The sequence below is a fragment of the Pinus tabuliformis genome, chromosome 9 (genome assembly GCF_031772625.1).
Source record: "Pinus tabuliformis cultivar Carrire ecotype Pingquan chromosome 9, CPIR1, whole genome shotgun sequence".
Taxonomy (NCBI): domain Eukaryota; kingdom Viridiplantae; phylum Streptophyta; class Pinopsida; order Pinales; family Pinaceae; genus Pinus; species Pinus tabuliformis.
In genome coordinates, this window is record NC_142307.1 from 788789617 (window position 1) to 788861705 (window position 72089).

The window sequence follows — 72089 nt, forward strand, 5'->3', positions numbered from 1 at the left end:
AAGTAATAATTTGAAACCATGCATTACTTATTCACATTTAACTTTTTATTAGCACTTAAGTTTTTAATATAAAATAGGTTTGTGGAAAAACCATGAAACAATGATAAGTTTGAACTTTCTATTTCAGGTTTTGTTATTTACATGTAGTTTTGATGTGCAATGGGGTTTGTAAAGTTTTGTAAAATAAATTAATAAATAAATAAAAGTATTTATTTTGATTAATGTTTTTTTGGAGATAAAATAAACTTTATTTTAAATGGTTATTTTTCCAAATTCAAAAAAACTAAATCTTAATTATATAAACAAAATAAATAAAATTCTAACCACTTAACAATATTATCTTATTTATAACTTATTTTTTTAATATAAAATAAGTTTTGTGAATTTCTATAAATGAAATGTCTTTTTAAGATTAAAATAAAGTTCAATATGGATATTAATATGGATATTTATTTTTCATAAATTTAAAAAAACTAACTTTTAATTATATAAACAAGAAAAATATAAAATAAAATGATAAAATTTTAAACTTGAATAAAAATACATTATATATAACAAATTAATTAATATAAAAGAATATTTATTATTTTTCTGGTTAATGAAACAATGATTTTAGGAACTACTTTTAATATAAAATAAAACAAAATCGTTGAGATTTTATTTATGAACCATATTTTTAAGAAACTTATAATATAAAATAAAATTTGTGAATTTTTGTTTATAAATAATAATTTTAAAATATTTATAATATAAAATAAATTTTGTGAATTTTTGTTTACGAATAATAATTTTAAGTAATTAGAAGTAAAAATTGAACTTTCTTTCTCTTGAAACCAGTTTTTTCTTAACTCATATCCAACTTTTTAATGTAAATTGAATATCTAGAGATTTTAGGAAACCATTAATATATAAAATAATAGTTTTAAATTTTCCAAAAATTATATTTTTTACTTTATAAGTAACTTTCTAGTGTAAAATGAAGTTTTAAATTTTTTAATAGGTAAATTAATAAATAGAAAAAAATATCTATTTTTTTATATAATTCGGTACCACTGAATGCATGTAGAGCTGCAGGGTCTGCATCATAGAGCTTCAACTTGTTGATGCCTTGGCTCTTGATCAGCTGCACTACCTTGGAAGTCGGGGGAAGATTGTCTGCTTTGCGACCATAGTTGATACCCACAGTGCCAGCCCCTGCAAACCAAAACAAAACAAAAAATGAAATTTACTCGGTCAATCACAGAAATCAAAGCTCAAAAAGAAATTTTGATGAACCAGACAAGAAAATACATTTTCTCAGCTGCAGAAGCAACGATAATCGGAGAAATTAAAGCTAAAACCGCTGCAGAGGCAACGATAGTCGAAGAAATTATAGCAAAAACCCTGGACGAACAAGACAAGAAAATGCATTTTATCAGCTGCAGTAGCAACGATAATCAGAGAAATTAAAGTTAAAACCCCCGACGAACCAAACTATAAAATGCATTTTCTTGTCTGGTTCTCAGCTGCAGAGGCACTATAGTCGAAGAAATTAAAGCTAAAACCCCTGACAAACCAAACGATAAATGCATTTTCTTGTCTAGTTCTCAGCTGCAGAGGCAACAATAATCGAAGAAATTAAAGCTTAAACACTTGATGAACCAAACGATAAAATGCATTTTCTTGTCTAGTTCTCAGCTGAAGAGGCAACGATAATTGAACAAATTAAAGCTTAAACTCTAGACGAACCAAACAATAAAATGCATTTTCTTGTTTGGTCCTCAGCTGCAGAGACAACGATAATCGAAGACATTAAAACTAAAGCCCTTACAAAATAAACACTGAAATGAGTTTTCTCACCAGTAGAGGCAACGATAGCCAAAACCACCGCAATCACGATCAGCACCGAACTCATCCGGAAGCTCATGCTGAGCAAAGAAACTATAACCGACCAAAGCTTCTTTCAAGTTCAACAAAATATGGCAGCGCGGGTTCTGAGATTCAAAATTCCAATCTAGAGTGCCATTATACAATTCAAAATTTGGTGGCAATTAATATGGGAATGGATAGCATATGATACATGACATACCATGATACACATGCCGCTTGTTTCAATGGGCATCAATACAAACAACGAGATGGATGATCACATCATGCATATCTCCATCACTATTAACCAAAAAGTATTTGCCTAAAAATTAAATAGATATCAGAGTGTCCATGCCCTGAGGTCCGTAAGAAGTGTATTAATAGATCTATAGATTTGGAGATAAGCATTGCTCATGACCTCCATATTCGTTGCTACCTACATTATGTATTAATTGACAGGTATATACGACAGACTACATTTATTTGGGCAGGGTATCCACGAGGGCCATATGTATAATGCGGACGGTTATATTCAATGGTTGTTATAACCATATGTGGATAATATTTATGCATATCTAGTATGGCATACATGGCTTGGTGTGAATTAAAATATATTCAACCATATGCCATATTGTTATACGTTGGTTATGGTAGCATACCATATATAACAGGAAAAACTGTTTCACATTGGAATTAATTCAATATATCATATTTATATTAGAAATTGTTTTTGTTTTTAAAGGTGTAAAGATACCTTGAAGAAATAGAAAATTTGAAAAATTCATTTTTAATTTAAGAATTTATGATTTGTGTTTTGTTATTATGTTAGTTTTAAAGTGAAATATATTTCTAAGCAACTTTGAAAATGAAGTGATTTGCAGAAAGTTGTTTTTACTTATGGCATAAACTCTACGTTTATTAAAATTGGTGTTCTTTCAATTTTTGGTTATGATATATGGTTTATGCCAAGTCAAAAATACATTAGGTTTTTGGGAGGGAGACGGATCTGCTTTTGATATCTTTGTTCTTTTTTTATTAGTTTAACATCATGTTAAATCACCAAAATTTCTGAAATATATCTTCTCTCACTATATTTCTTTTCATTTCAATCTGGTATTTATGGTGAGTCTATCAAATTCGACTTTATTGGATATCAGTTTTGTGTTATCTTTGCCTCTTGTTACAAATGTTTTGGGTTACATTGCAAATGAATTTCTTCTTTATTCCTTCTTAAATTCCATGAATTTAAGGAGAAAATTAAATTCTATTGACGACATTTCTCTTTATATGTAGGTGTAAATTGTAGGAATTAACAATAGAACCATCATTAATTGAAGAACAATTGGTAGCAACATCCTTAATTGAAATATATAATGAATTACTTTTTTTTGGGCATTACTAGTACTCTCTTTCTTGGTGTTGGGGCTTGATCGTGAAGGAAGCATATTTGTTGTCCTTAATATTAGCTTGTGAGATATATATGTGTGGTGTGGAAATAGTCATACGCATGGAGGAATGCTTCATTAATTGATGAACAATAGGTAGCATCATCCTTAATTCAAATATATAATCAATTGCTTTTTTTTTTTTCATTATTAGTGCTCTCTTGGTGTTTGGGCTTGATTGTGAGGGGATCATATTTGTTGTCCTTAATATTAGCTTGTCACATATATATGTGGTGGAAATAGTCATAATCATGGAGGAATGCTTATGGCAAGAAAATATGTATACATAAGGAAAAGTCTTTTCCGGAATAATAAGTAATAATAAGTAAGATAGTAGAGGAAAGTTATTTGGAAGTGATATGTAAAGTTTGGTTTGATTTATTTTTGGAATTAATTTTTTTTAATAATTTTTAAATGATATTTTTTTATTAAAGTTTTTATTAATTAATTATGTAAATAATAATTATGAATTTTATAAAAAAAAATATTAAAAATATTTCAATAAGGAATTTGTTCACTTTATTATTATTATTGTGTGTGTGTTTTTTTAAGTAAAATGATTTGAAAAAAATAAAATTTGTTGACTTTGTTACTTTTATCTTATTTGTATGTCATATTTAATTAACTTCAATGGATTTGATTTCAAATTTGCAAAGTTTACTCGACCCAACATAAAAATGGGTTTGTTGAAATGGGAAATCAATCAGAACTAGGTTATGAATTAACTTTAAGGTTTTTTAACAAGGCGACATTTTGATTTTGATTTTAAATTTTATTTGAAATGTGATAAAAATAAAGAAAATTATAATTATAATTTATTAAATTTATATATTTTAAATATTTAAAAAAAATTCAAGATATTAAGTCAGTTTTATATTTAAAAATGTAATTTAAACAATGAAATATTCTCAACTCAAACTCTCAACAAAAATCATATCACTAGAAGAAAACCAAAAAATAATATCATTAACTTAAATCTTAAAACAATTATAAATGAGTTAACAATTAAATTGATAAGTTAACAATTGAGTTGATTTGACTAGTTCATTAAAAAAAAAACTTAGAAAACCATCTAATCCATTCGACTTAAACACTTATAATTACATCAGGTACTATTTCAAAGCATATTTTCACATTATCTCCAATTTCTCAGAAGATTTGTGCATTGGTTTAGTAGGGTTTTTCAAGAACACCAATAAGAAAAAGAACCAAAGACACATTTTTTCAAACAAAGATAGTTAATGTCACATGGGTTGTTGTAACATACATGTCGTTGGGTTATAATATAGTATATATATTATATATCATATACTATGGGTTGTTGTAACATATAGGATGTGGGGTTATAATATAGTATGATTCGTTGCATACATTGAATTAAGGTTCAACAATATATCATAAATAATATATGGTTGTAACAAAAAAATAAATACACTCTATTTTTCTCATGAGAGATTTGTCATTGAGTGACCAACTTTGTGGTTGTATTATTTTGGAATGCTTAGACCTTTTGAGCTAGATTTTGGCCTATGTATTTTTATGTAAGTGGGGATTTTGAGCTTATTTTTGTAACAACCAAAGGAGTTTTGGTGGTATTTTGGAGGTCACTTCTTGGTAGTAAAGAACTCAGTTTTGTAACAAGCCTTTGTAGGCATTTTGGCTTTTGTAATTGTGATTTTGGGGAGAACAGTAATGAGGCCAATCTTGTGGAGGAAGGATCCAGAGACGTAGTCCACACTGGATGAACTTCGTTATCAATCGATTTTGCGTTTATTTTCTTCCTGTCTTGATATTCTATATTTCATTTTAAATTGCAACTTTATTTAAGTATTTCATGCTTTATTTAAGTTAATGACTAGTTTAAGTTTTATCATTCATGCTTGAACATTTTTACAAGACAAGCCACTTTACAAGATCCTAGAACAAGTCTGTATCACAATTCTTCAGGCAATTGCAAATTTTGTAGTGTTCCCTTTAGAGTTAGTTCTACAAGAAACACTTGTAAACAATGTTTGGTACGTAGAGAAATACTATCATTTCTCAACAATATTCATGAAATGACACATTAAATTTGTTTCCTGAACATCAAACCACCAACTAGTTTTATTAAGAGAGTAACAAGTAATTACATGCAGTTATCTTGGCTGCAAGAATTCATCTTCTAGTAAAAGAGAGAGAGACTACCATAACTTAATTAAGCTTCCTTGTATTCGACCTTCTATTGTTCCTTCATGCTCTAGGAAAATGACTCAGCTGTCTAAATCCTCAATCTGTTGCAACAAGATATCCTACTTTGCAAGATTAAGACTTGTGCCATGTTCCAACAACTAGAGGGGTTTTGAGTCCCATAAACTTAAATATGCCAACTACCATATTCAACACTTCCTGAATTTAATTGGAAAATTGGTCTAACACAAATAGAAACTAAAAAATCACCCTTTAACATGGATTATCCTTCATGCCTTCAACATCTAATTCCCTAGTAAATGTTTCCTTCCAATTGACAATTTGAGCCCTTGTAACAGGAAGTTTGACCCTAGAAGATGAGATAAATAAATGCTTCTTTTCATTTTTATGGACACCTACAAGTAAGTTTCTCCACTAACCACTTGTGAGTGGATATGTTTGATCCCTCTATTTCCTTTGATTTGAAGCACAATTGAGTGATTTGAAGTGATCTATCCTTATCGACTTGCTAGGGTGTATAGTTGCAACGACAAAACCAATTTGACTAGATCGGTTGGGGTGGATCTCGTACCACCAAATATATCGTCCTTACATAGGCTAACACCCTTACATTCAAGCTCAAAGAACTCATAATCAATATCAAAGAGAATCAAGAATGCATACCCAAAAGTGAACTATAATTCTCCTTTTATAATTTATATTATTAAAATACCAAGGGTCATCGAAATACCATCTATGTACCCTTTTTACCTTTTTCTCACTTAATAATATAAAGTGACATTATAAAGTTTTATCCTTTAATTAATCAAAAGTCACTTAATAAGCACTTTTTAATTTAATTAATCAGTATCACCGTAGATATGACTTTAAATAATTCAATTAATGGAACCTTGTCTTTTGTTTCCGAAAAGTGACATTACGATCCTCTCTTGTAAGGTGGATAAATCCCTCTTGCTCACAAGAGCAGACTCCAGAGATCCTAAAAGGAAACTAGTAACAAGAAAACAATAAAGCTAATTCCTTCCCTGAATCTATCGTTTCTTGAATCATAAGTTAACAAGGTGGGAAAAGGAAATTCATACCTTATTACAACATGCTTGATGAAGATCCCTCTTTGTGCTTCAATACATCTCCTCCATGCTTGAATCTAAACCTACACACATGTGTTACAGACATTTTTGGGCACTGCAACCCCAAGCATAAATGTCCATAAACCAAGGGCTCCTAAGTCCCTAAAGGTGTTGTTCCAACCCTTAAAAGAACAAGGTCAACTGATTACAACATCTCCCAGAAGTTCTCCATGAAAAACTACTCAGAACTGGTCAAAACTGGACCATTTCACCTGCTCCATAGGCAAAGTGCGTTGCATCCCACCTGAATACACACAGTAGGTGCGATGCATGTCAAAAAACCCTTCTATGGGGCGCGATGGGCGAGAAGGGACAAATGGTAGGGTCAATCTGCAAGGTGGAGGAGCATGGAATCTTCCAGAAACCTCTCCTGTGACACTTGCCTCTCTGAATTCGACCAGGCATGAGTAAGAGATCATCAATCTCCAAGTGGAATCAAGAACTATCAGAGAGAAGACACTAATCAAATCTCAAAAGCTGACTCACCTCCCTTGCAGACATCTATATATGGATCCCTCATCCCATAGATCCAGAGGCTGGAATTTTGTACCTTGTAAGGAAGTGATGTTGGTTTCTGGGTGCAATATCATAGTATTGGGTGATCTAAGCTTTTCATGAGGTGAAGAAGGGCTTTCTTGCTGAGAGGATGACACTGGGTCAGAACAATTGGTTGTAATCCTCTTTGCTCTTTCTTGATTATCAATAAAGCTATTCAAGTTTTCCTCCACATTCTTGTATGATTGATGATTTATGCATTTGTGTGGTCAATGTACATCTGATCCTATATTGTTTATGATAATAGATATATGTTCTTGGATAGTGTTATGCTGCTTTGATTCTATAGGTACTCTTTGAAGCTGGGTAGACAAGGAAGCGAGTGGCAAAGACCTACCAGAAGAGCGAGGAATCAAGCAAGGAACCAAGCGCAAGATAGAGGTTTGTCTCCTTATTCTTCTCTTATCTATTTCTCATAAAGGAAAACGAAAGTAGTTTTTAGTGTGTTTGTTTCTAAGTTAGCTACCAGCCTTAGTGGGACTAGCAGCTCTGTATAGACACTAGTTTTCCCAATAACAAAATGGCGACTCCACTGGGGAGCGAGTAGATTGTTTGTTCATCTACATTTGTTTACTTTATAAACTTATAGACGGAGCATGAAGTCAAGCCAGCTAGCCTTCGAACTGCATTTTCTATGCAAGTGCAAAGTAGATCAACGCCGCTTCAGTCTATCTCTGTGTTTTGTTTATGAATTAAATGATTGATTTACAAGCTCTCTAATTGCCCTCATGGTGGCTCTAGTAACCTCCTTAGATCTACCCCTGTGATTGATTTACTGATTACCACTTGCTCGGCCTAAATACCTGAACTGAACTGCAAACTGTGACCCGGAATCCAATCAAAGTCTTGTCCCTGGTCCAGCGCACTATCTGTTCTGTGAACTTCAAATGCATCACACTTCCTGAGTGTAGTAGGTGCGTTGCATTTCAGTTTCACTGTGTTACAGGTGCGCTGATCAGACAAGGCCTTGTTCCTAAATTTTGGTTTCTGTGTTCACTCTTTTTAGCTCTATTCAGGAGTTTTGCTGCCTGTAGTTAGTACACCTCTGTTGAAACCCCTTTCCTTGCTGTTATTCCGCCTCCATTGTGCAAAGAACTGTAAATATTTTTATGTATTTTTGAGTCATTTTCAGTTCTCCTTTACAAAGAAGTAGCGTAATTGTACTGTCCTTTCTTGATTTGAAAGTGTTGCAAGTGTCGTTTTCAGTCATAGAAGAGAATTTGATTGTTCTTGATAGTCGATTACACTGTTACTCTTGTATTTGATTTGAGTTAATAGTTTTTCAAGTGTCTAAAGCAAGTTTTCAATTCAAAATAACAAAGTGTCGTCATTGTCCTGACTTTGTTTTGGAAAGAAGCTTGTTAGTAATTGTCGCTTTGGAAAATAATTCAGATTTGCGCTTAGCTTTCTTTTTATCATTCACACATTAAGAAGGCTGAAAACAAATGCATGCATGTGCATTTGCATTTAGACTGTTTGTTGGTTTGATTTAGGACAGTGCATATAGTGTGTGCTCTCTGCTCTTTGTTGAAAGAACGACATCTCTCTTTCCTTAGTAGCTAGGATTTTCATTGCAAAAAGAAGATTAAACGACTGTTTATCATCTTAGATTGCATTTTAGGAATTGTACATCTACATCACACGGTGAACCTGAAAGGAAAATTTCTTAAGCAAGATCAACCATAAAATAAATTTAATGAATCTAAAAACGCTTTGGAACCTAATGCACAACATCTAGAAGTCTAGGCTAAAGACGTATTTCGGCGTCGTAAAGCCTGGTAACTGCTGTTTTCACTGTTCGTTGGGTGATTCCTCCACTTTGAGACGATAAGTGCCAGTACGGACTTGTGCTCCCACGTACCGTCGAGTATATTTTGGGAGACCACAATAGGCTTTATCCTTTATCCATAGGAAGCCGTGTCTGCCACCCTATCAATCATAATGCACTGAACACAGCATTCAGAAAGATTGACTGCCGTACCGTAAAAAGTATTCTGCAGTTTTGCGATTGGTTTGGTAATCCCTCTGTCTAGATTTGTAGAGCAGTCCCTTTCGTTCCTTTTCAGATTCCTTAATGGAAAAGGTCCATCTGAGCACTTGTCACTTCAGGCTCATTAAAAATCGAAGGCGACTAGAGTCATCTTTTGTTTTTTCTCGACTCTTAAAAATTGAAAAAACAAGTTGTGTCAAAGCGTCTAAAATTTATTTTAAACGGAATAATCATCAACTTTCCTACGTTGATCTTAAGTTGAGAAAAATGGAGTCCACCAACCAAGGAGTTCCCCTTGGAGGAAATCCTAGTCCCTTCTCCTCTTGGGGAGATGTTGGTGCACCCCATATGGCCACACTGTCTCTTCCAGGATTGACAATCGGCTTGCCCGTATGGCTCTTCTCGACTTCTGTCGTTCAGACCACTATGATTCCTGAATAATCAAGTCAGCAACTAAACGATATTAGAGTTACCCCCCAACCCTCTACTTCGTCCAATTCTTCCTCTCCTCCTTCCTCTTCGATTGATGAAGCTGGTAAAGCCCAAAATCAAGTAACTGAGAAGAAGAAGGAGAAGAAGAAGAAAGAGAAGAAGAAGAAGGAGCCAAAGGCGAAAAGGGGCAACCAAGCATCGTCTAGCGAAAATCCACACATTGCACCCACCAGGCCTAAATCGCCATGTGTCATTTGCAAAGGAGACCACTATCATCAAGATTGTCCTTGCATCCCTCGGATCTTAAGGGACTGGTCTCCTCGTTTACACAATCTGGTGTTATCAACCTCTGACGATCATGTTGAGCATACACCATCAACTAGTGAAAGTGAAGCCCCTGGACAAAAAGGAAAATATAAATTTCCTTGTAAATTGTGTGAAGGCGATCACGCCGTCCACTGTTGTCCCTTCTTATACGAAGCTAAAAGAGTTTTGGATGACCGTCTGGTTTCATCGTTACGACTTCCTCCTGGATACAAGAAACTCTTGCCGAGTCCGTCACTAGCTGAAAATCCGGCTGACATGCCCTTGTGGTCGGCCGAAGCATCTATCATTGAAGATAAACCATCTGAATCGATATCAGACGAAATTCAAAAGGTCGAGGCAGCAATTGACCCGGTCTTGCCTTCAGAAGGTCCATCTTCAGATGATACAGTCACCGAAGAGAACAAGAACGACACCGTTCAAATTCTCTTCATAAGCACAGACTCCGATGAACATGGGGGCAGTCTACCTGTTCCTTTACCGCAGGAAGGAAGTTCGTCAGAGTCGTATCCAGTCGTCTATTCGGTCCCACCTCCAAACAACCTGGTTGTTTCCTTTGACTGGAATCTACTAGGCAGACCCCGTTTACCAGCTAGTGTATCGTTCCGAATCATTGCTCAAGTATATAGAATGGTCATGGACAGTACCATCATAGATGAAGGGGCTTCTGTGAGTATCCTTTCCTCGATTGCTTGGAAAGTGCTTGGTTCACCATCGCTTTTGCCTGAGATGAGAAATCTAACAGGCTTTGACAAAGGAACCAGTCAACCATTAGGGATACTTCCTGATGTGTTGATAACATTGAGAAGGAAAACTGTTCACATGAATGTAATGGTAGTCCAAGGACCCCTCGATTATAATCTACTCCTTGGACGAGACTATATTTATTGCATGGGAGCCATTGTCTCCTCACTCTTTAGAGTAATGTGTTTTCCGCACGAAGGAAGAGTGGTCAAGCTCGTAGACCAGCTTTCATTCCCCGGTTCACACATAGAAAATAGTCATATACCAACCCTGAATGGTCTTTTCACACAAGGAATGTCTCATCAATCCCCAGTTCGTCCTCCTGATGAGCGCGAGTGATTCGGAGGACATGACTGAAACCCAGGGGGCATGCACCCTGGCCTATTCGACAGGAAAACCTTGGGTATAGGGTGGGTTTCCGCGGAGAGTATATGACTGGCTTGACACACCCGTCCATTTTGGAAAATGGGATTAGACCAGAATAAGATACCTCTGTTGAGGTAGGCCTTTCCTGATAAAACAAATATTTTGTCTGCAAATTGAGGGGTAACCTGAAAAGGTAGGCCTTTCCCGATAAAACAAATGTTTTGTCTGCAAATTGAGGGGTAACCTGGAAACTCTACTTCACTATACCTGGGGGCATGCAAACCTTTTGGCGTGCAAGCAAAGAGCGACCATTTATTTTTTAAATTTATAGGTCCTCTAACCCTTTAAACTTGTAGGATTGGTCGTTTCCTAACTTGCATAAAGAAAGGATGCGGGGAAAAGCTTTGAAATAATGTCGTTTTTATATATGAGACATCCTTATTATGCGACTGGATTAATCGAGTAGTTTTAACACGGAATTCAAGCTCGTTAAAAAATAAACATAAGCAATGAGCAAGTGTTTCCCCCAGCGTTTAAGCTCATTAAAAAATGAACCAATTTCCGGTAAATAACCATCGCGAACGTATTACTTCAGCCTTTGAAGCCTTGGTCGTGTTCTCATCATCACCTCCACTCTGTATTGGCCGATCATTCACCTCCACTTGATTGTTTACCCCTTTTGAGGAACAACTGTGAAGAGTGATCTTGTTAGCCATCCTTGTGACACTGCCATGATTGGAAAATTCCAAACCTTACCTGGAATCAGCTGCTACCCGAATCTATCACTCGTTCCTCAAAAAACGAGTCTCCTTTAAGCTCTTTTCAACTGACTCGTAAAATATGAAAAGATTACCGAGCCATTGGCCTCTCCAGCTCGTTAAAGTGACTAGAAGTGCTATCCCTCCTTTAGATTTTAATCTTTTTGGACCTGAGGGATTATTACACAAAAAGATCAAGCGCTTGTTTTGTTCGACTCATTAAAATTACCGAAAATTCATCCCTTTTGTATTATTTTATACTTTTTCGGACTTAAGGGATTAGATGACGAAAAAGGATTTTTGGAGTTTCCTTTACATCCCTTTTTAGACTCTCTAAAATTGAAAAGGACCGAGTTATCTTTGTCGTTAAACTCGTTAAAACCTAATAGCGACAAACTTGTCCATAACAGACAAGAACGAGTTTCACTATCGCTAGGCTCGTTAAAACATAGCGATGGGTTTTCCCGAAGGGAAAATTATAGAACAAGCATATGTTATCCTCCTCAAGCTTGACAAAAATAAAGAGGTACTGGTCAACGATGACTGGGGAAAAATTGGGAAGAAAACTTGAAGAAACTTTGTTGGTAGCAAGTCGATCTTGAACATGACACTTTCACTTCGCATCCGAGTCGGGTTGGGTTGTTCCATTCACTGGTCACATCATTATGGTTCCATCACACCATCCACATTTGGGGTTAATTCTACCAATCCATCATGTCAGTGTCGCCGATATGTTCAAGAGAAGTCGCTCAGAGAATTCACCTGTGTCTCACCCACTATAATACATTTTCGCTCCATTCTTTCATGACTGCCACCCTGAACCGTATATCACCAGATCATTTTCACCTCCATTAAAATAATTTTCTCCGTTCCGTGTCATTGATGTGGGATTCACTAAGGCCCTCCTATGACAGATCGCTTCTTGTCGACATTAGCTCATTATCCAAGAAGTCGATCTAGGAACAACCCTTTCAGTACTTTGAAGCTTGCATGCCTCAATGGCAAGTTTCTCACTTCCGGCGATAGGTTTACATCAATGGCCTTCGATCGAAAGATTTTGCATGGTGTTCGACGCCAAGTCCCTTATTCACACCACGTGAATTGTACTGCAGTACCTTGAGGGTCATTATCATTATTGGTGATTCCTCTCGCGCCTGTTAACAACTTACATCATTGGTTGGTAATCAGGCGATGTCTTTCCATGTTCGACTCCAGAACATCTCTCACATGGATCGACTTGTACTTTGAGTGAAGATTGAACGAGATTGAAGACCTCGGATCTAGTTTCATCCATTCGGGCTACGATATATATTCAGGAAAATAAAGACATCAAATGTACATCATTGCTGCACAGATAATCATCCAATCTAAGGGATGATGACTCTACCAGAATCATCAGTCTACACTCAGACGATTGTCTGTCCTATGTATATGAAAATGAATTTATAAAGCTGAGCATGGGAATGCCCGCCTCAGCTAGATCATGAAAATAATATGAATATAATGTACTGTATTGTATCTTATTACAGGTCGCCTTCCAGCTCGAAAAAACTTCGGATCCTCATGATAAAGCATTTCACCCGACATCAAAAGATTAACGACCTCATGCTTTAGGGGGCAACTGTTATAGACATTTTTGGGCACTGCAACCCCAAGCATAAATGTCCATAAAACAAGGGCTCCTAAGTCCCTAAAGGTGTTGTTCCAACCCCTAAAAGAACAAGGTCAACTAATTACAGCATCTCCCAGAAGTTCTCCATAAAAAACTACTCAGAACTGGTCAAAACTGGACCATTTCACCTACTCCATAGGCAAAGTGCGTTGCATCCCACCTGAATACACACAGTAGGTGCGATGCATGTCAAAAAACCCTTCTATGGGGTGCGATGGGCGAGAAGGGACAAATGGCAGAGTCAATCCGCAAGGTGGAGGAGCATTGAATCTTCCAGGAACCTCTCCTATGACACTTGCCTCTCTGAATTCGACCATGGATGAGTAAGATATCATCAATCTCCAAGTGGAATCAAGAAATATCAGAGAGAAGACACTAATCAAATCTCAAAAGCTGACTCACCTCCCTTGCAGACATCTATATATGGATCCCTCATCCTAGAGATCCAGAGGCTGGAATTTTGTATCTTGTAAGGAACTGTTGTTGGTTTTTGGGTGCAATATCATAGTATTGGGTGATCTAAGCTTTTCATGAGGTGAAGAAGGGCTTTCTTGCTGAGAGGATGACGATGGGTCAGAACAATTGGTTGTAATCCTCTTTGCTCTTTCTTGATTATCAATAAAGCTATTCAAGTTTTCCTCCATATTCTTGTATGATTGATGATTTATGCATTTGTGTGGTCAATGTACATCTGATCCTATATTGTTTATGATAATAGATCTATGTTCTTGGATAGTGTTATGCTACTTTGATTCTACAGGTACTCTTTGCAGCTGGGTAGACAAGGAAGCGAGTGGAAAAGACCTACCAGAAGAGAGAGGAATCAAGCAAGGAACCAAGCGCAAGACAGAGGTTGGTCTCCTTATTCTTCTCTTATCTATTTCTCATAAAGGAAAACGAAAGTAGTTTTTAGTGTGTTTGTTTCTAAGGTAGCTACCAGCCTTAGTGGGACTAGAAGCTCTGTATAGACACTAGTTTCCCGATAACAACATGGAAACAACAAAGGATCAAAGCCATATGCAACATAAATTATTCAATAATTCAAACTAGTGATCAAGGAGACTAGTAACAAACATCATTCCAATGGACAAATATATATAACATCATTCCAATGGAAGAATATTAAGAACATAAAATATCCATGGAATTCATCAATCAACCCATTAAACAATGCAGTGAGAAGAAATGCTTGTTTTATTAATTTTAGAAACATAAAGGAGATACAAATCTTGTGCCTTGATGTTCTGAAGCTCCTCCCATTGATCTCAATCCTCTCCAAGAATGATAAGATTTCCAACCTAGTTACCCCAACATAAACTTACTCTCAGCAACCTCCTTCAATTCCCCCACCCATGACTTGATTAATAGGCAAAAAGGAAGTAGTTTGAGATCCTTAGTCCAAGGATGAGATCCACTAAAAGAGGGATGAGGGCTCCTTGAATAGTGGGAACTAGTTCCATAAAAAATGAGGTTAGGCTGAAATAAACATGAGTTCGAGGCTTTCTGTTGGGAATGATTCACCCAACAATGCTTCTAGATCTCACTTTTTATTTTTAATTTTTATTGATTTACCTGCGCAGTTTATAATGGAAGACAATCCGCAGATCTGCGCATTTTATAGTGGAAGAAACTCCACATGTGCGGATTCTGTTAAGAAAAACTGCGCAAATGCTCAAGAACAGGGTTTTGTACCATGAGATCGAGAAAGTCCACTTTATTCAAGGTATACGAGTTGTTTACTTGCAAGGGAATGTTTCATGACACTTGGATGGATGGTGAGAGATCTAATTTTGATGATCATTTTCCTAATGCAACAAAACGACGTGTAACAGATGGCCCCCTTAAGTGAGAAGTGAGAAAAGTTTTAGGATTGAAGCACTTTATCATATCAAGGATTCGATTGGAGATCATGTTTGGAAACCTACAATAATCGATCAAGTATTATAATGCAATATAATAATCATCACTGAGGTAGGAATTCCCATGCTCATAACATAAAAGTCTTAAAGCACCGTATGGAAATACATCATGTCAAAGTATATATAGGATGGACAAAGCCATCAAACATAAAAAAAAATTATAATCATGAACAAAAATCTCCTCGTAACTTGGATGGATGAAACTAGATCTAGGGCCTTGATCTCCATATCTCTATCCATAGTACGAATCTAGCCATGCGTGTAAATGTCTTGAAGTCGAACATGGCAGAAACTACTTGATTACCAGTCAATGATGTGAACCATTTACAAGTGTGAGAGAAACCACCAATAATGACAATGGCTCTCAAGGTACTTCCGGTACAATCTATGAAGTTTGAATAGGTGATATGAAGTCAAACACTCATAGAATCATTCGATCGAAGGACAATGATGAGAATCTATCACCGAAGGTGAGAAACTTACCATTAAGGCATGGGGATCTCAAGGTACTAAAGGTTTCTAGATCAACTTCCTAAATAATGAGCCGAAGTCAATAGGAAGCGATTTGTCGTAGGAGGGCCTACGACATGAAACTCATGTCAATTTTTTATGAGGAGTTTCCAAGGACTGAATCAGGGATGGCCGACATAGTTGAAGGCTACAAATTGTAAGGTAATTTGAACTGAGGCTTAGACTTCTCTTGAACATATTGGCGAGACAACAAAATGACTTGGAAACGTTTGACTCAACGATAATAACCAAAACCATATGAATAATTTCAATAAGGTTCGATTAAATATGAGCAAATGGATTCCCCAACCTGAACATATATGTGATGGAGTGTCATGTTCAAGAGCGGCATACTTCCTGAAATAAAAGAAACAAATTTTTCTTCTCAATTTTCCCCCACCATTATTGGTGAGTACCTCTTTATTTCTTACAAAATTGAGGAGGATAACCTATTCTTGTTGTGTATGCTCCTCCTTTGGATGAGTGCATTGAAGTGTTTTTAACGAACCATAAGAAGGAATCGTTCAGACTCATTATGCTTAACGAGTCCTATACTGTTTAATTTTTACAAGTCCAGTAAAGGGGTAACTCAATGTCGTTTTCTTTAAGAGTTTGAAAAAGACACAAAAAGGAAACTCATTTAGTTCTTTTACTGTAAAACTTTAATGAGCCCGAAGAAAGTAAACCTCAGTGTTTTTTAGTTTTAGGGAGTAAGAAGAAAAACATAAGTAAACTCTAGTAGGTTCTTCTTCATAAGTTTAGTCCCTCGGGTATGAAAAAGGATAAAATAACACAAGAGAGAACTCTATTGAGTCACCATGTTTGATCAACATATACCTTTTTTGTAAATAGTCATGGCTTAGTCCGTAAAAGGGGTAAACTTACACTGAGTGGACAGTTGTTCATTTACTTTTACAAGTTAAAACGAACAAGTTCTCAACATTCTTTCCATGTTTTAAAGAGTCTGAAAAGGGCTTAAAAGAGAATTCCATGGTTTCTCTTTTTCATAAATTTTAACGAGTTTGAAAAAGTGATAAAAATATACTCATCTTACCGAATTTCAATTTAATTAACGAGAAGGAAAAGACAGAAAGAACTCAGTATTTTCATGTGCATTTTACGAGCATGAAAAGATAGGAAAAGAAGCATAGGATTTTCATGAGTTTAATGAGTCTTTAAAATAATAACTGAAATGGACTCAAGATAGGTTTCATTTTTAGACAAGTTTGAAACATAGGAATATTTTTCTTCAGGCTAGTTTCATTTTTACACAAGCTTGAAACAGATAAAATTGTGCTTCAGGGTGGTTTCATTTTTACACAAGCTTGAAATAGAGAAAATTGTGCTCGAGAGTGGTTTCATTTTTACACCAGCTTGAAATAGAGAAAATTGTGCGCAAGAGTGGTTTTCATGCCCCCAACATAATGACTGCAAGGGCACATGCCCCAAAGATTCATTTCATTCATTGAAGTAGACTACTGGTTACTAATAGTTGGATGAAATGAAGGTTCATTTATGAGATCATATGAAAAAATCGACTGAATTAGGGGAGGATTTGTTTTATTTTTTAATGAGCTTGACATAGGAAAAGAACTATGCTCATATAACTTTATTCATTTTTTTAATGAGGTTGACACAATAATAGAAGCATCCTCACAAAGAGTTGTTTCATTTTTTAACGAGATTGACAGAGTAAAAGAACTATCCTCATAGAGACCTGCTTCATTTTTTGACGAGGTTGACATAGTGAAAGAACTATCCCCATAAGGACCTATTTCATTTTGTATTGAGGTTGACATAGGAAATTAACCATCCTCATAAAGATCTATTTCATTTTTTAATGAGGTTGACATAGGAAAAGAACCATCCTCATGGAAGCTATTTCATTTTTTAACAAGGTTGACATAGTAAAAGGACTATCCTCATATGACCTTGTTTCATTTTTAATGAGGTTGACATAGTAAAAGAACTATCCTCCTGAGAGCCTGTTTCATTTTTTAATGATGTTGACATAGTAAAAGAACCATGCTCATAAGGATCTATTTCATTTTTTAATGAGGTTGACACAATAAAAGAACCAACCTCATAAAGAGTTGTTTCGTTTTTTAACGAGGTTGACACAATAAAAGAACCATCCTCATGAGATCCTGTTTTATTTTTTAATGAGGCTGACACAGTAAAATAACCATCCTCATGCTCTTGTTTCATTTTTTAACAAGGTTGACACAGTAAAAGAACCATCCTCATAAGGATTTGTTTTATTTTTTAATGAGGTTGACAGAGTAAAATAACCATCCTCATATAACTTGTTCATGGCTTACAAATGGAAGAAACACATGTTAAGGGACACGCCTTGATCATGGCTTCCAAAAGGTTTTCATCAGATGGAAGAACAACTCCCTAGAAGGAACACATGTCAAGGGGATCAATAGGGAGAATAAAATCGTATTCAAATGTCCCCATTGAAGTTTTAACCATGGTAGTTACCAGATCTACGTCAAAAGAAGTTGAGCAAATAGCGAGAGGCTTGCTTGCATCAGTAACTGAAAACATGGGACAGGTTGCCACATAATTAACCTGTGGCGGGGTAGGTACCACTTCCATATAAGGAACATTCAGGGGTGTCATATTATGGTAGTAGAAGAAATATCAATGTATGAAAGTTGATCAATCATCACAATCTTTTTGTTGTGAGGGAAGGACATCATGCAAAAGAGTGTCGATACAAAAAATTTCATGGCATAAACATAGTCTCTGCCAAGGAGAAAATTGAAATCCAAGGGACCTTGGACTACCATAAGATCAATACAGGCAGTTTTATCTTCCAAGGTAATAGGTAACTTAGAAAGGATCCCTAAAGGTTCACTAATGGTTATGTTTAAATCTAACAGATTATGTGTAATAGGCACAAGCTCAAGGGAACACAAATCTTTCAAATCATTTGAGGATAAAATACTGACTAAATCCCCTTCATTTGCATTTGTACATCACACATTCTTACCATAAGCCTTCACAATTATTTCGAAAGGGGTGTAATAAGGGAGACGAGGTTTTTTTGGTCTACTCCAATCAAAAGAAATACCCTCATTGCTAGGATGGGGTTCAAAAGCAATAGATTAAATTCCCCCATGTGTAAAAGTATCTAAGGTAAAATGAAGAACCTGAGTGGTATGAAGTTCACTCTTTAAAGTGAGATTGGGATCGACCAAACATGGAATCGATTCAACCACTTGATCAAAAAATGGTCCATCAACTTGAGTGGTACATGCTTCAATCTGTAATGGAAGAGTGGGATTGACTGTACTGGGATTTAGATCAATCACATTGTCAACTAAAGATAGATGGGAAGAAAGTTTACAGTAATTAGTTGGAAATTGTTGTTGTGAAAAAGTAGGTTTTCCCAACAATTTTGAGGCTTCACCCATGTGAGGGCAAAGGTGACTATGATGAGTCCCTTTGCATAACTTACAAGGAAACCTGACCTTAATATTTTTCCTTAGAATTTGAGAATAACTAGTTGATGAATCAACAGTAAGTTGATGAGAATTATTTGGTCATACTTCTAAAACCTTAGGAATACCAGAACAATTGATAAGGAAGTGGTCACCCTTACAAAGCTTGCAAGGGTATTTTGGCTTACGATGCATTGTAGAAGTTCCCTTAACATTATTAATACTTATGGACATGGTTGGTTGGTTGACTAATTTTTTATCTTGCTTCTTCTTCTTCTTCCCTTTCTTCTTCTTCTTACTCACTTGGTTACTAGCATAAGGGCTTTTACCTAGTGAAGAAGAAGAAAGGGAAGAGGAAATGTTGGATGAAGAAGGTAAAGGGTCAATAATATGTTGGTGATGTTGAGATGAAGTACTCAGTTGAGGTGAAAACCTCGGTTGAGCTGGTACAGTTGGAGTATTTGGAATTAAATAAGTTGAGAACATCCATATAGGTAAACCTATCATGCATTCGAGAAGTGACAATGTAGCCATATAAGGAGGACTCACATTTGAAAAATCAGGAAAATGATTAAGATTTCCGTTAAAAGGGAGGTATTTATCGGTAACTTCTGGCATTGTTTCCATTGTATTCAATCCAAATAGTTTTTTATTATTAAAATTAGATAATATTCCCAATCCACACATCAGGTCTTGTAAAATTAAAAAACAAACAAAGGAACACACGCTAAAAAATCTAGGGATTCAAACCATACAAACTCACCTTTCACACAAATCAATATTTACTAGTTGGTGATGAAATCTAACGTCGTAGAGATCAATATAAAAATATTTATAGATATGAGCATTTGGAACCAGTTACCTTGACAAGCTGCTTAATGAAACAGTCTGGTGTAAGTAACTTCGCTTATGCCATCTCGAGCAAAGATTACCCCCCAAAAAGTCCAAGCAAGTCTAGTCAACATCTCTTCCAGGTACAGTAGGACCTTCTCTCTATCGTCACCTTAGGTAGAGCCCTAGGATTATGGTCACTAAGTTTACCAACTACATCAATTTTACTTGGGGGGACAGTTATAGATCGGACATGCATGCAAGGGTAGAGGAACAAAGCTCAACCCCCTTGAAAGCTCCCCAACGTGGTTAATGGGAGGTTTACTTTCAAGTGACTCCAAATACCTTTAGGCACCATTGTAATACGTGAAAATTTCTCTATCATAGCCAATGAAGTGGGTATGATCACTTTACCAGATATGACATGGTCTTGTGCTTAAATCATGTATAAGAATAGCTTCCTAAAGAAAAACTGAAATAATTGGATTTCTCTTCGTAACTCAAGTTTTTATTGTTTATATGTAGCTTTGGAAAGTTTAATTACTTCCCTATTCCAAATCCCTACACTTAAGCTAATGTAGGTGGAAAGAGCCCTAAAAAATGTAAAATAATAGATGAAATTTATTACATTGTGTTATTAAGTTGTTATTTACTTAAAGGGTAAATGGACGTGAAACTGATGGTATTATGACTTGACTCAAAACTCTAATGCATCAAATGTGAAATTTTTAATCTCTTCATTTCGATGAATTCTAGCTAGACTAATTAAATATGTTTGTATTTAAAATATTAACTCCAAAATGTACCACTTCTAATGCAATTCAAAGCTCTAAGTTGCAAACCACGCAATGTAAGTTATGCACAATTTGCTTGAAAACTATGCAAATGTAATCTGTGCACAATTTCTGTCAACACTATGAAAATGTAATCTATGCACAAATTTTGTTCTTGAAATGAGAATTCTAACCATGCAAATGTCATCTATGAAGAGAACTCTTCAAAACAAACACAAGATTATTCCAAATCAGTGAAAGAACAAAAAGACTATTTCCTTTCACTAATACAACTAAAGAACCAGTCAAGTGTAAGTAAAGGAAATCAGGTGAAAATTCCAAAGATGAAAAATAATAATACTCAAATGTGAATGACACTTAGACACATTTCAGCCCCCTCGGCAACTGAGGGAGAATTTTTTTTTCAAAAATGAAAGCAAAAACATGCAAAAATTGTTAAGAAACTGAGACAAATCTTTGAGCAATGACCAAAGTAATTCAAATTCAAAGCACCCAAATAAATCCTTAAAATGAAAATTCTTGAATGAATGTTATGAAATCAATGGTTAAACTGTAATTTTGATTAAGCTTCAGTAATGGAATAAAAATGACTCTGGTTTTCAATGCAACACAAGAAGCATATCTCATCAAAACACTAATTCTTGAGAAACCGTACCTTTCAATCCTTGAAAATGGACAAATCTCAAGAAAAATCCTTCACAACATTTGATCAAACACACAAATACTGATTGGAGTCATAGACAAATGTAATGAAGCCTTAAAAAAAAACATATTTTAATGAGAGGAAAAGCTATTTTTTCAAAAAATTCTCAGAGTATGAGCAGGTAGAAATTATAGTACAGTTTGCATGCGCAATGTTGCTAAAGGTAATCTATGTAGATATGTGCTCTATTTTTTAACAGAAACTGCATAGGTCAAGAAACTTAAAGAAAAAATAAAGAAGTATCCAAACAAATCACAAAATCTAAAATATCACTTAATTATTAAGACTCAGATAAAGCTATCAAAAAAGGTTCAAGAATAAAAAGCAAGGATATGGAAGAGAGGAGGACATTCCCCAATGGAGTCACCAATTTTTTAGGTGGATAAATCCTTCCTGCTAACAATAGTGATCTCCCTTGATCCTAAAAGTAAACTATTAGCAAACAAACAATCAAGCTAATTCCTTCCCAGAATCTATCATTTCTTGAATCATAAGCTAACAAGCTGGGAAAAGGAACTTCATACTTTATTATGACATGCTTGATGAAGATCCCCCTCTGTGCTTAACTACAACTCCTCCATGCTTGAATATAGACTTGCACACATGGAAACAATAAATGATCAAAGGCATATGGAACGTAAATGATTCAATAATTCAAACTAGTGACTTGGGAGACTAGTAACAAACATCGTTCCAATGGATAAATATAAATAACATCATTCCAATGGAAGAATAGTAATAACATAAACCATCCATGAAATTCATCAATTAATCCATTAAACAATGCAGTGAGAAGAAATGCTTGTTTGTATTAATTTCATAAACATAAAGGAGCTATAGAACCTGTGCCTTGATGTTGTGAAGCTCCTCCCATTGATCTCAATTCTCTTGAAGAATGATAAGCTATGAACCTGATTATCCCAGCATAAACTTACTCTCAGCGGCCTCCCTCAATTCCCCCACCTAAAGCTTGATTAATAGGCAAAGAGGAAGTAGATTGATATCCTTAGTCCAAGGATGAGATCCACTAAAAGGAGGATGAGGTCTCCTTGAAGAATGGGAATTAGTTCCATAAAAAATGAGGTTAGGCTTGAATAAACATGAGTTCAAGGCTTTCTGTTGGGAATGATTCTCCCAATAATTCTTCTCTATCTCACATTTTATTTTTAATTTTTATTGATTTACGTGCACAATTTATAGTGGAATACATTGTGAAAATATCCACATTTTATAGTGGAATAAGCTGCACATGTGTAGATTCTGTTAAGAAAAAATGTGTATATGCTCAAAAATAGGGTTTTGTAACATGAGATCCATAAATTCCACTTTATTAAAGCTATATGAGTTGTTTATTTGCAAGGGAGTGCTTCATGACACTTGGATGGATGGTGAGAGATCCAATTTTGATTACCATTTCCCTAATGCGACAAAATGATGTGTCACATCTCTTCCCAAGATTCCTTATCCCAAGCAATTCAAACCTATATTCTCGGTTCCCAGATGAACCTAGAGTATCACTATTGTATACAATCCATAACCTACATGCCTAATCCAATTCTTGGATCCTAAATGAATTTTAGCAAGGCTCTAATCAAATTTTACTGCATCAATAGGATACTATCAATCCTGGTAACTCATATCAAATCTGTGCGAAGCAATATATCGATCAAGAGGATCCCTGGATTCGAAACCTTGGGATTCTCATATGTCTTAAGAGTGGTAGCATATATGATCTAATGAATTAGGGGAAGTATATTTAGGGTGTGGAACTCTTCCTCCCATGGGTTACTCCACCTAGATCCCATTGATAGATTGGGAATAAAACATCCCCAACACAAATTAATCCATTGTAGTGTGAACCATCCCTCTTAAAAGTCCCTAGTGACCCTAAAGGGCATAGATACCCATAAGGCAATGAAGGTATCATTGTTGGAATAATCACCAGCTACCAGGATTCCAAATCCACCACTAGTAGAGCATCACTGCCATATAATTCCCACAATTGTGTTATATCAATGTCATCCATGTTGAGGACACTGAGAGTATTGTTATCCTAGTCACCGATGATGTACATTAGCAATGCATGGTTCTGAATTATTCCTTGCAAAAACAACCCTGCTAATCATGTTGTCCTATACACCAATGGAACAGTAAAGGAATTGACAAGCTCGTTCAACCAGTCAACCACTCGATAATTGAAATTCATTCCCTACACCTTTAGTATAACTTCTATCAAATACATAGTCATACTCCCCCTAGAAAGAGTCTTTGCCACAATGCCTTCTTCTTCCTCCATAAACTCCACCTTGTGTCCCACTACTTTGTCAATATTTGTTGCATGATAAAATGATCCACCTGGATTCCATTTTCAAATTGGGAATTTATCATCCCAAGTATCCAAGTGCTCCTACTATTTTATACCCCTAGCTAGAAATGCCTTTCCAAAATTACCCACTCAATAGGATACCAACTCATAATCTCTATCCAACCCAACTTAAACAGAATTATAAAATAGGAGGTATAAACAACAACGATATTATTTTTAGAGTCCATATCATCCCATTGCATGTGTCTTCCACGATCATTAGTCATCAACAACCCCTGAAAAAGACCTTGTGTATAAGTACAAACACAATAAATAATTCCACCATGCTAACATTACACTACTTCTGATTATAATTGGCATACTAATATTCCAAAGCTCTGCCTCCTAATCTTGTATCCCAACATTCTCACAATCATGTCGATGCAACCTACAAGATTGGGCTCTTTCATACTCATATCAGTTATCCATCCCACTCTTATATGTCATTAAACCATCTATATGTAGGTTGAACAACCATCATGTGAAAATTGTTCATGTGGACTTATGGTGTTGCAAGTCTTGTATATGTGTTTCTAACAAGGGCAACTCCACAACTTAAGAGTAGGTTTTTGTTTCTGCACCATTAGAAACTCCATTTGTTCCTCAACATTGGAAATATTGGCAGTTTCCCTAGCTCACTTGACTCATAATTATTTAAGCTCACTCTCTTGTTGTAATATTGTTTTCTTAAGCATCATGGTTCTCTCCTTTATTGCTAAAAATCCTTTTGTAGGATTGTTAATCTCTTCTTGGTGATCATTATTTGTAAGCCCTACAAGGGAAACTGGTAAAGTCATACTCCAACCAATGATAGAAAACTTCAAACTACTATCATCTTCATGTGTGATGGCATCTATACATAACAAATATTGTGCACCCACACAAATATTGTCAACTCTTTCTTCTTCTTTGACCATCTCCTCATCAAACAAGTGAGGCTTTACCTTCCCTTCACATTAATTGAGAACACTATCTACCAAGTTGTAAGAAACTATTGAAGTGACGTATTTTTGTTTTAGAACAACTGATAACAAAGATACAATGGGTTGCAAGAAAAACAACATTTCATCAATAATTGCAACCATAATGGTTGTCATGTAATCATAAATGGGTTTTCTATGATTCTCATTGAAAGCATTGAGGAAATAATAAAACATATGTAGAATAAGATCATCAAAATCTAAACCAAGCATGATAACATATGTTCTCACCCTTGCCATCAATTCTAAGACCTTAACCCTTTTATTGAAGGATGGGCTTTTGCTTCCATCTAATCCATGAAGGCTTTCAATGATTAATTGGAATACCTCCCTTATGATATCTTGTTTATATGGAATGTTAGAAGATGTAACCCTTATAATTTCACTTAAATAGTGTGCAGCAACAAGTCTTACCTCATTATCATCATGCCTTAGTAACTTGTGCTCACCCAAGTAGGTCATGGCTAGAATCATAATTACTTGGATTAGTTGGTAAGGTGTCTAACCCACTTTATGTAAACATTATGCCACCTCGTCCAATGAACTAAGAAGGGTATCCTTTGACGGAGGCAAATAACCAAGCTTGATTCCTACATTAAAAGTTTCCTCCTTTCTCTAGCATCTTTTCCAAGCAACTCATAAACATATTATTGAATTGATATCAAAGGAAACTTGGAATATTCCTTCCATTGATAAACCCCATAGGCTAGCAAAATACACTACTCTGATATCACTAGAATGTCACCTTTTGAGAGAAACACACATATCTGGCCAACATTCTAGTTTTTTTTGTTTATGAGTTTCATCAAGTATTTCATCAACCCTATAAAGAATGTCTAGCACACACAGAAATAAGACCACTGCTCATTAATATTGTGACATATTAAATTTGTTCCTTCAACATCAAACCATCGACTAGTTTTATTAAGAAAAGAATAAGTAATTTATAAACAAACATAAATTTACAATATTTTTAATCCTTTAAAATATTTAATAGGCCACAGCTTTCCTATACTTCCACTTAGCCCAGACTTGAGCGAGAATATTGTTGAGCAGGAAAGAAGAACCTCAACTTTACTATTCGCTATTTAGACAATTGGCTAAGGTCTTATTTCCACTTTAATAGTTGTAGTCTTAACAAACTTCAACAACAATGTTATTATAATTAATGATTAATTTTAAGTAAAGTAAAGTAAAATATTTGACATTCAATGCCAAATGACTGTGTTGTGAGAGGTAATAATAAAATTATAGGTGATGGGAAATAGCCAACTCCTTTAATATTTGTTACATATCATGTGAAATAATGGAAGAAGTAAACTATTTGTTACAGGTACGATGAAGATTCAATAGAGTCACCTCTTTTAATGGAGTGGGTATATTGGAAGAAAAGGAAAGTATTTGTTACAGTTACTATAAATATTCAATGGATTTATTTTTTTTAATGGAGTAAATATACTGAAAGAGGGGAAAATTATTCATTATTGGAAACGATGAAGTTCAGAACATAAACCAAAGTGTGGTTAATGAAAGTATGCGAAGTGCAAAAAACCCTCCACACAACCATTTACAATCCATTGAAAGAAAATCATTGCATTTAATCACCATCGAAAGAATTTATAAACTAACATGGATTTATATTATATTTAATCATTCGAAACATGTAAAATATTTAATCGGCCATGACTTTCCTCTACCACCACTTAGCCCGAACTCTAGCCATGATAAAATTGAGCAAGAAAGAAGAAGTATATGTTAGACAACTAATCCTTGGGGTTAAAGACTGGAGTGCAAGAAGATCCAGAAACTGATTCAATTGTTTCCTAAATGTATTAATATGTACACATTATACATCATGGATTGAGATAAACATCTATATATAGTTTATTTGGTTTCCAATTTATGTGTCTTAAAATGGTATCAGATAGGGTAGTTTATCTGCCTATTGATTGAATTGAGCCACTAGTTTTGTGGCATTCTTGAGCGCTCCTCCTTTCTTGGTGGACTGCATTGTTGTCTCACTGTTCGTTTTGAAATCAGGGTCTCAAATTCATTGTCAAAATCAAATAAAGATTGTGGGAGTGTTTGAAACCAAGTTAAAGGCAACCAAGGTAAAAGTTATTACCCACTAGTCACTCTTACTGTTGTCACAATTGACAGTGAATAAATAGCATTGAATATTAGCGAAGCTTTGAAGCATTTTTTTGGAAGTGAATTATTAATTATTTTTAGTGGAATATTTTTTTTCCATATTTGGCATTTGAATTTAATCCACATATTACTGGAAAGTAGAGAATGCTTCAAGGTTCATGAAAGTGAAAGTAAAAAAAAAAAATACAATTTTTTTGACATATTTGTAAAAATTAAATGAATATGGAGACATTTACTAGAATATGAGACCAAAAATTACTCTAGATCTTTGTGTGGAAGTAGGTAGAGCCAGAAAGGTGAAAGTGAACAGAGAAAGAAGCAGAGCCAGAAAGGTCAGAAAGAAACATATAAATGTGAAAGTTAATAGGAGAAAAATTGGTGAGTATTAAGTGAATGGAAAGTGTATCAAAATCAAGATTAAAGAAATTATTTCTCATTTCTTTTATTATATTTAATAAAAAAATTGATTAAAGAAATGTGAAATGAAAAAGTAAAAGTAAAAGTGGCTAATTTTTTAAATTAATTAACTTGGAGTAAAAATTGGTGGAAATATTTCAAGATAAGTTTGTTTTGATTAAGTTTCAAAAGTTGAAGAGAAAAATAAAAAGTGAAACAGTGAGATTTGAACCTAGTTATAAATTGGATTGTTTTTGGAGCACACCAACAAATAACTAAGCCAATTTTTATTTAAAAGAGATATTTGAAAATTTGAAAATAATTTGTTTGAAGAATCTTTTGGCTGATTCGTATATTACTATGTGAGTTCATGCGTACGTCAATTGAAGTTTAAATTATAAAAAAAATTGAGTATAAAATCAAGGAAAGAAAAGGTATTGTGGTTAGAAGAGCTCAATTGTATGTTAAAGATCACAAGGTCACAAGTTCAAATCTTTGTGAAAAGAATTTTGGAAGACATTTTTCTGGAAGTTGTCACAAGAAGATGACATTTTTTTTGTGGAAATATGACAATTTTTTTGTTGAAATTTTGTTGTAAATGAGTGCATTTTTAGTTTAACCTGACACCTGCTTAAATCATTGTAAATTCATTTGTATTGGGTGCATTTTCAGTGGTAGCTGAGACCCTTTCTTTCAAAGTTGATTGTTGGATAAAATGGCCAAACTCTATGATTTGTTACATTTGTTGAACAATTTAATGTCGTATACTATTCATAATTATGTCCAAGTTAGCAAGGACACACTCTTTATCATCCAAACATGTTTGAAAAAGGCTAAAAGAAAAGTTGAATTCTTAGAGCTAGAGTACTAGTTTCAGCGAGATGAACTACATTAATTATAAAAGAATAATTTTGAACCTGTTCTTGTTAAGAACAATAGTTTGTTTAAGCCTGATCATCAGTCATAAAATGATCAGAGTAATGGAGTGATTTCAAGAGAAAATTTGGGTGCAGCAAAAGGTCATGTTCAGGCAAGTGTATACAAAAAATCATTTGCATATAGATATGAATCTTGTCGTTACCAAAAAATTTATAAGACCATGGGAAGAGATTACTCATAATAAACACAGATCTGGTTTGGGATATAATGCCCTGGATGTATCTTTTCACCTTCTATATTTTGCTAAACCTCTACAATTCCGAAGTGTTGGATTTCTTGATGGTGTTGTTCTAGAACAAGTTGATAGATGCCAACAATGTAATAGAGTTGGACATTTGAAAGATCAATGTTTTTATCTTCACCCATGTGAGAAATTTGGAAAGTGCAATCACCATACAAATATATGTTCCAAAAAGAAGATCACTGCAAGACAAAAGCTAAATTTTAGATGGATTGCTTCTTGGGATTGGATGAAAACAACCAAGAATATTTATAGGTCATACCGAAGGATATGTTTGAGAGTGATGACTAACCTTGTAGTGATGAAGAATACTTCTCAACTTGTATCCGAGAAGAGGAGAATTGTTGATGGTCTACTATAGGTTCGAGTTCAAAATGTCAAGCGATCCTGAGTCAGATTTGAGTTGATTGAGTTGTTTGTGAACGAGAACTTCCATATTTGGAATTGTTCAAGGCACTGTTGTGACAGTTCCAGAGTTTGTGGTCACTTTAAAACCATATTTTTGGTTGTTCTGAGAACTTCTATGAAGGTTCCAGAGTTGGTGTTGGTTGAGACCTTGAGTTCTCCCATATTGGTTTGTGGTCATCCTTAAAAGCCATTTCTTGAGAGACATTCATCTTTTTGCCGAGATGAATTTTTTCATTTTGAGTTCTCATTCTCGGAATTTGGTACATCCGTTCGGATTAAGGGGGAAATGTTAAACAACTAATCCTCGGGGTTAAATATTGGAGTCCAAGAACACTTGAAAACTTATTCAATTGTTTCCTATATGTATTAATATGTATACATTGTACATCATTGATTGAGATAATCATTATTATATAGTTTAATTAGTTTCCATTTTGATTGTCTTACATTATACAACAAAACTCCACCCTGACTACTGTAGTTTTGTCTAAATCCACCCTCGCTCTCCTAATTCGATTTGGAATTACGATATTTTGTTGAATAATCACCAAGAAGATAACTACCTAAACAATACCCTCCATAATATTGTATGTCCATGTACCTCTCCAACTAAATTCATCACCAAGTCTCACCAAAATCAAATCCAAGCAATCCATGCCCAACGAAATAAGAATGACCGTCATGATCACAACAACTCTAGGTTTAGAGAGCGGCATGGAATGATCATACCATTTGGTCACACCTCCTTCGAATACAAGAAGCAAGGACCAAATAATAGAGAAAATCAAATTCACAAAACCAACCATAAGCGATAAGGTTATGATGCCTAGAAGATCACCTCTGAATTCTAATGCTTGGCAAAAATCTATATTTTTTACCATAGCTGTCATTAGAAACGCATTGGAAATGAACCCACTTCCTTTACTATCCACAACATAGTCTCGATTTTCCCTTCTGGCAACGAGTCAACTAGAGAATCCATCGAGTCTAAACCAACTAGTATGTATCAAGCTAACTATAGCTTCTTTCAATCTGGGCACTATCAATGAGATATTGTTATATTATTTTGTTTCCCAGAAAAATGTTCCTCCACTCTGATCCATGAATTTTTCTAGGTCATTGGATACCATGACTATGACTCCTCTACTTTTTTATCTCTACACTTCAAAGATCTGATGAGAACTCTAGTCTAGTCATCACAACAAAGCATTGGAATGTAGATGCAAGTATGCTCCCCTTGCACGAAACTCCAAAGAACATAATTTAAGTGTTCCATAGACTACAACAACACGAAATTCCACATCATCGGGTCATCAAGGAAACCCTCATCTTCAACCCCATGCAGTAAGTCCAACTCCTGGTTGTATCCATGAAAGCCTTTTTTTTGGAATTACAGACATGGCAATACGCGCTAGCAATTAGGTAGTGGTTTTATGATTCTAGGCATATGAAGAGAAAGAAGGTTTGTGACCTCTACCACTGTGCATAATATAATGCATCGATAGAGGTCCATGCATTCACATCTCATTGCTGGAACTTATGAATATCTGAAAGAAAAACACTATAGAAAGATAAATTCCACATGATGAGCATTGGACATATACTTCATGAACTGATTTATAGATGAATTGGGTGTATGGATTGATATCATCACAACATAATCTTTTCTATTCCCATTTCTTACATGTTGTGATTCCAAATGAATTTATGTCATTGAGTTTGGGACCTGTTATGGTGGCCATAAAATATCTGGCACCCATCTCCGGATCATCAAGCCTTTGTCTAAATAAGCTTGCAATAAACACTATTGCATTTCCTATGCATGTTATTCCTAGATCCGAAAAGCTAGCAGAACCCATTCCGATTCACTTAATTGAGCCTCTAAATAAGCAATATTACAAAACCATCCCAACCATCAAACTATCTCTATTAAAAACCAACGGATGACATACTTGAAAATGCCCATTGGAGATAAACAAAAGTTTGTATCCTAACCATGGATCCTTATTATGTAGCTCTGCAACACTTTTAACAAAAATACTGCATGTATCAATATTGTTGGCCTCCATAAGAATAAATATATAGATAAAATATTGTATCCCAACTATCACCCCGCAACACTTTTAACAACATTGCATATATCAACATTGCTTGCCTCCACAACAATGAGACTTACCATTTCACATATTTTTCCATTTTTTCTATTAAAGCAATATCATTCCAATGTTTAGGTGATAACAAAGTTTGTCATTTTCACTTAATTTACTTTCCAACCTTTCAAGGGAGGTGATTCTGGTGCGTTATTTTGTTTAACAGTTTTACAGATAAGAGTGTCTGATTCCAATGTTGATGCTGCTGTGTTTTTGTTGTTGTTGGTAAATTGCTGCTTTTTTTGTTTGTAAATTGTTGCATCTACAGAAAAGAGAATTTGATATGTTTGTTTCTTTGTTTTTTTTTAATTGTTGAATTTTGTATTTATTATCCAAAATAAAGATTACATCACTGTCAGATAAAAAAATTACATCAAAGGATTCCTACTACATCTCTAGATTCAAAGACTAGGGTGAACCATGGGTTTTTCTTTTTTCCCCTTTCTTGTGCAGACATCAGTCCATCTTGCAAAACATCTATCACAACTAAGACTAAAGCCGAATACTCATTTTCTTGATAAATTGTCATGGAAATTGGACTAGTTGGGATTGAAATATCTTTCTTACCATCAAATTGGTCTAATTAATGATTATCCTTTTGTCGGAAAACTGCAAACGTTGTTGAAGTTGCAGATCTCTCCTTCTCCTTTGGTAAAATATTTTCTCCTGCCGAGGACTGTGGTAGTACCATAGGTGGTTGCACTAGGTCTCGAGATGTTGTATTGTTCATTGTTGTCTTCTACTGTCGTGAGCTATTCTACTTTTGATCTATAGAATTCTTGACACCTATTGTCGTCATTGGATCTATCCAACCATATTTGTTTCTCTTCATCTATTGTGATCCCATAGTCCCATTTGGAAAGGTACATGCATGTTGAAGGTGTCCATATTGTTGGCATGTTCTACACCTTAACACAATGTTTTCATAGTCCAACGGTTGGGAATACTCCTTGTCTCCCCACTTGAAGCTAATTTTGTCTAGAAAACCTTCACTTAGGTCCACTTCCACACATGCGGATGAAGCTTATGAGTCCCTTTGAAAATCATTCACTATCCACCTTCACAAAACTACCTATAGAATCTTTGATGCCCTCTAAGATATATGGAGAGATCCATTGAAGGGGAAAGTTTGGGAGCCTAACCAAAACATGTATAGGAAAGGGCTTCATAGTAAGCGTATAACTTTGGAAACTATGGATGGATTGAAAGACCTGCTCTACCATAAAACTAGGGACCTGGTCTAAAAACCTCTTCCTATCTTTAGGATCTTTAAAGAAAACTACAAAGAAACATTTCAAGCATAACAACAAATCAATATTTTGGGACTAGCTCTGATGAACCCAGTCCCGCAAAGCAAAAGATGAAGTTCAAAGCCATTGAAATGACATATAATCGCCCAGATTTTAAAATCCTTTGTCCTTTTCTTACCTATGAGTTCATTCAATTCTAGCGTGGGAGTGTCTCATGATTTCTCCACTGCAAAGGCCTAACCCAAGAGCTCTTTGTGTGAGTTAGGATTGAAAGCGTGGAAGTCCCACCACTCCTGGAACCTCCTTTTAGACTTGCAACCAACAAAATAGAAGATTCCTTCTTTATGCCATAATCTATAAGGATTTTAGCCATCACCAATTGTCTCCTCTCTTGTAAGAACCTCAATTCTCTCATGGGGGTCCTTGCCATCTTTTATATGTTGTTTGCAGGCCATTCTGCTACATCCAATTCACTGACTATAATGCAAATGGATTTTCCAGAAAAGGACTTGACAAAGATTGGTATTTTTTAAGATCTAATTCCCCTTTACCATTTTGATCCAGATACCATTAGGTTGCCAGGATTTCTGGAGTGGAGCTTCCGATCCCTGGAAATGTCAAATACTGGGTAATTAAGTCAAACAATGTTCATATTTTAACATATCCCTGGTGAAATTCTCTCTTGGACATTATATCAAACACTTTGCCTGTTATGAAACCAACTCATAAAAATATAGAAAAGATAGATCTACGACTTCAAAACCAGCCTCTTCGAGGGGTCAAACTCCTTTACATTACACAAATGAACAATTTTTGGATGATTCAAATGAAGAAACCTCCTTTCTATATATAGGAGTCTAAGGGGTCACAATATAATCATAACCGACATAATAATAATAATGTAAGGGCATGTTGTGCTATACAACAACCCCCCATTTCATAAATTTTTTCTTTAAAATCATAATATGAAATGGGTCCCTTTTAAACATAGATGTGTGAATAAATTGGTATTAACTGATCATTAAAAAAAACCCTCATCAAAAGGTCCAATGGAAATGATATATTTTAAAATAAACCTTTTGAACAATAATAAAATAGGTCTTTTAAATAATTATAAAGCTCTTTATTATTACGATAAAGCAATCGCAAGATCGCATATCGCAATAATAAGAAAAACATACCTAAAAGACCCATTGACTCACTCCGATCCGAAAAAGGAAATCGCTATCGGATATCGGGGAAAGGCAAAAACAGATAATATAGAGGAAACGCCTCCCTCATTTCCCCGATGCGATAAAAGGTATCGCCATCGGTAGTCGGCCGTAACAACCCAACACATGAATTGTGACGCCTTCAAATCCTCCGATGCGATAAGGTGTATCGCCATCGGTGATCGGCGATTTTGCAATGGCATAAGTAATATAACCCGAACCCATCCCCGATTGCAATGCATTAAATCAAGGTGCGTGTTTCGAAACATATTTAAAAGGCTTGCATGCATTGTATCACCTTTTGGTGATCAAAGGATATTTTGGACTATTATTAAAACCTTCCCGTTCACGTTACCAATCACCGATTGCGATTTACTTCTGATTATCTGCCAAAAAATCTAAGCCACGCTTGAATGGATCATTCATCATATAAATGATATGATGGGTATTTAAAAACTCCTTTACCATGATTGACAGGTTAAATGGCCAATTAATGAAGCAGTTATGCCGAGATTTTCCCTTAGATTGTATCTGCGGCAGTTTCACTATAATCCTTTATTATTCGCTAATTGATATAATTCTTTCATATTGGCTCATACTACCTATTCTCTGTATCACGTTGGTTTCATTCCTTGCGCAGAACTCTGCCGAAATAACAAATTTGAAACAAATGGGAAAGAAATCCAAGAAATCCGTGGCAGCAGCGGCTCCTACAGCAACAGTGCAGCCCACCAGTGATCCAGGACCAAGTAAAAAAGGTTTAATCTCAGACACTACGTGTCTTGGCCTTGGAAATACAAGTTGGCAAAGTATCTACAATTTAATTGAAGCAGAGGAGCCCGAGGAAGTGTCGGAAGAAGCTACTGCAGACTCAACTAATAAATCAAAAGCTTCCCTGAAAGATTTAGCTGACTCATATTTGCATAGGATAGCAGCACGGGAGAAAATTCTTCCATACAATGATGTAGTCATATGGGTGGTTGAAGAAATTCCAGTTTCAAATAAAACGTTTTGCACAGCTGACGGAAGAATTTTTTGGTTCATTTTAGCTTGATGAGTTAAGGAAGATGTATCACTTGCCCGAACCTGAAAAGAAATACAAGAAAGCCTTTCTGGAGAAATTCGCAGCAGAGAACGAGACTGAATCGGCCCCAATTAAGCAATGGAGACAGAATCCCACAAAGCACAAACATGAATCATCAGGTAAGTACTCTGTGGATTCATTATCATCTCCTTACTGTTATGTTGGGGCAATGATGTGTAGAATGTCGGGAATGCATGATTCTACAAAGTTTACTATTGAAATGGTTCCTTTAATGGAAGCGGCGGTTAATAGTTAGGTGATGGATTGGACAAACATATTGTCCGATAAATTAGCCACTACAATTCTCGACTTCAGATCAAATGCACGTAAAACCACCATAACCATTCCCCCTTTTTATTATAGTGCTTATATTATGGATACTCTTTGCTTTAATTCTGAATACCCGGTACTCGGGTGGAGATGGACTTCACAAGACCCTAAGCCAATCCACATTTATCATCAGATGTTATGGAAGGCACACTATAAAGACCACTTGTACCAAATCTGTAATGGTTTCATGTTACCTATCTATTATGCCATTTTTGATAAGCCTGCTCCAAGGATTTCCGAGGAAGCAACGATTGACTTGACTGCTATAAGGAATTGGTTTGGGGAAGACAAGTTCACATATATAAGGGTTTATGGTAGTCTTGCAATAACTCATGTCCTTCCTTTGTATGTACCTGATAAGCTGTTGGCTCGAGAGTTGGCCTACCAAATAACCACAGCAGGAACATCCAAAACTCTCAGGAATTCTAAAAAGCAGTCATGGCCTACATTTCCTTTGAGATGCGGTGTTTACACTCTACATGATTGCAAACATGCGGAGAAGGAGGCAGAAAAAATAAATATGCTCAATCTTGCAACCATCCCTAACAGGCAATATGATCTAAGGAAAATTGCCTATAATGTGCTTGAGCAAGCCAAACTTACAAAGTTTGATCATGAAAAAGATGAATTTGACCTGTTTTCTTCATCAGAATCATTATTTCAGGTAAAAACATTGGCAAAAATTAAATATAAAGATGAAGGGCTGGTAGAATTCAATAGGCTAAGAGAACAAAGGTTGCAAACTCTACCCCTGGACTTATTAGCTACTACCCCAACAACTCAATCAAGCGAGCCTGAACAACAAATTATTGATAAACCTCCTGCTACAAAGAAAATTCCCAAAAAGGGAAAAGAGCCAGAATAGGAGACAGAGCAGGAGAAAGAGAAGAAACAGGGCAGTGAATATATTGATATAGATACTCAGATTGATCCCAAACTCTTAAAAGAATGGCAACAATTTGACTCTATTATAAGCAATCCCAAGACTTCACAAGGTTTCAGCACACCTCAAGTAACAGTTGGTCAAGAGACAACAACAACTACGGTTCCAATTGAAGGGACCAGCGGCCTATCCACTAGCAAAGATGCAGAAATAATTCCTAAATATCCATCCAATCAGATTGTCTTTCAGATAGAAGACATACCACCATTAGATGTCTTTTACAGTCCCAAACACAGGGCTGTAGTGAAAAGACAAAGGAAAAGGAGGAGACTTGATCAATCTTCCCTTTTACCAGCACAAACAGAGATGGCTAATGTGGTGTGGAAGGAGGAATTTAACCCTTCTGATGACCTTACAAAACTTTCTCAGTATGTCGGAGCCTATTCGGCAGCCACTATGGATAAAGCCTCAGAAGTAAGCAATCTACTTAAGGAAAGAGACCAAACAATTGTTTCATTGCAGTCACAGGTGTCCAAAAGACAACAAAAAATAGAATAGTTAGAATAGCAACTATCAACACAGCAACAGATAAACAATCAATTAAATGAGCAATTTCTCAAGGAGAAGCAGAGGATAGACTTAAGCGTAGTACAGAAACAAAAGGAATTATCCGAAGCATTGGCCAGATTGAAGACAATGAATGAACAAATGAGTAAGATGAAAGATGAGCAAATCGCTCAACTGTCACACTAAGTAGAAAAGTTCAAGAGTCTTCCGCAACTAGCAGAGTTCAGGTTCGAAGCTCTCCAAATCAATAAAGCATTGATTACACAGCTAAAACTGCTATGTCATAACATTTCTTTGGTTGAGCCCCTTTGTGAGATTACTGCATCAATAGTTCAAAAATCAGTCGATGCCAGGCAGGATTTGGAACAGGCTGATGAGACTTTAACTAATTTTCTTGCTTGGCAAGACACTAGTGAAGGGCAAGCTGTGAATTTGCCTAAAATTCTAGAATCACACAAAGAAATCCTTTTCCTAGAATGGCAGTCACAACTGATGAAGGCAGAAAGAGAAACCTCAAGATGCAGATTATCAACCAGTAATCTAATTAAGTTAATCAATGACACTCTTTATCTGTCTAACTTGATTTCACAATGCACTCTAGGTAAGTTGTCGTCAGCCAAAGCATTGGAACAAACATGCAATCAAGAATTGGAGAAGAATGGAAGATTAATCGCCAGCATCCAAAGTTTAACTTGGGATACCTTTTGGTTTTTCTTAATTAAACCATACAGTCAAAGGGCCGCACTCAAATGTTTAACCGATGCGATCGGTTACATGATTCCAAAAATTCATGATGCCACATACTCAGCCCAACGGCATTCTCGTCTCAGTCGCCCTCCAGAATTACAACCGATGCTTGCTATCTGCCAGCTCAAGCCAAAGGGAGATCATCCGAAATAATGAATCATGCTGCTGACTGCAAACAAGCCTTTTTGAGGAGATACTCATGATATAGTTGTACCAATTAATAGCATTTTTATTTTGTAATTAGTTAGCCTAATTAGTATTTATAGGCCTTTTCATGCATTTAGAAAGGGTCCTCAGTTTTTGTATGAACTCAAATCAGTAAGTCACACTATTGTGCTTTTGATATATTTTTTATGAAGACTGGGCCAGTATTATGAATTTTAATGAAGAAAGCTTTCATGAAATGTGCACTATTTCCTTGTTGTGGAAGTGTTTCTAAGTTAGAAGAAGGAATTTGAATGCGATTTCTATCGGGAGTGATCCAAATAACATATGGTACTATTATCTATGCTCTTGCTTCATTCTTGCATGTGAATCAACATTTATTTAATCCTGCTATCATTGGATATATGTATGTGTTTTAACAACAGTCCTTATACTTATCACTATTGAATGTCTAAGGAGTGTTATTCTTTCAATCATATTTATGTCTATGATATATTAGAAGAATAGTGTAATAATATTTTCTTGATTACTTTGTTCAACTACTTGAACAAAGTAATTATCATATGAATAAATTTCTTTGTTTATCAATAGAGTCATCTATATCCTGTTTGTAGATAAAGATCATCAAAAGTTACACTAAAGCAGAAACTTCCCGGGATAGGATAGTTGTTCATAATTTTACATTTTTAGATTAAAACATTCATCCATTATCATTATATATTAGAGAATCAATCGCTTATCCATCCTATTTATCCATCATTGGGAAACTGGTCCCATTATTTCTAGTCAGAGCCACCACACCAAACGGAAAAGGAGTTGCCTTTAAGGTCCGGACCGGGTGGTTTTCCCCGATGTTGTTGCAGCGATTTTTGACGATGTTGTTGCAACGATTTTCGAGGCATCAACAGGGCACAACAATAACAATAGTGGGTTTCTATGGGGTACAATAATAACAATATGGGGGAAACATGGGCACAACAAAAACAATAAGGGATACAATGAAAATAATAATGTGGGAATACACCAGTATTATAGGGACCTAACATGACCCTCTCCTTCAAAAAAGTGATTTCCTCAACGCTTGAGTAGTTTTGGATGCTTTTATATAAAATTCTCATCCTCCCATGTGGAATCTTCATGTAGAATATTAAACACAATTAACACACATAAAAAAATGCCAGAGACATAGAAATGGCAGAAAAGGCCTCAATATTACTATATTATATTCCTCACACACTCATAATGCAATGTACACATAATGTTTATGATACACATATAAATACATGAGGAATTTTGTCTCAAGATAGTACATCTATCTTGGACACTATGCTTGAGAAAATATCTCAACCAAACACTAATATTGGAAACTAACTAGTTGGAGAGAATCTCTCAACCAACTAAGCCTAAACTGACTCCTAACCATGAGGAACAAACTCAATCTAGAAAGGTAGGATTAAATCCAACTTTCTTGATTTTAATTAATTTAATTGTTTTGGACGTATAATTGTTTTCATCACATGAGAGTGAGGCTAAAACCCCTTAATTTAGCCCAAGGGAAAAAATTCGCCCCTAAAATTTTCCATGGGCTAGAGTCTTAATTGTTTCAACTTTATTTTGTTGGAAAACCAAACATTCTACCATAAACTTTTGAATATCAGATTTAAGGCAATCTAAAAAAAAATCCTTCTTCACCTGGTGGTAAGTTTTTAAAAATCCTTAGCACCCTCCTAATGGAGAGGTGTGCAATTCAAGAAGAATATTTTGTTTGAGTTGGGAATTCTTATAGAGGTATAAGCGATCTTTGTACCATAACAAATCTTTTTTCCAGCTAAATGTGTCAGATGTACTCAGATCTTGCTACAACTTTTGAATGAGTGCCCACACTTCTTCGTCATTCTTCCATTCATCCCTTGATTCATTTATCCAATCTGGTTGGATAATAGAAATGGCACAAAATAATGCTTCCACATCCTCATCTTTTCTTGAGCGTGCATATACAACAACATTTTTCTTCCCTTTTAGTAGATGATTTCAAAGTCATAACCCAACATCTTTGTGACCTATTTTTTTTTATCTTCTGAATATAATCTTTGTTCTAAAATGGATTTAAGATAATCATGATTCATTTTTACCTTGAAGTGTCTTCCCATCAGGTAAGTTCGCCATTTCTTAAGTGGATGTAGTATTGCCAACATTTCCTTCTCATAAATAGCTTTGTGTAAATATTTTCCTTTTATTGGACAACTTTCAAAAGAAATGGGTCTTCCTTCTTGCATTAAAATAGCACCAATTCCATTTCCCGAGGCATCATATTGCACAATAAAGGTTTTTGTGAAGTCTAGCGTAGATAATACTAGTGCTTGGCACATTGTCTCTTTAATATGTTTAAAGGCCATCGTTGCTTCTAGAGTTCAATAAAATGCATCTTTCTTTAGTAATGTTGTTAGAGGTGCTACTATTCTCCCATAATTCTTAAAAAACTTGCAATAATACCCTGTCAAACCAAGAAATCCTCACAAATGCTTTATGGATGTGGGAATTTTCATTTAATTTTGATAGGGTCTACCTTAACACCTTCATGAGATACAATATGACCCAAATGTTCCACCTCCTGTACTCCAAAGAAACATTTGGAGGTTTCTTCATATAATTGTTTCTCGTCCAATAGTTTCAGAACCTTGTCAACATGTTTAACACGATCCTTCCAAGACTTGTTGTAAATTAGTATATCATAAAAAAATACCAACACAAATTTTCTGAGAAAGGGTTTGAAAATGGAATTCATATAACCTTGAAATGTAGAAGGTGAATTGGTAAGGCCAAAGGGCATGACCTAGAATTCATAATTACCCTCATGAGTTCTAAATGTTGTTTTCGGAATGTATTTAGTATTCATTCTAATTTGAGGATAACTTGAACAAAGATCCAACTTGGTGAAGTAAAATTCTCCATGTAATTCATCCAATAATTCATCAATGACTCGAATGGGAAATTTATCTTTAATAGTGATCTTGTTGACCTCCCTATAATCTGGACACATGTGCCATGATCCATCCTTCTTGTGCACCAATACTACTAAAGCAGAGAAAGAACTTTGCCAAGGTTGAATTATACCAGCCTCTATCATTTCTGCAACCATATGTTCAATCTCACTCTTTTGGGTATAAGGATATCTGTAAGGATTGATGTTTGGAGGAACACTTCCTGGAATCAAATGAATAGCATGGTGATGATCACAAATAGGTGGGAGGCCTTTAGGAGTCTCAAATATGTTGGAAAGATGGTCTAGGACTTTTTGTAGATCTGGAGAAATAGATGATTTTGATGTGGAAACCTCTAGTGAAGATAATTGTGCCATTACGCCCCATTGTTCTTTCTTTAGAAGCTTTGTCATGCCGTCAGAGCTGATTATATTTCCTGATTTCCCTGTGATACCCCTTAATTCAATTTCGTTTCCTTCCCAAAAAAATTTCAGGAAAAGTTCTTGAAAATCAAAAGCTATTATACCCAAAGATTGTAGCCATTGGTATCCTAGTACAACATCAACACCACCCATTGGAATGGAAAGCATTAGACTATTCAATACATATTATCCCATGGATAACTTGATATTATGGCACTTTCTAGAGAAATTTATGGTTTCTCCATTTGCAACCATCTCTTGACACTTTGGTGCTAGATATATGAAGCAATTCAATTTTTTGTCTATCTTACAACGAATAAAATTATGGGTACTACCCGAATCAATCAACACTTACCTTTTTCTTCTCGATATGTCCTTCTATATTGAGAGTTTGAGGAGTGGTAATTCCTGCCAATGCATTACAAGATATGGTCGGATTCATTTCTTCTTTCTCTAGGGTTGGTTCCTGGTGTATATCCTCTTCTTTTGATGTTTCTTATTCCTCTTCTTCCTCCTCTTCACAATCTATGTAAAATAATTTCTTCTCAGCACACTTACGAACTTTAGTGTATTTGCTATCACAACTATAACTAAGCCCTTTTTTTATTTTTTCTTGCAATTTTTGTGGTGTCAACCTTGTAGGTTGTGGAAGGCTAGGGGCAATAATAGTTCCATCTTTATAGTTGTGAGAGGTAGGCTTCCTTGTTGCCATAATTTTACTTTCAATTTTTCTTGCTAACATAAATGTATTTTCCAATGAATCAAGTTCCGAAAGCGAACCTCATGTTGGATTCTATCCTTAAGGTCCCGATGAAGTCATTAATCCTATGATCCTCTAGAATATCATTTACCCTTATATTCAATTTTTGGAAGTCCTCAATGTGCCCTACCATTGAACCCTTTTGTTTGAGATTTATCAATTGACTAGAGAAGGTGTTGCTCTTTGTATTCTCATAATGTGCTATCATTTCCTCCGCAAAAATTAACCAAGTGAATTTTTTTTATGAGAGCAAAGCCATCGATACCATACAAACTGATTGGGTTCCAAATATAAAGTTGTAATGCATACCTTTTGTATGTTTTGCACATTATGGAGATCGAAATATTGCTCCATCTGTAGTATCTATGTTACGGGATCCTTGCCACCAAAATTCCTCATATTGATCTTTGGAACATGGTGGGTCTTTGATGCAATGTTAGAGTCTATGAAATCTTGATTAACATTTCTTTTGTTCTCACCACGAGTTTCATCTAATACCTTTCGCCATTAGGAAGCATTTCTTGTAGCAACCTTATAAACCTTACATGTCTCCTTTTAAACCATTCTTAAAATATTACGTATTAAACAATGTAAACTTTGAAACGGGAACTGATATGATTACCCATTTCATAGAGGTAGCAAAAAAGTGACTCGATTTGAAAAGCGGTGATGCAGAATACAGTTTTTTTTTTTTTTGGAGCATATTTTTGACACTTTAAATTTTCTTATGTATCAAATATAAATATTTGTTTTTAAATGCTAGTGATTTTCATGTTGATTTTCAAACGTGTTGATGCAGCATCAACCTTTTTTCAGAGGGCTTATTTTTGACACTTTAAATTTTTTAATGTATTAAGTGTGGATATTTTTTTTTGCATGTTACATTTTTTGACACTTTAAAGTTTATTATGTCCAATATTTTTTGAAATCATGATTACTTAACAAATTTTCTAGTTGTCTTATTTTTCTTTTTTTTAAATGTTGATTACTTAAAAAAGCAAATATAAAAATATATATAAAAAGACAAAAAAAACATAAAAAATGTAAAAAAAAAAAAAAAAAAATCCTCGTAAACCATAATTTTTTTTATAAACCTATAAAATTAAGTAAATAAAAATAGAAAAATTTAAAAAATCATTAAAAAAAACAAAAGTAAAAAATAAATAAAAAGAAGCTAGATTAAAAAAAAAATAAAATAGAAAATTAAAATAAAAAGCAAAAAAAAAATATTAAAAAAATACTAAAATTAAGATTAAAAACATTTAAAAAAAACATAAAATATATATATACTTAAAAAAAATATTAAAATTCAAAAAAAAATATATATATTTTTCAAATTAAAAAGAAAAACAAAAAAACATTTAAAATTAAAAATAAATATATATTTTTTTATTTTATAAATATATGTTTTCGATTAAGAAAACATTATATATATATCATTATATATATATATATATATATATATATATATATATATATATATATATATATATATATATAATTTCTAAAACCCACAAACTTTTAAATTTAGAAAACATGTATATATTATTTAGAAAAAAAAAAAAAAAAAAATTATGGGCCCCCTAGCCACCCATGGTGGCGCGTCCCCAGGGGGTACAGGTCGCATGTAGGAATCGATTTGCCACCACCCGGTCGCCTGTGGGGGCACAACCCTGGGCGGCGGAGGCTGCATGCAGCTCTGCTGGCTAGGGCTGGGCGGCCTAACAACCCATAATTTTTTTTTTTTTTTAATAAAAAATATATATTTAAAAACAAAAAAAATTAAATGTTTATTTTTGTTTAGAAATTATATATATATATATATATATATATATATATATATATATATATATATATATATATATATATATAATTTAAATGTTTGTGTTTTTTTAGAAATAATATATATATATATATATATATATTATTTTTAATTGCTCTTTAGTTTTCGTGTTTTTTTTTTTTTATTTGAGTATATTTTTGTTTTTTTGGTTTTTTTCTTTTCTTATTATTTATTTCTTTATATATATTTTTTTATTTTTTTTAGTTTTTTAGTTCTTAAATTTTAGAGGTTAATTTTGTTTTTTTTTTACATTTTTTAATTGATTTTTTTTTGTTTTAATATATATATATATATATATATATATATTTTGTTATTTTTTAACTTTTTTATTTTGTTTTTTTTCATGGTTTTAATTTTTGTTTTTAGTTTTAATTTTATGTTTCAAATTTTTTTTGAAATTTTAATGTTTTTCAGAGTTATGATAAAATCTTTTACGCCATTATTTCAAAATATTGAAAATTTACCCTAGAAAAAAGATGTGTTATTCGAGCATCAACACTTTTCGTTCTAAGGGTGTTTTTTTGCACAATTTTTGCAAAAAAATTGGTTTTCACTGCCATTTTTAAAACATGTTGAAAATTTACCCTAGAAAAAAAAAAGTTATTCTAGCATTAACACTTTTCGTTTTGAGGGTGTTTTTTGCACAATTTTGGCACAAAAAAATGGTTTTCACTGTCATTTTTAAAACATGTTGAAAATTTACCCTAGAAGAAAAAAAGGTGTTACTCCAGCATCAACACTTTTCGTTTTTAGCATTGTTTTCATGTTTTTTTGGGTTTTTTGGCTAGAGTTCCTGTTTCAAAGTTTACATTGTTAGTATATTTCATGTCAACCATATCAACTTTCATGTCATCCATATTAGCTTTCATCCCATTCTTCAATCCTTCCATGTCTAACTTTAAGCTATTCTTCAAACCATCCATCTTAGCTTCCATTTCATTTTTGGTTACTCTTTGTGAGAGAAAAAATTGTTGCACTTGGTCTCGTAATTTTGATATAGCATGTTGCATTTCTTCTTCTTCATGCATCATAGCAGAACTTTCAGGTTGACTACTAGGTATTTCCATTTTCTTTCTTTGGAGCATCAATTAATGAGTATTATGCTTCATTGTGCCCTTTGAATCACTTCAAATTATTTTTTTGAATAAAACTTATGCACATTTTTAAAAAAGCACACACCTTTTTTTCTTTGTAGGAGCTCGATATTGAATCTGTTGTATCTCTATATTGACAGATCTCCAAGATCTGAAATTTTGTCCTGTGGTAGCCCTTTGAGTCCTGTTTCCAACCCCACAAGTATGATCGAGATTGGATTCTCCAAGAAAGTGTTATGCCCAATGTCCCACAATGACCTAATTATAGATTGGTTTCGTAGAGCGAACTTGTATGAAGTGTCACGTTTCTCTGTTTTGACCTTATTACCTATTTGAGATGGAATTTGAGAGCCTGCAAAAAGCCTAACTTCCTTGTATCATATCTCCGTAAATATAGCAAGATGAGATCTGAAGTTCAGACACGATGTTCATCATGATTTCTTCTCAAATTTGTTTTTTCAGCTTTTTCAGCTCTGTAAAAAAAATGTTATTGAAAAAAATCCATAAGGACCCGTTTGAAGCAGTGAAACCCTAGAATCCAAAGCTTTGATACCAAATATTATGCAAACAACTCATAAAAATATAGAAAAGATAGATCAACGACTTCAAAATTAGTCTTTTCGAGGGGGAAACTTCCTTTACATTACATAAATGAACAATTCTTCGATAATTCAAATGATAAAACCTCCTTTCTAGATATAAGAGTCTAAGGGGTCACAATATAATTAGAGCTGACATAACAATAATAATGTAAGGGCACAACAATAACAATAGTGGATTTCTATGGGGCACAATAATAATGATATGGGGACAACATGGGCACAACAACAATAATAAGGGCTACAATGAAAATAATAATGGGGGAATACACTAGTATTATAGGGACCTAACATTGCCAGCATCCTTCACTCGAGCCACAATCTTTAACAAACCGCACTTGCACCACCTAAGCTATAAAAGCTAGAAACGTGAACACCTCTGGATGCGTAGAGCTCGTATTCTACCAAGCATGCCGCATCCATCCTCATAGAAAAATATGGCACTTACCATCGACCACTATGTTCTTTCGAAATGGACAAGATTATCCATACATCATAAATGGCCAAAAATTTGAACTGCCTGATTGGATTTCGGGAAGGTTCCAATGAAACATTCGCGTCCAAATATTCACATGGGGTCTACACTTTAGAGAGACGTTGTGTGTGGGATTGAACACTTTCTCAGTTGAATATGAATCCACAATCAATACAAGAAAGCCTGTTTGTAGAGAAAATCCAGAAATGGTTATGGAGCTTAGGCTTTTTGAGGTTCTCTCCACAGTCTTCCCACTCGAGCCACACCATTTTACTTGAATATTTACACACAAGCTATGCTTACCTATCATCTCCAACTAGTCTGCAGTGACTGCAAATCTTTATGGGATTTTAAAATAATCTTCATCAGTTAACATAAGAGGTTAATATATTTAGATTCCAATGCTTTATTCCTTTTCCAATTTTAATGTTTTTTTCAAGGAGGAGTTGCCATATTTGATTACAATGATTTATTGTTTTCCAAATATATATAATATATTCATTTTTTTGGTGTGGTCTGTTAAAATAATGGAGAAATATCTAGGGAATTCTCCGAGTTGTTAGACTTGCTTATTTTTATTAGAACTTTTTTAGTTGGGAGTTCCTATTTTTCATAAAATTGTTCAACAATAATCCAATCCAATATATATAATAGTTTTTTGGCATGATGAATGTGACTTGTGTGTGGTGCAATCTCATAAATGAGCTATTCTCACTAGATAAATGCATCCATTCTTCAATTATGTCTTTCTATTTTCTGTGTCAGTATCAAAGCCATCTTGAAGGTCATTGGGCTAGAGATGAGTTCGATGGTGTGGTGAGCGTGGAGAAATAACTATATGTCATGCACTGGGTAGAGGCTAATTCTAAATATTGAGCTTGGCATGATGAGGTAGATCAAATGGGTTGAATAGCCACATGATGTTGAACAACACATGCAGATTTTGGAGTCTTTGAAAATTTGGAGTTGTATGAATTGTGGAGTGGAAAGGATTGCTGCCTATAGTAAGAAGTCATGGAAGTTTGTGAGGGGTTGGACCAAATCTTAATGCAAAGCTCTCCGGGAAGCTTTAATTGGTTAGAAAGGTGAATATCATATGTGTATGTTGACTATGTTACCTCGTTTTATTGATCTGGTGATTCCATCGACTCAATATTAGATTAATTATTGTTACTACGGTGCCAGCCTTCATGTCTGTGATTGACATGGGAAGTATTGTGAATTTATTGGAGTTGTAAGCAGTGATTGTTGACAAAAAAAATTTCAACCTACATACTGTCATAAAATAATTGGATAGTAATCCATCAAGCTGACACTTTCAGCAAACAAAAAGCCCACATATCAAAGTGTGGAATCAGTGTGATGTAGCATACTGAAGTAGCATAAGGAATTTTTGGGACATTCGGTCCAACCATTGTGTATGGGATTTTCCACCATAATTAACGGCTATTAAAATCAGTGCATTCAAATGATTTGCAAATCGCATGAACGGTTTTTTTTATCCTCTGATTTATAATTGAAGTGTTGTGTGACAGTGCTACATTTTCTATGGAATGATATACTATGGAAGTGCATAAATTGGTGTGTATTTTTGTTTTTCGAGAAGTATCTTAAAAGCAAATTGAGATGGCTAATTCCCTAGCAGAATCATACATGGATGAAGCAACTAAGTTGGATGGCACCAATCACATGAATTGGAAGTTTAAGATGCAGAAATTGATGGAAGGATACAATATTTGGTCAATATAAAGTGGTGATGAAGTGAAGGCAAAGGCAGTTGCAAGAGCTACAATTTCGTTAATTCAAGATCAGTAGAAGTGAGAGAATAAGGCGGAAGTGTTGCTACAAATGTTCGTAAAAGGAAACATTATACCACATATTAGAGACTAAAAGACGTCAAAGAAGACTTGGAAAATGCTCAAGGACTTGTATGAATCAAAGAATAGAAATAGAATCTTGTCCTTAAAGAGTAAGCTTATGTCTGTTAAAATGGAAGAAAATGAATGTATGATAAATTTTATTTCAAGAATTAAGGATTTTAAAGATAAAATTGGAGACATAGGTGAAACAATATTTAGCACTAACTTAGTCACTATAACCATAAATGGGATCTTATATGAATATTAGATGTTCATCACAGGTCCTACCACAAGGGAGAAGACTCCCACTTTTTATGAGTTGGTAGGTATACTTATGCAGGAGGAAGAAAGGTGAAGGAATATTAAGCCTCAAAATTCTAATTTCGAATTGATCACAAAAGGGAAACCACAATTAAAAGGGAAGTCTTGGGAAGGTAATAAAGGAGGAAAGTCACCACAAGGAAATCAATCATTTGGTAATCCACCATTTGCAAAATCACAACTAGGTATGACATCTCCAAAGTTCGATTTTAAATGTCATTATTGTGGCAAGTTTGGACACTACTCGATGAACTCCATGAAAAGCAAATACCATAAGTCCAAACATAGAAATAAGAGGCACACTGGTAATTTTATTGATCAAGGAGAAACAATGAATGATGACATAAAAAACTTTAGACTCTTTATTACATATGTTGCACTATCTGCTGAAATAGACGATCCAAATACTTAGTTTGTTTATTTTGGAGCCTCCATACATAAGTCCTGTAATAGACACTAGTCTGATAAATTTCATGAAACTAACAATGGTAGGAATATATATCTTGGAGATGATTTTTCACATGGAATCAAAGGCTATGGTGACATGCTAGTGACATTACCTAATGTTTGTGTTAAGCTAATCCATACTGTGATGTATGTTCCTCATATTAAGAAAAATCTAATCTCATTCTCTACTATAATAGATCAAGGCTTGAAGGTTGAATTTGTAAATTCACATTGTGTGGTGAAAGAGATGTAGGATCACTTCAAGGTTATCACAACATGACTTAGAATTGGAAAATTTTATAAGCTCAATGTGACAACCAAAAGGCATCAAGAATTGGCATCCATGGAAATGTCAATAGAAACTCCTTGGCATCAAAGATATGGCTACATTAGTTTTCGTGATCTATTACTACTACAAAAACTACAAATTATAGAAGGGCTTCCAATACTTAAGAAATAATATTATGCATGTGAAGGGTGTGCATTAGGGAAGATTCATAGGGAAGGGTTCCCTACTCATATAGATAAAAGAAAAAGGGATGTTCTAGAACTTGTGCATATGGATGTATGTGGTGATATGCAAACTAGATCAATAGGTGGAACACATTACTTCTTGATTTTTATTTATGATTGTATGAAATATATATGGGTATGATTCATGAGAAAGAAGAGTGTTATATTTGAATATTTTAAGGATTTCAAAACTATGGTTAAAAAGAAAACAAAAAAGTACATCAAGATCCTCTGATCTGATCAAGGGGGAGAATATATCTCAAATGAATTCACCAAGTATTGAAAATTCCATGGAATTGTACAACAATACACAATACCATTACTCCAAAACATAATGGAGAAGTTGAAAGAAAGAACCAAACACTGGTAAAATGTGCATGGAGGATGTTAAAAGGTAAAAATATTACCAATTATTTTTTTATTGAAGCTGTTAATACTATTGTTTACCTGAAAAATACAAGTCCAACTAAAATTTTATATCATAAGACTCATTTTGAAGCATTTATGTTATAAACCAATAGTAAGCCATCTGAGAATCTTCAATACCAAATAATTCTCTCATGTTCCAAAATAAGATAGGGGGAAACTTGATGTGAAATCTATCAAATGTATCTTCGTAGGTTATTGTTTTGATCATAGATCTTATAAGTTGTTTGATCCTTGAACTCATAAAATATTTGGAAGTATAGATGTATTATTTCATGAGCTTGTAGATGAAGGCCATCAGAATGACAAGTATTATCCATGGAATATCCCTTATGAGTATGATGATGTCAAAGTGGAAGAAAATGATAAGTAGGAATGGAAGTATGAGGAAGAATCTAGTGACATGGACACCTCTAGTAGTCACAACACACCAAGAGGAAGAGTTCATTCACCTTGAAGTAGTAGAAGAGATGAAAGGAAGGAAGTACCAAGAAGGTCATCTCATCAAATTCAACCAACAATAATATTTAAAGATTATTCCTTGATATCTAAAGTCATGAATGCCATAGAATCTTCAAATTTTTATGAAGTTAATGAAAATAAAGGGTGGAGAGATGTAATGAAGGAAGAATATGAGTCTTTAATGAAGAATGATACTTGGGAACTAACAAAATTTCTTGAAAACATGGTACCCATAGGATCCAAATGGTTGTTCAAACCTAAATTTAAAGTTGATGGAAGTATTAATAAATATAAGGCGAGGTTAGTTGCAAAAGGCTACTCACATAAAGCATAAATTTATTATGAATATTTTTTTTACCTATAGCTAAGTTAAATACAGTTATATTAATTATTAATTTATCTACAAAAACTAAATGGAAACCACATCAACTAGATCTTAAGTATGCCTTCCTGAATGGGGAACTAAAATAAGAAGTTTATGTTGTTTAGGCAGAAGGGTTTGTTAAAAATGGCCAAGAGCATGTTGTTTGTAAGTTAAAGAAAGAATTATATGGATAGAAACAGGTGCCAAGATCATGGTATGTGAAGATCGATTATTTATTTCTTCAAAAAGGTTTTATGAAAAACAAAAGTGACCCTAATTTGTATATCAAGTTAGATAAGAGGGGTATGTTATTATGATTATTTTGTACATTGAGGATCTTGCTATAAAATACAATGCCTATAAGTTAATTGATGAAGTTAGAGGTCAAATGTCATAGAAATTTGAAATGAAATACCTTAGTGAATTGCACTATTGCTTAGGTCTTGAGATATGGAGAGAAGGTTCACAGACAATGGTTACATAGAGTAAGTATACAATGGAGTCACTGAAAAGATTCAAAATGGACTAATGTAGGGAAGTATCAATACCATAGAACAAAATTCCAAACTTTGTAGTATTGATGGGACAAGAGATGTGGATGGTACAATGTAATATCAGCTGGCAGGAATTTTAAACTACCTCACTACAACCAAGCCAAATATAGCATAATCAGTTAGCATTCTAAGTCAGTTCAATCTCTTGAAATCCATTGGGGAGAAGCAAAGTGAGTTCTTCGGTATCTTAAAGGAATGGTTAACTTTGGTATTAATTATATTGATGATTTCAACGTTGAGATGACATGATACTTTGATTGAGATTGGGTCAAAAATATCAATGATAGAAAATCAAATTCAGGTTATTCATTCAATCTTGGATTTGGGATTGTGGCTTGGAGCAGTAAGAAACAACAAATTGTTTCTTTATCATCCACTAAAGGTGAGTACAAAGATTTATGCACTGCTATGTGTGAAACAATTTTGCTAAGGTGACTTCTTGAAGATGTAAGAGAAATACATAAAACACCAACCACTATCAAGTGTGACAATTAAAGCACCATCAATCTAATCAACAATCCTATGTACAATGCAAGATCAAAACTTATTGAGGCATATTGTCATTTTTTTAGGGAAAAGATTCAATCCAAGTAAATTGATTTAGTCAATTGTAATACCAATGAAAATGTGGTTAACATCTTTACTAAGCCTCTTCGAATGGAAAATTTTGAAGTATGTAGGAATCAACTGGGTGTGGTAGAAAACACATTTCTCCATTAAGGGGGGGTGTTAGAATAATGGAGAAATCCGTATAATATTCTCTGATAATTAGATCTTCTTATGAGTTGTTAGAATTGCTTACCTTGATTAAACTTTGTTGGTTGGGAGTTTCTATATTCTAGGAAGTTGTCCAACAATAATCTAATCCTATCGATGTAATAGTTTGCTGGCTTGCTGAATATAAGTTGTGTGTGTGGTGCAGTCTCCTAAGTGAGTGATTATATCACTTGAGAGTTGCATCCATTCCTCAATTCAGTCTTTCTATTTTATGTGATTTCGACACCTCTTTTTAAAGTTTTATAGATAAGAGCGTTTGATTCCAATGCTTTATTCCTCTTCCATTTTTTGGGGGGGAGGGAGAGGAGGAGGAGTAGTCATGTTCAATTAGAATGCTTTATTATTTTTCCAAATCTCTTTATTTTTTGGTGCGGTCATAAGGTTTAAGTTGAGGGTTTTATTGACACAACTATAGGTCCATATTTATCACAAATGTAGCAAGCATCAAGAGAGATCAAATTTTTAAAGGTGCAATATTTTTAGAATGAAAAACATGAGAAAAGATTTGAAAATAGTGAGAATTGGGCCCCCTTCATTATCTCTCTTTCTCACACACACACAGAGAAATATATATATATATATATATATATATATATATATATATATATATATATATATATATATATATATATATATATATATATATATATATATATATATAGATATATATATATATATATCATTTTTGAATTCATGCCTTGAAAATTTCCTTGGCCACTTGGATTGTGCAGATTACAAAGATTAAGCTTTTATTGCTCGATTTCATACAAAATTGACCTTGAAAAAAAGCGAAAATGTAGAATAGTGAGACTACTTAAAATATTTTTAACCATAAAATTTTGTTTTTCTCAATTGCTTTATATAATATATACATAGGTTTTTTCTTTAACCATATCCCCACACACACATATAGACATTGAAATATTTATTTTATCTATGATCCACATTGAATTTATTTTATCATTAATTATATTTTTGAAATGTTACATATTATTTTTTTATTAAGAATTAAATTACATATGTGTTCTTATTAGTTTTATTAGGATATATTTGACAATTTTTTTACTTTCAATTACTTTCTCTTTCTACATTGAAATGTTTTCTTATGTTATGGTTAGCATTAAAATAATGTCTTTTATTTTTTATACATTTTCTCCATATATATATATATATATATATAATTGATCTTGAAATAAATTACTTAGTATAAATATTCAAATAGTGTATTTAAGTATTTTATTAAAATATTTTTAAAAAGTATAAGAATTATACATCTTGTTTAAATTTGAAAGTGAAAATATAAGGATTTTTTTAATTTTAGCTATGTTATCTCTACAAAGTTAATATAAACCCATGATACTTCATATGAACATTGAAATATGTTATTTATGGTTGAGAGTGGGAGTGAAATATTCTTACTACCTCCTTCATAATCACTAATTATATTCATTTTTGTTTTTTATTATAGTCAACATTGTTCTTTTTTATGTAGAATGTATTTTAATTTTATTTTAAAAGAGAGACATTTCAACTCCACTTTAAACATAGTCAAAATCACAAATCACTCTCATACTAAATTTATTATCATTAGAACATAATAAAATATAATTGAAACAATTTAAAAATGATTTAAATGCATGTGTACAAATAATGTGAACATGTGCTATATAACATGAAACTACCTACCATTTGCATAATCCAATGATGAGAGCTTATTAGTCCTTGCCTCACGAGGGACCATAACATTCGCCTCACAGTCAAAGTGCATTGACTCTACATTATTTTGCTATGCTTTTGCAATTTTAACCAAAGTTTTGGGGAACTGCTGAATATTTCTATTCTTCCCTAAATTAAAATATGTTTTTCTAAATTATGAAAATCTTATTTCTAATTTAAGTTTGGCTAAGTGAGTTGTGATGGGACATAATTCCCCTTGTGGAGGGCGATTTAATTTTTGTTGTTTTTCAGTGTGGGAAAAATCATTTTAAAATTTAAAAAAGGCTAATTTTCTGAGTGGCCATTCTGTCGGTGAGTGCTCTAACACTGACATTTACACAGTTCTCTAAGTAGGTCCTTTATGTCGGGGGGCAGGGTAGGGTGCTAGGTTTCATCAATGATTGCTTTGACATTAACATTGACACTAATAGTATGACATGTACGACTAGTGCATTTTTCTCTTATTTTGTTTTAAACTTTTCTTTTCCATTTTAAACTTTTTTTTTTTCATTTAATTTTTTTTTTCATTTTAAACTTTGACAGATTTCATTGTGTAGGAGAACTGGTGCATGGAGTCATGGATGTGTGTAGAGTGAATGATGTGTAGGTGAAGGGGTATGTGTTGAGATAAGGGAGTGCATAGAAGCACCTTTGAACTTGCAGAGGGATTGTATGAGAATATGTGGGAACTTGCAGAGGGATTGTACTTCCCTATTTTGTTTGATAGATGCAGAGAAAATGGATATAACATGTTTGAAGGAGACAGGGATATATCAGGTTCGAAGCAGGTTGTTTGGTATCTTTGCATATATTTTTGCATACCTGCTTCTATATCAGAGAGAACTACAAAAGTTTGGAGCATAAAAGGTTTAGGTTACGTGTATATCTTTACAACATATAACATCTTTGGAACTCTGTAGCAAAGGTGCACATTAATATGTCAAGGTGGGCTCATTTGATTGGATATCGAGATGCAAAAGAGATCTTGCAAAATTGCTTTATGCGTGGCCTAACACGTAGTTTAATAACTAGTGTTTTGCGGAAGGAAGGTGTGCATGAGAACTATGTAGAAGGAAAATTCATGCAAAAATGCGGAATATTTTTGTTGTTGGGTATGCCGAGTCGAGGCATGGACAACAAAGACTAATTTTTCATATGTGGAGGAAGGAGAAAGGGTGTGTGGAGAAAGTGTGTGTGGTGGAATTTGTTAAAGAGTAGGGACTATATCGAGTCAAGCATTCTGCTCTGCACTCTAGAGAAGGCTAATTTAATATGTGAAGTATGGAACAAAAAAGATAATTCAAAATGTTTTGCATCTTCAACTACATTTTCTCATAAGGGTGGATCGATGGGGGAACTGTGCAAAAGGAGAATGCATGCGGAAGTGAAGAAATTTTTTGTCGTTGATTATGCCTAATCATGTCATGGATAATAAAGACTAATTTTGTGATATGTGGAGGAAGGAGAAGGGGTGTGCGAAGAAACTATGTGTGGTGTAATTTGCTAAAGAGTAGGGACTATATCGAGTTGATCTTTCTTCTCCGCACTTTGTCTAAGTCTAATTTAATATGTGGAGGAGGGAACATAGTTTAATTCGTAATGTTCAGGATCTCCAACTACATTTTCTCTTAAGGGTGGATCGACATGAGGACATTCTATTTGATATAGAGATGATTTGACAATTCCATGTGCATTTTTCAAAACTATTTTCAATGAATTTGTGAATTAAATATTTATTATGCAATATTCAATGTAATGTCTTTTCAATGCATGTCAAGAAGAAGTGTTGTGTGGGAGAATGGGTGTGTGGAGCAAGGAACATGTGCAATTGAGCGCAATTGCGGAAGAAGCACAGTGGAAGCTTTTTCTACACATTCGTACTCCACACACCTATGGGTGGAATGAATGATTGTGTGGAGGTAAGGAAGTGCGGTGAAGCACCTCCAGACCTAGATAGAGATTGTATAAGATATGTGAGAACATGTAGTTTCTTAACTTTAATCAGTTGCTTTTGTAATGTAACATAAAATTTTATGGCAAATTTCTTTCGCACACTCATTCTTCCATATGCTTTCAAATACTTATTATCAAATCTTAAATTAAGTGCCTCTTTAATGAATGTGAACAAGTAGTGTTGTGCATGACAATGGGTGTATGAAGCAATGAACATAGATTATATTCCGCAATGTTTTGGTCCTCCTCCCGCACATGTCTCTCTGACACAACAATACATATTATTAATCAATTAATAATGTAGGATGATGTTGTAGAAGGAACTTTAATTCATAGAAAGAGTGTTCCATGTAATTCATATATCAAATTTGATCCAATTTTCTTTTTAGTTTGATATCAAATAAAACAAATGGACATTGACATAGTGGTGGGGATCGGCTGAACAATTAAGCCTATTTCTGGTAGAGGTAGTTTAGCACGTCATTATGAAGACCGAACCTTCTTACATATTTAAACAATGGCGACTATAGAAAAATATAATTATGCATAAATAAAACATAAAAACCAATTAAACACATCATACAAATCAAATCAATCAAACATTTTCAATTTTGGAGTAAAAGGGAGTTCAGAGTAGAATTTTAAATTGGGCTTAAGGGTTTAGAGAGAAATTCTGAAAAAGGTGGAATTTTACTGTGAAAAACTCAAGTAATGTAATCATTATATCTGAGAATAAAACATATCCAAGCTCTATGCTAACTCTGTGCAATTAGGATTTCTATAAAGATTTCGACATACACAAAAGTTGTTATCTTGTAGATGTTTTGGATCTTGGAACTTCCAACATATTTATTTTGTTTAGTTGCTAAACATGAAGATTGTGCAAATATTTCAATAAGGCAATTAATTTTTATCCTTTTTAACGTCTATGAGACCATTCAACAATTTTTTACCTAATTTACTTGCATGTATTTTACCTTTCCTAAACTTTGTTCAACTTAATATTATGTAATTTTTATATTAAAATTAAAATTGGTGTACTTAAGTATTTGTAACATATAATATTAAGCACATATATTTCCTTCCTAAAATATGTTTGTCAAAAATATATATATATATATATATATATATATATTTTGAATATAATTTAAAAATATATATATTTTTCCTTTTTTAAAATTACCTACTACATAATTCTTTTTCTCAATAACTTACACCGCTTTAAATGTATGATTCCAATCATCAAAATTTTCCTATAGAATAATAATATTGGGTCCTCTCATGTACACTTGGGATGTATGAATCATCATCCCAGGTTTGTTTTTAGTTAAACCTATGAACCGATGAGTTGATTGAATTCTGTATATCTGAAAATATCATTGGAATAACTACATTTGTTGATATAGTAAAGACCTTAAATAAAACTGAAAACGATAGGATTAAAAATAGGTAACTATCAATAGGTAACTATCAATAAAAAATTGAAAGGAAGAATTAATTTGAAATTCCAGCAGTAAGTGGGTCACCTTATCGTGACTTTTTGAACTTAAAAAGCTTTGAATTCATGGGTGAATATATAGAATTTGTGTGTGAAAATATAACTAAACGTGTCTTTATTATATGACAATAAAGTTCATAAACTATTTTCTTAAGAACAAATAAATTTCATCTAAGAGCTTGCATTCATGAGCGACAAATGTCCTCCAAAGTTGAAACGTATGTGTAACTTTATTTTCATGTTTAATATTTATTTTCTTTACTTTTATCTTTAATATTTTTTTCATTATTATTATTTTTAAGTACCATTTATGCATAAAATTGTATTCATTTATAATTATAATTTGAAAAAAAAATATTTATTAAATATAGATTTTGTTAATGGGATTGTGAAATATGATTGTTGTTTTTTTTAATGTTGAATAGAAAAATAAGTTTTTCAAAAGAAATATTGTGATCAACATTGTAAAATTCAATAGGTTATCTGAATTTTTTTAATCTATCAATTAATTTCTATTTCCCAATATTTAATAAAAAATTAAATTAAAAAAAAATCACTTTACATCAATCGAATTCATTAAGTTACATTTAATAAATGTAATATATTAAAAGGATAATGATAAATTTATATATTAAAAATAAATCGCATCCTAAGTGCTTGTGGGTAAGTGACAACTTTATCTTGAAAATGGTTTACACATTGATATGCATCGACACTGCATCAAATGGGTGTAGTAAGGTAAATACGCAATATCATTTATTTTAGTTTAAGAATATGGTAGCCTAGATCTCTCTTAACTATGGATCTACCAAGCACAAAAAGGGATCAAATCTCTTGAGATACAAACCTCTTATACAGTGTAATCAGATTTGAAACTTGTAGATGCTTGATAGATCCAAAGTTAATATCGATCTTAGTTCATTTAAAGTAAAATTAATTTAATATTCAATGCCATATTATTGTGCCCTAAGAGGTAGTAGTACGCTTATAGATTCATATTAACTCCACATTTACCGAACATAAAGAGGGATTAAATCTCTCAAAATCAAATCAATTTTTAGTGTAAATTTGAAGAAAGGTTTGTACCTTGAGAGGTTTAATTCCTCTTAGGACTTGGTAAATCTATATCTATGATGCATCTATATTGATTCTTAATTATAATAGTATCGATCCATGTTAACCACAAATGTAGCAAGCCACCAATTGGATCGTCTTTTGAGGTGCAAACAACTTTTAGAGTGCAATAAAAAAAGTTTGTAGCTTAAGAGATTTGATCCCCTTGGGTACTTAATGGATCCATAGTTAAAATTCATCTATGCTAATTACATACATACACACACCATGTGTAATTTTTCAATGTTTAAATAGTATTTTTGAATGCATAAATGTATTCACTCCTTGAAAAATATTCTTGGGTACTTGGACTGTGTTTATTACAATGCTTAGATTCAATTCCAACAAATCTTTGTTGTATCTTCTATAAAATTGACAAAAAAATAGACCTTAAAAACATCAAAATGTTGAATAATAAGACTACTTCAAATGTTTTATCCATACTTTTTATTTTCTTTTAATTGATATATATATATATATATATATATATATATATATATATATATATATATATATATATATATATATATATATATATATATATATATATATATATATATATATTGTAACATCCTCCTCCCACATCCACCCAAGTAACCATGCCAACTGAGGTAAACATGAGACGAGAGGCTACTATGATCAGATTCAATCTCCTAGGTAACCTTAAGGAAATGGAATTGATGCAACATCACACACAACCATTCAACATCATCAATAGAATCCTCAGGAGACAAGTTCACCACTCAAACAACCTGTCCTTGGGTCCCACTGTTGTTCTGGACCTCTGAGGCCATAGTCTCTCTCATGATATGGGCAAGGGAGTGACTAGAGACCTAAATTCGCTCTCAAAGGCCTGCATGCTAGTGAAAGTTGACCAAACTTGCCATTTTTGTGCCAACGACCCATTGTTCCCTCATGTCATTTGCTACATATTCATCTATTAGGTCATAGACACATTATCCATTCATATACAAGTAAAAACATGTTGAGATCCAAACATAGATGCAGTCACAAAATATAAATCTAACCATCATAATAGGAACATAAATGCAATAAAAATATCAGCCTTAAAAATCCATATACACACACACACACACACACACACACACACACACACACACACACACACACACACACACACACACACACACACACACACATGAAAATCAATGGAATGAATTTTTCATTAATCAATGCAATTAACCCAATCGGTGATGGGACTACTACGTCCCACCCAACCATATATTGGACGAGCCAAGTCTCTCTTCAGCCAATCACCCCCATGCCATATTTCAAGCATTAATGTGGGATTCATAGAACACATAAAAAAGAACAATCAATTTGGATGCCACCATAGTTCTCCCCCTGCACTGTGAGGAATTTGAGTGCCTCCTGCTCTCTCAGGCTTTACCATGCATCCATAGTCCAATCCAAGGATCATTAGGTCCTACACTAACACATAATCTTCAGGCTTTACCATGCATTCCATCTCGGAATCACTAGGCCCAATGGAGAGAAAATCCACCTTTTGGCATTACTGTATATCTCGCCATTCACGAGTAAGGATTCCTAGGCCCACCAAGGCACACAATCAGGCTTTACCATAACCTACAGTCTGGCACATGGGTTACTAGGCCAGTGGCTTCGTGCATCCTCAGTCTGGTTCATGGACCACTACACCATGTGTTTGTCAATTCAGAGATCCACCCCACTTAGCTTTGAAACCATACCGCCCATCCCACATAAATGGAATGAGAGAACCCATCTCATCAAAGATATCAGGAAACGACAAGGCTAGGCTGACAATACTATCACACATGGCGAAAGCCATGCCATGGTAGAAAAGAAACACATGCAATCCCATGCATGCCAAATCTAGCAAGGAAAGCACACATGCAAGTTGATACCTGCAATGAAGCTTGTTGTAGTTGCTTGATCCTGCCTTTCCCTGCTTGATATTTTCTTCCTCTTGCCTTCTTTTCTTTTCTTGCTCCAACGCCAAAGTTCTCCAAGAAAAATCTGTGTCCAAGAGTATGAGAAAGAGAGAGGGAATAATGAGAGAGCTCCAAAAACGAACTAGTCAAGCCTTGTCCACTGATCCTCAGAAGCCTTTTTATCAATGAGGCCTCTATTTTCTTCATTTTCCATTATTTTCCTTCAGTTTCCTCCTCACACGCAACTTGTGACCTTTCACCTTCCTTATCTCCTAATTGTCTTTATTTTCATAAATAAAATGACAATAAATGCCTCATGCCTTTCCAAAGCCTTAGTCATTGCCTTTGCCAATTTCCTTAGCCATAAATAATCAAATAAACACACACTAGGATGTCTTACCCAACATTCAGCTTGGAATACATATCCCATCATCCATGGTATTTATATATTTTTACATGGAATTTTCACTAGGGCTATTACAAAACCCTTCCCCTAAGGGGAACACCATCCTTGGTGTTCAATGACACCTATAACCAACAAGACTTTTGAAAAAAAACATACTACCCATGGAGATTTATAACATAGATCATTGTAGTATTTACAATGACTACTACTAAAACATGACAAATTTACCATTTACTGGAGCTTTATAACACAACTTATTATAGTATTTACAATAATAACCACATATACACACATACACATTTTCTTTAACCTGCAAATAACCATACTATCTATCGATCTTTCTATATCTAGCTTGATACAATATTTACAATAATGTACACATATACGCATATGTACATTTTCTCAACCAACAAATAAAGGGATATGGTGCCTGCATTCACAACAAGGGAATCCAAAGGTTCACACCTCCACCTTCAAATTAATACCATGATTCACCTCCTTTTCAAGAAGTCTAGAATCTACTGCAAGTCAAATCTGCATCCAATGTCTAGCGTTATAATCACACGCCACTTATTCTCTCATCGAACTGTTACTGACTCATTGTTCCAGGGTGGACTCCCAATGTGCATCTGATCCCATTTGGCAATGCTAATGACCAAAACAAATACATCCCGACCTTCCCTTCTCTGCTACACAGTCCCTCAGGCACCTCAGTCACCCCTTCCGTGCAATCACTCACCTTTCAAGATCCGTTGGCACGCCCATCCCGAGAAATCCATCCCTTAGAAAGTCTTCCTTGCATCGGAAGATCAAACAACCAAGACATATATCTGCCTCAAAACCATCATACCAGTCATAGCATGCTCATGGCAATCAACAGACACAATTGGGTACCAGTGTCCCACAATGACCCTGTTCTTGAAGTGATTTACCAACATACTGTTGTATGTTCCAATTCTTTTCAATGTTGCTATTGATTCTTGCAGTCAATTTCAAGAACCCAACCATGAATTTCCGTGCTTCCTATTCCAAGAACATAATTTCCATCAGATTTAGAATAAATTGAAATAAATTCACATCATACCTCATTAGTAGCTCGTCCATAAGCTACACTTGCAATTATGTTCGCTACCTTTCACAACAAGTCAAACTAGAATATTTTACCAAATCTTCATAAGTATATCATATTAGGTTAGCTCAAACACAAATACCACAATCATAAACCACATGTAACCATCATAAACAAAAATCATAGATCGCATATAATCATCATATACTAGAATCATAAATCACATGCATAATAAAACTAAAATACAATATCGATACGTATCCTTCATCGATCCTTACTTCTTCCTTTGTTCTTATTTTGTACACACCCTAGATCAATTTCCACACTCGACAATCACCCAATACCTTCTCCTCAACCATGTTCACATACACATAGTGTGCGTCACACACATACAATCCCACACTGCATACAACACCATGCAATACATACACCTACACCTAACATACAACAAAACACTTTACATCTATACCTTATGTAAAACACCACACAATACATGCACCTACACCAAACATACAACACAACACATTACATTTATACCCTATGTACAACACCATATAATACATGCACCTACATAATGCACGTATATAGTACCACATGACCTCAACATATCAGGTATGACAGGCACATAATACCACATGTGCACGAGTACCATATGTACCACATGTACACAATACCACCTATACACTACAACCACCTACACAATGTGTGCACAACATCACATGTACACGACACCACCTACACAACGTGTACACAACACCACATGTACAATGCACCATTGTATAACATGTACATAATAACACATGTACACAGTACCACATGCACGACATATATGCGACACCATAGGTACACAGCACCACATGCATGACATGTATACAACACCACCTGCATACGGTGCCACTTGTACAACATATACACAATGCAACATGCACACAACACCACTTGTACAATCATGCATACAGCACCATATCTACCTAGCACCACATGTGCAACATACATGCAACACCACATGTACATAGCACTACATATCTAACATCTACATAACATCATCTTTACACAACACCGCATATCCAACATGCACAAAGCATCATATGCACACAAAGCCTTATATACGTCATGCGCATGGTACAATATGTACACAACACTGCGTATCCAACATCTACATGGAACCATCTATACCTTGTTCTCAATGTTGTGCACAAATAAGGAAGTTTTCTTAAATTATACTTTATTCTATATAGTAATTATATTATGGTCATGATTATGCCAATGTTTATTTATGAATACATGTAGGTATGTATGTATGTCATGTCTGACAGGGTGGTCATGGATCATGGTGGTTTAATGCTAATGTTTATATGTATATATGCATATCGTTGTATAATAGGATCATGATTGTTTTATGCTAATGATTATATATGTATGTATATATGTATCCATGTCATTGTTTGACATGATTATCAGGAACCATCGTTGTGGAGGAATGATTTCTTATGCAGGTGAATGGCATGAAGAGATTCTTGGTTCGTGAGAAATTAAGTGGGAGGAGTAGTCACGACAAATATATGAGGTCAGTATCATGTAGATATGAATTGATATTGTATACCTGTATTATGCAGATGATTATGACAGGTAATGTGGAAGGATACATCAGCGAAATGAAAGCAGTGTGGTCTACGACATTCTAGGATAAGCATAAATAAGACACTGGGAGTAAGGTTTCTTGGTAGAGACAGCGTGCTTTTGGATCTGAGGTACTATTGTTGTGCATATGTTGTATATGTTGTACATGTTACATCTATGATGTTATGCACATGAGGTGTTGTGTATACATAGCATGTCTACATGTTGTTTATGCAATGTTATGTACAAGATGGTATAAATAGTGTTGTGTAGTTATTGCATATGCAGTGCTACACTCCCAACATAGCCTAGGCATTTGACATCTAAAATCCATTTATTTCACCTTTCTCGTTACCTTTCTCATGAATTTACTACCACTGTCCATTTACCACAATGGACCCAACCAGTCCAACCGTGTGTCATAGTCTTACCTTCTGTTGTGCTTACTCATGCATCGAGCTTCATCCATGTCTTACATTACATGTTGGGGACCACACAACTCTTCCAAAGCTCCATTAACTTCCTCTTTCCCAACCAATTCCTGAGACTCAAAACAATAAAAGGCAAGGCAAGAAACAACAATAAGAAAACCATGGAAAACCAACAACAATACGACACTATGAACAAAGTGGCATATATATGCACTAGCCACACAAAATCAAAAATCAAGCACAACCATCGCAAAAGACAAAAATCACAAGACTAACAATAGACACGATGACTCAATCCCCATAGCTCCCAAGGAAATCTCAACCTAAGCCTTCTTCAAGATTTCGTGGCAACCTCTCTTGCCATGCAACTCCGGCATCACACTTCCATAGACACATAACTGTTAGTGCATAAATAAACATAAAAATACACCAATTACCTTATCTTGTTGTGTCGCACACATTGCCTTTTATCTTAACACATCCATGCCATCTCTCAAGGGACTCCAATTCCCTTGACAAATCCACCTGTAACTGGAGACTAGCTAATATACCTATCAAGTACATGTTCATGAATATAACATATATCTACATAATGTCAAACAAATTCAAGGTTAAGAATATTGATTGCATGAAAAGCACTCATTCATTTGGAATTAGGTTTTCCAAACATAGCCAAATGAATTCTTGCCCAATTCCTTTCTTTTACATTTTTACCTTGTTGCAATCAAGGCTTACTATGTGTTATCAGATCACCTGACTGTTAGTGATATAAACACATCAACAACTACCTTCTCAGCCTAATACCGACATGCTTCCAGCAACTTCTCACACATGTCAACCACATGTTTCAAATATCAAGACAATCATATCTATCAATTCAAAATCAACCTTCACAAACAATCATGTCATAATCCATAATCAACTCATAGTCATTAGACATAATGCTACAACTATCAACTACATTCGAGTACATATCAATTGTCTCAACACATACGTGTTAGTAAAATCATCTTAAAACAAAATCATTGCAACACATACTCGTATTATGTAATTCATCAAGAATTTAACCAACTTGAAAACATACCATGTTAAATAAATCAAATAGATGACATGGTAGACACCAAACACTCAACATCAAATAGATGACATAACCAAACAGTCAAGCACCAAGTATACTACATAATCAAACTCATACTTTAGTGTACCTCGGGGGAGGATATCTTGTCTGCACAATCAATCTAGTTACCAAGATATAACTTTAGAACATGTCAACTCAAACATAAATAATATCACGATATCCATAACACTAACTAGCTAACACGTTCACATCATAAACTCATAAGCATTTATCTTTCATGCATAAGAATCACATATGTATGATCAGTCTATATTAGTACAACACCATATCACAAATATGTCAGCTCATACCTGAATATCGTAACGATAACCATCTGAATAGGTCAAACCAGGTTAACATAATACATATAACATCAATATCTTCAATGCAATGAACATAACCATCACGCATATGACCAATCCAAATTATAATATCAATATCTCAATGCAATAACCCTAATAATCAAGTTAATAACATATAACAATGATAAGATATATATCATGCCCATCAATAACATATAACCTAATCATCAAGTTATCTAATGTAAAACAACAATAACAACGCATACAACTACAATTTACTATCATTCTTGACTATCTGACACTTGTGCATATGACTATACTAATTAACTATCATCTATCATGAATGTAACAATAACATTAAAAGTCATGTACATAAACCTAATGCATATGACAATCCTTAACTTACATACCTGCATGCCAAACATAAAATACCTCTATGATGATATGCTCTTATCCCAAAGTCTGATGTTGCAACCTCATTATGGTGATATGCATCTCCTGCTCTATCTCGGCCAACACATTAGCATTATAACAAACAATAGTACCATGATTACCTAAATTGCATACCCTGACTTCACAAGGAATGTTTGACCTACTATTCATGCATAACCATAACCAAGACCATGCATCATAACAATTTCATATATACATATAACAAATGAGTACCAAAACATATACACATCATTCTAGATAGATTCTAGTCATCAATGCATGACTATATCAACTACACAAACCATGACCGCATGCATGACAAAAACCATTACTCCATTGTACATATTGCCACATGCAACCAACAATATGCATAAGCAATGCCTAACCAACTACACATATGCCTAAATGCATGTAGTCAAGCATAAACAATCAGTTCTCATAATCAACCTACAAGACTAATACATGTAATCAAAATATTCAAAAGTGTAACCTAACATACAAGGATGTATGTAGGAAACATAAAATCAACATGTAAGCAACATATAATCCATTTGCAACCAATCACATACTCATGACAATTGCATTCCACAAAATCAACATCATCCTTTCAAAGACAACCATACTACAACCATAATCAATCATTAAGAAAATGCCACAAAAACATGAAATGCAAGTGTAAGAGACACACATGCAACTGACATGCATGCATGACCAACACACACTACCCATCCAGTCCGAGAGTTTAACAATGCTCTGATACCACTTTGTAACACCCTCCTCCCACATCCACCCAAGTAACCATGCCAACCAGGGTAAACATGAGATGGAGGCTACTATGATCAGATTCGACCTCCTAGGTAACATTAAGGAAATGGAATGAATAGAACATCACACACATTTATCCAAAATCATCAACATAACCTTTAGGAGACAAGTCAGCCACTTAGACAGCCTGTCCCTGGGTCCCGCTGTTGTTCTCAACCTCTGAGACCATACTCTCTCTCATGTTATGGGCAAGGGAATAACCAGAGACCTAAAGTTGCTCTCATAGGCTTGCATGCTAGCAACTATGGAACAAATTTTCTAGTTATGTGCCATTGACCCTAAGATTTAAGACACTATGATCTCGAGCCATTGCCTAGAATGGAATGAAAGCTTGAAATCAGGAAAGGTACAGGGAAACAATGAAGAAAAAGCAATAAACTCACACAAGAACTTAACCAGACCCCTACTAACCATGCCATACATTTCATCAAACATATTCTCAACATGTAACCTATAGGTGTAAACAAAAGAATTAAGTATAGGGATCTAATACTTATCTGAGAATTGTTATGAACCATTGTTCCCTCATGTCATTTGTTGCATATTCATCTATTATGTCATAGACACATTATCCATTCATATACAAGTAAAACAATACTGAGAGCCAAACATAACTGTTGTCACAAAATATGCATATAACTAGCATAATAGGAACATATATGCAATAAACATATCAACCATCCAAATCCATATATATATTAGTACATTTACACATGAAAATTAATGGAATGAATTTCTCATTAATTAATGAAATGAACCAACCGGTGATGGGACTACCATGTTCCACCCAACCATAAATTGGATGAGCCAAGTCTCTCTTTAGCCAATCAACCCGTGCCATATTCCAATCATGAATGTGGGACTCATAGAACACATCAAAAACACCAATCAATGTGGATTCCATCGGAGTTCTCCACCTACACCGTGAGGAATTTGAGTGCCTGCTAGTGTCTCAGGCTTTACTGTGCATCCGCAGTCTAATCCAGGGATCACTAAGCCCTACACTGAGACATACTCTCTAGGTTTTACTATCCATTCCATCTTGGAATCACTAGGTCCAACAGAGATAAAATCCACCTCTTGGCTTTACCGTATATCTCGTCATTCACCAACAAGGATTCCTAGGCCCATCGAGGCACATAATTTGGCTTTACTGCAACCCATTGTCCAGTTCAGGGGTTCTAAGCCATTGGATTTGTGCATCCTTAGTCTCGTTTAGGGACCACTACACCATGTGTTTGTCAATTCGAAGATCCAACGTACTCATCATCGAATCCAATCGGACCATCCCACATAAACGGAATGAGAGAAATCATCTCATCAAATCTATCAGGAAATGGTAAGACTATGCTGAAAATACTGTCAGACTTGTTGCATAGTAGAAAGGAAACACATGCAATCTCATTCATGCCAAATCGAGCATGGAAAACACACATGCAAGTCGATACTTGCAATGAAGCCTATTGTCTTTGCTTGATCCTACATTTGCTTACTTGATCTTTGCTTCCTCTTGCCTTCTTTGACTTTCTTACTCCATTGCCAATGTGCTCCAAGAAAAATCTAAGTGTCCAAGAGTATGAGCGGGGGGGGAATGGTGAGAGAGCTCCAAAACTGAACTAATCAAGCCTTACCCATTGATCCTCATAAGCCTTTTTATCAACAAGGCCTCTATTTTCTTCATTTTCCATTAATTTCCTTTAATTTCCTCCTCACATGCAACTTGTGACCTTTCACCTTCCTTTTCTCCTAATTTCCTTTATTTTCATAAATAAAATGTCAATAAATGCCTCATGCCTTTCCAAAGCCTTAGCCACTGCATTTTCCAATTTCCTTAGCCATAAACAACCAAATGAACATGCACTAGGATGTCTTGCCCAACATTCGTCTTGAAATACGTGTTCCATCATCCATGGTATTTATATATTTTTACATGGAATTTTCACTATGGTTGTTACATATATTTAATGAGTATTGAGATATTTTAAGTATAACGACAATTTATGCATTAATTTTTTTTATTAATATGTTTTTAAATACACATCAACATTACTTAACATCATATATTGAAATAATTTATTTTTGAATGTTTTTTACCATTAATAATATTTTTCAAATGCAACACATATTTTATATTTAATTTTTTTTTAGTAACCCAGAAGAACCCAGTAGCCCACCTGATACTGTAGGGGGCTATGACATGTCCTCCTCCCCATAACCCGGGTCATAATAGGGGTATTTTAACCTAGGTCTTTCGATTTTCAACAATTTCACGTTTCTCATATTAACCAATTGAGTTTCCCTCGAGACATTTTATATTTAAAATTAAATGAATTATAAATCTCCATTTTATCAATGTGTTTATTTTAATTTTTTTTATTATAATCAATACACACTTTTACTTTATATATGAAGTTGATATGGAAATAAATTGACAAAGATATTAAATAGTGATTTTAGAAAATTCTACATCTTCCGCATAGATAAAAGTGATTTTCACTTTCAATAATTGTATCTCTCTTTAAAATTGATATAAAATCACGGGGATTCACTGGTAGAGCATTACCGTACTACGAGCCTTCATATTGGGGGATATAAATTGAGAAAAAATGACATAATATATTGAGCATATAATGGGGGTAAAGGGTTTTTGTATTGATAGGTATAAAAAATGGAGCTCAAAGTTAATGAACAAAATATTGGTATAAAAAATATTAATGTTAGTGAAAGTAGGAGTAGTTTTTTAAATTGGGAAGGTCTATTGGGTTTGTATTGGTAGGGTCTTAAATAATGTGTTTTTTAGGGGTATTTATGTAGTCAAATTAAGGGTATTGTTTAGTATGCCACGAGTGAAGTCACATGTATAAAATTATGTGATTTAACATGAAGATTGAAATATTTTATTTATGACTAAGATTGATACTAAAACATCTCTTCATATTGGGTTGTGATAAGTATAGGTTTATCTTAACAACTAATCTACCAAGTTCTGAAAGGGGTCAAATTTCTTGAGATACAAATCCTTTTAGAGTGCAAAACTTAAAGAAATGTTTATACCTTAAGATATTTGACCCCTACCCCTCTCAAAGCTTGATAGATTAGAGTATAAATGAATTCAAAGTCTTGAAAATTACCTTGTGCATTGTGTAAAGTACATAACCTATTATGTTAAAATATATATTTTCTAGATTTTAGATGAAATTGATAAAAAAAAAATACACTTGAAAAAGGATCAAAATGTTGAATAGTGAGATTATTTGAAAAGTCCTAACGATAATAATTTTTTTTTTAATTTTTAATAAATATACATATACATTTTTTAAATAATATATATTATGTATATTGTTTGAAATGAATTATTTTATTTATGAATCATATTGTTAATATTAAATTATTTTTTTCTGATTGATATAGTTTTAGATGTATTATGTAGTGAAAAGATAGATTTCTTTGAACTCAAGGATATTTTTCAAGTTATATACATATATATTATACTTCTCAAGTCATGATAGATTCAGACTGGCCGCATCCTTTAGTAGAGTAGATATATTAGAAGAAAGGGAAATATTTGTTAGAGATGGTTTGAAGATTCCATCCACTTTATTAAGGTGGGTATGGAGTCAAGGAACATGAGCTAGATAATGTCATGCTTAACAACTTTGAATTTCGTTGTTATTATCAATGACCTCCCTTCACAAATTTTCAGGGCCTTCAGGGGGCTTCGACAAGGTTGTGCACTTTTCCCTTTACTATTTTTATTGTTCATAGATTTTCTGAGTCGTAAGATCGGGGTTGAGAGAGACAGAGGTAAGGTATTAGCAATCAGGGTTTCAAGAAACATTGCCATCACACATTTGATGTTCGTGGATGATCTACTATCTGCGGGAGATGTTGATTTGAATGAGTGGGTTCAAATAAACAGTATAATAAAGTCTTTTAGAGATGGTTTTGGAATGTAGGTGAGAAAAATGAAGTCTATTTTTATTTCTGGAGAACCTAAGCATGTGACAATTATTGACATATGTAAATTATTTGAGATTACTTCTTGTCATCTAAAGGAGGGGATTCACATATTTAGGGTTTAGATTAAAACCAAATATATATGGTATTAAGTATTGGAAATGGTTGTTAGAAAGATTTAATAAGAAGTTCGATGGTTGGACACAAAGATGGCTAATAATAGGGGGCCACATGACTTTGATTAAGTCAGTTTTACTTCACATTTCAGTTTACTGGATGCACTTATTTTAGCTCCCCAAGGAGATTATCCATAAGATAGAGTATTTTATGGCTAGATTCATGTGGGTTGGTTACCTTGAAAAGATCAAGATGCATTTGGTTAAATGGAATCTGATTGCATGTCTGATCTCTAATGGAAGTTGGGCATTATGGATTTATTTTCTTTCAACATATTCCTCCTTACTAAAAATCAATGGAGGGCGATGGAGGGTAGTAGTAATTGGGCGAATATCATAAGAGAAAAATATATGAAGCGAGAACTTTTTTCTTAATGGATAAGGATGGTAGAAAGGCATCTATCGGGCTCCTCTCACATATGGAATTGTATGATGAAAAACTTACCTTGGTTGCTTTGGTTCCTCAAGTGGGACACTGGAGATGGTTCATAGATTAAGATCGGATTAGACAAACTAAAGGGCCTCTCTGGGAATCATTCATTAGTTGTACCTCTTCTTAACTTTTTTGATGAGAAAGGTATATACTTTCTTAAACAAATTCATCATTCACACAATCAAGGAATTTTCTCCCAACAATGGTATAAGGCAGATGAGCTGAGTCTTATGAGAGGCTTGGCTCTAGAAAGGGAAGAATATTTTTCAAATTTACGTGTTGCTAGTGTTCATATCAATGCAAATGGGGATAAGATGGTATGGGGCATATAAATGAAGAAGGGGCAAGTGGTTGTTCGGGAAATATAAAACATGCTTCCTATGACGAAGGTACCTCAAGAGAAATATAAATGGTTTCAATGTGTATGGAAATGGGAGGTTCCAAGAAAACTTATATGTTTCCGTTAGTTGGTGTTGCACGATAGAATCTTGACGTGGAACAACCTTCTGCGGGAGGGCTTCATTGGTCCAAGTATCTGTCCAATGTGTAAACAGTGGTCTGAGGTTGTCTCTCACTTTTTCTTGAGAAGTCTGTTTGTAGTGGCAGTGTGGGAAGGTGTCATGGATGCATTGAACATCGTACATGTATGGGAATCTCAATCTCTGAAATCTTTCTTATCTTCTTGGTTTCTATCTCAAAAGAAATACATGGCCCTTCCTTTATGCATCATTGGTCCATATGGAGAAGTAGGAATTCTCTATTGTTTGATCTGATTGATGCCAATGTCAGAGTTGTTATCATTAAGGCATCGATATATTTCTCTAAAATTGGTCTGCTAAATAATCACAACAAAAAGAGATAGATTGTGTTTAAGGATATCTAGAAAGATCTTTTGTTAGGTTTTTCTTATGGTACGTGTCTGCAAAGGAACTGTGGTTGTGGAGCATTTATTTTGTTAAAGCGTCGCAGATATTATCACTTCTGGTGGGAGGGTGGCAGAGGCACAAATAGTAGGGCCGAAATCATAGCATTATGGGGCGTTTTGATATCCTCTAGATGGTTGGGGTTGGAGATGTTCACGGAGATGAAAAAGGAATTATTGAATGGGTTAATGATCCAGGTCTGGGTGTGACAGAGGACGCTTCCAAGACCTTTTACTTTCATGATGTGTTAAATTTCATTTTTAAAAGAACATAAGTGAATACATGCGCATGCTGTAAAGAAGAGGAACATGACAATCATCAGCACATGAAAACATAAGACACTGATAACGGAGTTCGTCAAGGAGGGACTATGTCTCCGGGCCCCAGTGTCAAGATGGTGTAGGCCGCTGCATTAAGTGTTGTCAATAGTGATGAGGTACATAAGAGGTGACGTCGCTATCATACAAGGAAAATTCCCTCACACAAGAGTGGTTCCAAGAGATGTTCCACTACAAGAACTCTTAGTCAAAACACTCCTATCAGTATGACACAAACTCATGCACGATGAGCATCCCGCCAACATGGCATAAAAGGGATCTCAATGCAAACATGCATGATGACAATTTGAGTATCCCATCAACATACAACAAAGGGATCTCAAAACATAACATGACAAATCATGACAACAAGTACATCACATAGATGATTTCACATGACATCAAGCAGGAATCATAAAAACAAGTAATAAACAAGATTCCTC